We start from the raw sequence: 72,089 nt of genomic DNA, 5'->3' as shown, positions 1-72,089 counted from the left end.
GCAAACTGCCGGTCTGTGAGGAAGATGCAGGCGGACATGTTAGGTTGCCTTGATCCAAAGGTGGTGCTATCGATGTCGGACAGCGCTCAAGACCAGCTGGTGTTACCACCTCCAAAGAAAATGATGACCTGCCAATCACGCGGGCTGTTGCGGGTAAAGAGGTGGCAGGTCTGCGCCCCAAAACAGGTGTGACTGCTGTCCCCCCAGTCACAGAGGATGAAGAGGCCGCGGATGCACAAGATATGGCAGACGGTGATTGGCCCGGCCGGCTAGACCGCATTGTAGCACACTGAGCTTCCCACTGCAACTTATGCTTCATGTCCATGTGCCGGTTCATGCATGAAGTACTCAAACTATGTATATTTTGGCCTCTACTTAGCTTTTGCTGACAAATGTTACAGATAACACGAGTTGGGTCATCTTTATCGATCTGAAAAAATGCCCAGGCTATGCAAGGCTTAGCACCCATGCGACCTGAAGAGCCACCACGACTTGTGGTGAGAGGCAGAGTTGTGTTTGAGGATGCAGTTGTTGACGTGCTTCCAGTACTACGTCTCTGTCCAGGAAGGCGCAACCTGACCTCGTCGTCACTAGCATCTTCCTCCACCTCCTCTGCTGACCTCATCTCTTGGCTGACTGTGGGTTGACAGTAAGTGGGATCTCCGACTTCATCATCATCACCCTGTGCGTTATCACACCCGTCGTCCTCAGAGCCAACCTGTTCCTGCCCTGACAAAAAACTAAAGTTGTCGCTCCAATCAGGTATTTGAGTCTTATCATCGTCTTCCTCATTGTCTCCACCAACAGGAGTTACAGTTTGGGAATGAGGGTCTACATTATGGTCAGAACCTTTTGCGTCTGGTCCTGGATCCGACTCATAAAGATTCTGGGCATCAGTGCAGATCATTTCCTCGTCTGGATTCACAGAAGCGCTGGAGTCGACCTCTGATTCCCAGGCTATAGTATGAGTAAACAGCTCTGCAGACTCAACCATCTGTTCTACCTCATACTCAGACGGGCAGCTGGAGATTTGGGAGCTGTGAGGAAGCAAGTGCGATTTGGGTGACACCTTTGAGGACTGGAGCATTTGTGATGTTGAAGTTGATGTGGAGGAGAGACCACTTAAAGGAGCACTTGATATCCGTTGAAGCACCTGCTGTTTTTGTGCCTCATCTGGAATTTGTAGCGATTGGCGTGGCCGTAAGAAAGGGATCTTATCACATTGTCCGCTAAAAGAAGTAGACATTTTAGTTTGGCTGGAAGATGGTCTTTCTTCTGCACCTACCCCACGGACACAACCTTTTTTCCCCTTCCCAACACGCCTATTCCCCTTTCCACCAGCAGCAGGCCTTTTTCCACTCATTTTGGTGGTTAACTAATTCACAACTCTGGAGTTGTTTGCACAAAAAAACAATGGATGGTAACCGAGCAGAGCTGAGTGGCCAAACTGTGGTATTAGGCCAAAACTATTGGCTGGGTTAGATGCAGAAAAAAATTATTTTTAATTTGCAACCTGATGTAGGTCAGTATAGATGGACCAATAGACCAAGTCCCACACACCGCTAGAAGCCCAAATATTTTTTCAGAGCTAGATGCAGAAAATTTTTTATTCAATTTGCAACCTGATGGAGGTCAGTATAGATGGACTAATAGACCAAGTCCCACACACTGCTAGAAGCCCAAATATTTTTTCAGAGCTAGATGCAGAAAAAAATTATTTTTAATTTGCAACCTGATGGAGGTCAGTATAGATGGACTAATAGACCAAGTCCCACACACTGCTAGAAGCCCAAATATTTTTTCAGAGCTAGATGCAGAAAAAAATTATTTTTAATTTGCAACCTGATGTAGGTCAGTATAGATGGACTAATAGACCAAGTCCCACACACTGCTAGAAGCCCAAATATTTTTTCAGAGCTAGATGCAGAAAAAAATTATTTTTAATTTGCAACCTGATGGAGGTCAGTATAGATGGACTAATAGACCAAGTCCCACACACTGCTAGAAGCCCAAATATTTTTTCAGAGCTAGATGCAGAAAAAAATTATTTTTAATTTGCAAACTGATGTAGGTCAGTATAGATGGACTAATAGACCAAGTCCCACACACCGCTAGAAGCCCAAATATTTTTTCAGAGCTAGATGCAGAAAAAAATTATTTTTAATTTGCAACCTGATGGAGGTCAGTATAGATGGACTAATAGACCAAGTCCCACACACCGCTAGAAGCCCAAATATTTTTTCAGAGCTAGATGCAGAAAAAAATTATTTTTAATTTGCAACCTGATGGAGGTCAGTATAGATGGACTAATAGACCAAGTCCCACACACAGCTAGAAGCCCAAATATTTTTTCAGAGCTAGATGCAGAAAAAAATTATTTTTAATTTGCAACCTGATGTAGGTCAGTATAGATGGACTAATAGACCAAGTCCCACACACTGCTAGAAGCCCAAATATTTTTTCAGAGCTAGATGCAGAAAAAAATTATTTTTAATTTGCAACCTGATGTAGGTCAGTATAGATGGACTAATAGACCAAGTCCCACACACCGCTAGAAGCCCAAATATTTTTTCAGAGCTAGATGCAGAAATTTTTTTTATTCAATTTGCAACCTGATGGAGGTCAGTATAGATGGACTAATAGACCAAGTCCCACACACTGCTAGAAGCCCAAATATTTTTTCAGAGCTAGATGCAGAAAAAAATTATTTTTAATTTGCAACCTGATGTAGGTCAGTATAGATGGACTAATAGACCAAGTCCCACACACTGCTAGAAGCCCAAATATTTTTTCAGAGCTAGATGCAGAAAAAAATTATTTTTAATTTGCAACCTGATGGAGGTCAGTATAGATGGACTAATAGACCAAGTCCCACACACCGCTAGAAGCCCAAATATTTTTTCAGAGCTAGATGCAGAAATTTTTTTTATTCAATTTGCAACCTGATGGAGGTCAGTATAGATGGACTAATAGACCAAGTCCCACACACTGCTAGAAGCCCAAATATTTTTTCAGAGCTAGATGCAGAAAAAAATTATTTTTAATTTGCAACCTGATGTAGGTCAGTATAGATGGACTAATAGACCAAGTCCCACACACTGCTAGAAGCCCAAATATTTTTTCAGAGCTAGATGCAGAAAAAAATTATTTTTAATTTGCAATCTGATGGAGGTCAGTATAGATGGACTAATAGACCAAGTCCCACACACCGCTAGAAGCCCAAATATTTTTTCAGAGCTAGATGCAGAAAAAAATTATTTTTAATTTGCAACCTGATGTAGGTCAGTATAGATGGACTAATAGACCAAGTCCCACACACTGCTAGAAGCCCAAATATTTTTTCAGAGCTAGATGCAGAAAAAAATTATTTTTAATTTGCAACCTGATGGAGGTCAGTATAGATGGACTAATAGACCAAGTCCCACACACCGCTAGAAGCCCAAATATTTTTTCAGAGCTAGATGCAGAAAAAAATTATTTTTAATTTGCAACCTGATGGAGGTCAGTATAGATGGACTAATAGACCAAGTCCCACACACTGCTAGAAGCCCAAATATTTTTTCAGAGCTAGATGCAGAAAAAAATTATTTTTAATTTGCAACCTGATGGAGGTCAGTATAGATGGACTAATAGACCAAGTCCCACACACCGCTAGAAGCCCAAATATTTTTTCAGAGCTAGATGCAGAAAATTTTTTATTCAATTTGCAACCTGATGGAGGTCAGTATAGATGGACTAATAGACCAAGTCCCACACACTGCTAGAAGCCCAAATATTTTTTCAGAGCTAGATGCAGAAAAAAATTATTTTTAATTTGCAACCTGATGGAGGTCAGTATAGATGGACTAATAGACCAAGTCCCACACACTGCTAGAAGCCCAAATATTTTTTCAGAGCTAGATGCAGAAAAAAATTATTTTTAATTTGCAACCTGATGTAGGTCAGTATAGATGGACTAATAGACCAAGTCCCACACACTGCTAGAAGCCCAAATATTTTTTCAGAGCTAGATGCAGAAAAAAATTATTTTTAATTTGCAACCTGATGGAGGTCAGTATAGATGGACTAATAGACCAAGTCCCACACACTGCTAGAAGCCCAAATATTTTTTCAGAGCTAGATGCAGAAAAAAATTATTTTTAATTTGCAACCTGATGGAGGTCAGTATAGATGGACTAATAGACCAAGTCCCACACACCGCTAGAAGCCCAAATATTTTTTCAGAGCTAGATGCAGAAAAAAATTATTTTTAATTTGCAACCTGATGTAGGTCAGTATAGATGGACTAATAGACCAAGTCCCACACACTGCTAGAAGCCCAAATATTTTTTCAGAGCTAGATGCAGAAAAAAATTATTTTTAATTTGCAACCTGATGTAGGTCAGTATAGATGGACTAATAGACCAAGTCCCACACACCGCTAGAAGCCCAAATATTTTTTCAGAGCTAGATGCAGAAATTTTTTTTATTCAATTTGCAACCTGATGGAGGTCAGTATAGATGGATTAATAGACCAAGTCCCACACACTGCTAGAAGCCCAAATATTTTTTCAGAGCTAGATGCAGAAAAAAATTATTTTTAATTTGCAACCTGATGTAGGTCAGTATAGATGGACTAATAGACCAAGTCCCACACACTGCTAGAAGCCCAAATATTTTTTCAGAGCTAGATGCAGAAAAAAATTATTTTTAATTTGCAACCTGATGGAGGTCAGTATAGATGGACTAATAGACCAAGTCCCACACACCGCTAGAAGCCCAAATATTTTTTCAGAGCTAGATGCAGAAATTTTTTTTATTCAATTTGCAACCTGATGGAGGTCAGTATAGATGGACTAATAGACCAAGTCCCACACACTGCTAGAAGCCCAAATATTTTTTCAGAGCTAGATGCAGAAAAAAATTATTTTTAATTTGCAACCTGATGTAGGTCAGTATAGATGGACTAATAGACCAAGTCCCACACACTGCTAGAAGCCCAAATATTTTTTCAGAGCTAGATGCAGAAAAAAATTATTTTTAATTTGCAATCTGATGGAGGTCAGTATAGATGGACTAATAGACCAAGTCCCACACACCGCTAGAAGCCCAAATATTTTTTCAGAGCTAGATGCAGAAAAAAATTATTTTTAATTTGCAACCTGATGGAGGTCAGTATAGATGGACTAATAGACCAAGTCCCACACACCGCTAGAAGCCCAAATATTTTTTCAGAGCTAGATGCAGAAATTTTTTTTATTCAATTTGCAACCTGATGGAGGTCAGTATAGATGGACTAATAGACCAAGTCCCACACACTGCTAGAAGCCCAAATATTTTTTCAGAGCTAGATGCAGAAAAAAATTATTTTTAATTTGCAACCTGATGGAGGTCAGTATAGATGGACTAATAGACCAAGTCCCACACACTGCTAGAAGCCCAAATATTTTTTCAGAGCTAGATGCAGAAAAAAAATATTTTTAATTTGCAACCTGATGTAGGTCAGTATAGATGGACTAATAGACCAAGTCCCACACACTGCTAGAAGCCCAAATATTTTTTCAGAGCTAGATGCAGAAAAAAATTATTTTTAATTTGCAACCTGATGGAGGTCAGTATAGATGGACTAATAGACCAAGTCCCACACACCGCTAGAAGCCCAAATATTTTTTCAGAGCTAGATGCAGAAAATTTTTTTATTCAATTTGCAACCTGATGGAGGTCAGTATAGATGGACTAATAGACCAAGTCCCACACACTGCTAGAAGCCCAAATATTTTTTCAGAGCTAGATGCAGAAAAAAATTATTTTTAATTTGCAACCTGATGTAGGTCAGTATAGATGGACTAATAGACCAAGTCCCACACACTGCTAGAAGCCCAAATATTTTTTCAGAGCTAGATGCAGAAAAAAATTATTTTTAATTTGCAACCTGATGTAGGTCAGTATAGATGGACTAATAGACCAAGTCCCACACACTGCTAGAAGCCCAAATATTTTTTCAGAGCTAGATGCAGAAAAAAATTATTTTTAATTTGCAATCTGATGGAGGTCAGTATAGATGGACTAATAGACCAAGTCCCACACACCGCTAGAAGCCCAAATATTTTTTCAGAGCTAGATGCAGAAAAAAATTATTTTTAATTTGCAACCTGATGTAGGTCAGTATAGATGGACTAATAGACCAAGTCCCACACACTGCTAGAAGCCCAAATATTTTTTCAGAGCTAGATGCAGAAAAAAATTATTTTTAATTTGCAACCTGATGGAGGTCAGTATAGATGGACTAATAGACCAAGTCCCACACACCGCTAGAAGCCCAAATATTTTTTCAGAGCTAGATGCAGAAAAAAATTATTTTTAATTTGCAACCTGATGGAGGTCAGTATAGATGGACTAATAGACCAAGTCCCACACACTGCTAGAAGCCCAAATATTTTTTCAGAGCTAGATGCAGAAAAAAATTATTTTTAATTTGCAACCTGATGGAGGTCAGTATAGATGGACTAATAGACCAAGTCCCACACACCGCTAGAAGCCCAAATATTTTTTCAGAGCTAGATGCAGAAATTTTTTTTATTCAATTTGCAACCTGATGGAGGTCAGTATAGATGGACTAATAGACCAAGTCCCACACACCGCTAGAAGCCCAAATATTTTTTCAGAGCTAGATGCAGAAATTTTTTTTATTCAATTTGCAACCTGATGTAGGTCAGTATAGATGGACTAATAGACCAAGTCCCACACACTGCTAGAAGCCCAAATATTTTTTCAGAGCTAGATGCAGAAAAAAATTATTTTTAATTTGCAACCTGATGTAGGTCAGTATAGATGGACTAATAGACCAAGTCCCACACACTGCTAGAAGCCCAAATATTTTTTCAGAGCTAGATGCAGAAAAAAATTATTTTTAATTTGCAACCTGATGGAGGTCAGTATAGATGGACTAATAGACCAAGTCCCACACACCGCTAGAAGCCCAAATATTTTTTCAGAGCTAGATGCAGAAAATTTTTTTATTCAATTTGCAACCTGATGGAGGTCAGTATAGATGGACTAATAGACCAAGTCCCACACACTGCTAGAAGCCCAAATATTTTTTCAGAGCTAGATGCAGAAAAAAATTATTTTTAATTTGCAACCTGATGTAGGTCAGTATAGATGGACTAATAGACCAAGTCCCACACACTGCTAGAAGCCAAAAATATTTTTTCAGAGCTAGATGCAGAAAAAAATTATTTTTAATTTGCAACCTGATGTAGGTCAGTATAGATGGACTAATAGACCAAGTCCCACACACTGCTAGAAGCCCAAATATTTTTTCAGAGCTAGATGCAGAAAAAAATTATTTTTAATTTGCAACCTGATGGAGGTCAGTATAGATGGACTAATAGACCAAGTTCCACACACTGCTAGAAGCCCAAATATTTTTTCAGAGCTAGATGCAGAAAAAAATTATTTTTAATTTGCAACCTGATGGAGGTCAGTATAGATGGACTAATAGACCAAGTCCCACACACTGCTAGAAGCCCAAATATTTTTTCAGAGCTAGATGCAGAAAAAAATTATTTTTAATTTGCAACCTGATGGAGGTCAGTATAGATGGACTAATAGACCAAGTCCCACACACCGCTAGAAGCCCAAATATTTTTTCAGAGCTAGATGCAGAAAAAAATTATTTTTAATTTGCAACCTGATGGAGGTCAGTATAGATGGACTAATAGACCAAGTCCCACACACTGCTAGAAGCCCAAATATTTTTTCAGAGCTAGATGCAGAAAAAAATTATTTTTAATTTGCAACCTGATGGAGGTCAGTATAGATGGACTAATAGACCAAGTCCCACACACCGCTAGAAGCCCAAATATTTTTTCAGAGCTAGATGCAGAAATTTTTTTTATTCAATTTGCAACCTGATGTAGGTCAGTATAGATGGACTAATAGACCAAGTCCCACACACTGCTAGAAGCCCAAATATTTTTTCAGAGCTAGATGCAGAAAAAAATTATTTTTAATTTGCAACCTGATGGAGGTCAGTATAGATGGACTAATAGACCAAGTCCCACACACTGCTAGAAGCCCAAATATTTTTTCAGAGCTAGATGCAGAAAATTTTTTTATTCAATTTGCAACCTGATGGAGGTCAGTATAGATGGACTAATAGACCAAGTCCCACACACTGCTAGAAGCCCAAATATTTTTTCAGAGCTAGATGCAGAAAAAAATTATTTTTAATTTGCAACCTGATGGAGGTCAGTATAGATGGACTAATAGAATGATGCTATGCCCAAAAGATTTTACTTCACTAGGTGCAGTAAAAAAATTGGTATTCTATACACAGGTGGTATATCTTGCAACACAGATAGGCTACTCCACTGACTAACACACTCTGCAATAGGCCAAAAAGGATTAGCTTTGCTAGATTCAGCCAAATGCTGTGAAAAAAACTTGCACAGCACTGGCACAGACCTGCCTGGCAAAAACTGATAGGAACTGATGTAACCTAGTCCTGAAAAGGACTGCAATTACAATTAGTCTTTACTCCCACAATCTATCTATTTAAGAGCACAGACCTGCCTGATAAAAGTCGTAGGAAATGATGTAACCTAGTCCTTAAAAGGACTGCAATCACAACTATTCCCTACTCCCAAGCTATCTGTATATTTGTGCGAAAATTGGCTTGAAATTAACAAGGTATAGCGCACACAGCAACAGCGGTGCCGTCTAACACGCAGCTGCAGCAGTGAGAAAATGGTGGCGACGGGGAAAATGGCTTGGTCTTATAGGGCAAGGACATGTGACATACACTGCCAATCACACATGCCCTTGCTTGTGTGAAAAAAAGCACTTCGCTCCGTGTGTGCGCTGCTGATAGGCTGACAGATTGCACCTCCCCACTGCAAATGCGGGAAAGAGAAAAAAAAATGGAGATCTTCATTGTTCCTGCAGAGATCCATCCCCTGCCCCTCCCCCCGCCCCGCTGTACACTCAAACTGCGTATTAACATTAATTTTCATCATTACTGAGAAAAAATCCAGTTATGATTTTGGTGCACGAACAGTTATCGAACATAACCTCAAACAGCCGAATTTTTCTCAAATTGTTCGTGTTCGCCGACCGGCTCGAACACCGCCCAAAACAGCTCGAATTTGAGATTGGCGAACAGTTCGAGTAGAACAACGCTCATCTCTAATTAGGAGGGCACCATCTAATGTTCGGGATCTACCCCTAGCATATCAAAACATAGTACACATGGCAATCAAAGAAAAAAGGAGATATGCTTACTAGCGGTGATCACCCAAATAATCAACAATGAATAATTTACCATAAATATACATCAATTTATTCAAAACATATAAATCCTGACACACATATACAGAAGAATATACCGACCAACAATTAAAACACCATAAAAAATAGTGGACAAAAGCCACTACTGGGGGAGCCAGCTATAGCAGAGTACCTTCCTATATTTTGGTGGAATATAATACATAGTACTGCACGTAAGTGAGTAAGAAATAGGATAACAATTGTACAGGCCGAAACGGGGTATCTGTGATGGTCAATATTCCCCAAACTCTATATTGCACATACCCAAATAGAAAATCTCATGAGGCATACAGAACACAAAAATGATTAGGTGAGAATATATAAATGTGTATACATAACCTCAGAGACCTATCGGTAGCTAGAGATGAGAATCATCATATATGGGGCACCAAATAACAATAAATATAAAAAAATGTGTATATTGCCCATGCCCCACCTTTTACCCCACAAATGCAAACATATAGACAATATCAGTGGCTAGATCTGCCCCTGAAGCTTGTAGGACAACCAAATCTACATTGAGACCTAGGGTAGATAAGTGCTATAAGGATACAGCCTGTACATGGGAAGGTATAGCTGAAGCTCCCGTGCCCAACGCGTGTCGCCACTCAAGGTGGCTTCATCAGGGGCATATGAGGTATAGTCCTTCGTGTCAGTTTATATAATAGCCACTTAATTGTATAATTGTAAGATTTACCAGGAGACAGCTGCGTGCCTGTAGACACCGGGGCTCCATTCATCGTGAAGCGGAAGTCCACACTGCAAAGCCGGAAGCACGTGACTATAGAGTTACCGGCGTCCTGCGTTGCTATGGCGTCCCATACCCGAATCACCAGCGCATGCGCAGATAGCAGATGAACCGCTGCGTGTCAGCAGACACAAGAGAAGCGGAAGTGCATGTGATGAAGACCAAAGCCCTCCCCTCTACACACAGCACATCATCATATCACGTGCCCTAAACAAGAAAGATGTCAAACGTTCCCATAGTGACCCATGCCCGCGTGTGAGTGTCATAAGCCACACACAATCATAACGCAAATAAAGATCTTAAGTATAACCGTCCGTCCCCTTATGTCCTTATCTATCACAGAGTGGTCAATGTAATAACAACTCCAATCTGCCAAAAAATGGCATAATAGTTGGACTAGACACTCATCACAATATAAGGACACTGTGAAGGAAACATATATATAGGAATGGCAATTCTTTACATGGGCACGATATTCACAGGGCACGTGGCGAGCACCCGTATAATATGGGACCAGCAGGAACCATAGAGGTACGTGAATGTCACCAGTAAGTAGCAAATAATGCCCAAATGGTTATAATAAATTGTATGCGAAACTAAATGTCCGTGTCGTATACCACATATGGCAAGAGAGGTTGCAAGCAGAATTTATTGCACTGATGTTATACAATCAACAGAGAGAAAGAGCTCAATTACATATGTGGCACCCCAGGGGTCTGGTTTCCACAGTAACAGCAATGTTATGTCTGAGAGCAGGTGGGAGGTCTCTTGGTCAGGAATCCTATGCATGCCACACCTCCTGCCCAGTCCTGGGAGGGGAAGAACTTCCCCTATATAAACCTGGGGCTGAGGCAGGGTTAGAGAGTTCAGAGGGAGAGTTCAGCCAGGAGGGCTGACAGGGAGCTGTGGCTCCGGCTGGGCCCAGCTCCTGGGCCATGCCAGAAGTAGAGACAGAGAAGAGAAGCAGCTATGGGAAGAAACAACAGGAGCTCTGTGGGAGCAGTGTTACAAGGAGTCAGGGGCTGGCAGCTGCAGAGCTCGCCCTGACTGAGAAGATTTCTTACCGGACCCGGAGTCCGAGGCTGTGGGGACTAACTCCTACCCAGCAGCAGAATCCGTCAGGCAGGGGATTTCAGGTCCTCTGGCCAAGAAACCCGAAGGCACGGTCACACGCATGGGACCAGCACCGCCGTCGTGGAGCGGAAGCTACTAGAAGGCCCCGAGTCACCGGCCATACGGGTGAGCACCACACGGTACACTCAGGGACGTGGGCTACTTATACCCGCCTCTAGCAAGGTAGCCAGAAGAGTACAGTTAGTTTGGGAGGCCTACAACTCCGCCTGGCCAGGGGAGATCCCATCTGCTCAAGGACTGACCAGGCCCCAATCGCTAGCCAGTACTCCGGGAGGGTCTATCTTTGTCACCAGTAAAGACCCTGAACTACACCGTACCGTCTCCGAGTGGTTCCTGCTACCCCCATCATCCACGTCGGCTGCCCTGAGGCCATACCCCTCCCGTTGGGGGTGATACTATCACGCTGCACAATCCTACCACCGGCCTCAGCGGTCTGCCCTGCAGCGGCAGCTCCTTCGCTGCATTCAACGGGTGGCGTAGTCGTCCAACATCTACCGCTAATACATCGCCGCTCAGTTTGACTCCCTGGGCACAGACCGGGTCACCGCCACGAGACTACAACCCTCAACAGATCCGGCTCCGGGTAAGCTCCCGCGTGCGCAACGCAGCGCGACACAGGCCCAGGGGCGCGTCAAATTTTGGCGTAGTCGGCAGGATTTCGTGCCCGCAACCACCGGGTACTGCGTGCCTGAAAAAGACTGTTCAAACTTACCTGTGGTGAAGATTCCCGCCATCCGGCGCCATCTTCCGCTTCCTTCCCGCCATCGGTGGAGTTTTCCCACCATCCGGCGCCATTTTCAGCCTTCTTCCCGCCATACGTGGAGTTTTCCCGCCATTGGACGCCATCTTGAGGACGCCGCGCGGGAAGAAGAGGGGCATGGACTCCGAAAGCGCGCGAGAACTGAAGCCCCGCCTCACGTCCGGACGTTGCGTAAGGTCCTGGAAGGAGCCCAGCAGACGCCGACGTCACAGGAGCGCGACGGAAGGTCCTCAACCCTGACGATCCACTGCGGAGCCGCGGCCTACGGAAGAGGATCATCGCAAGGTAGGCCACGGTCCACTAGGGGGGAGAAGGATGCCGGATACGGAGGAGAGCTTCACCGCTTCAACCCCCGCCAGCGCCACCGCTGTTGCGGTCATGCCTTTCACCATGCCCTATATCCCGGGGGCAGCCTGGCTACCCCAGTACTCAGGGGAGTCACATACCCTGCATGACTTTAGAGAAAAGCTGGATAGCCTCTTCCAGGTGTACCCCCTCACAGAGGAGCAAAAAGTGAGCATCCTGGTGGCCCAATTAACCGGGGCAGCCCAAAGGGGGGTAAAGTCCTGGCCACCTGGGAGGAGGACTGTCGCAGAGATACTAACCCAGCTAACCGAGGAGGAGCTGCAGTACTACCAATACGAGGAAAGCCAAGAGGACCCGGACGGGTCTGAGGACTACCCTCAGGAGGAAGCACAAAGAGGACATAGCTACTGAAGGGAAGTAGCGTGAATAAAGAGCTGTAAATAGTTACCCGTAAGGGTACAAGGACTGCTGCTAATTAAAATATGGTCCCCGTTGGGATTAGTGAATTGTTCCCCATGTGCCCCTATCTTAAACCAGGCTGAGGACTGTGAGCAGCCATTCCTTATCCCCACTGGCCGAGGACTGAGAGCGGCCATATCCTGTAAATAATTATGTGTTTCTAGTAATTCATGGGAGTCTTTGGTGGATTTACCGGGAATCCTTTGTACATGGTTGGAGCGTAACCCAGGAATGGACTAAAGACTGTTAAGGACTCGGGGCAGGACAGACCCCTACCTGGTTACGTCTCCCTGTTTTGGTGAAATGGACACCTTGCTTTTCTTCAAAACTGCACCCGGTTGCGGACACGCCGTAACCATCTTTATGTGTTTTTCTTATTGTACTATTATTGTTTATACCTTGTTATGTTTAAAAATATGTTTAGTCCCGGAGTACTAAATTTCACTAGGGGGGAATGTGGCACCCCAGGGGTCTGGTTTCCACAGTAACAGCAATGTTATGTCTGAGAGCAGGTGGGAGGTCTCTTGGTCAGGAATCCTATGCATGCCACACCTCCTGCCCAGTCCTGGGAGGGGAAGAACTTCCCCTATATAAACCTGGGGCTGAGGCAGGGTTAGAGAGTTCAGAGGGAGAGTTCAGCCAGGAGGGCTGACAGGGAGCTGTGGCTCCGGCTGGGCCCAGCTCCTGGGCCATGCCAGAAGTAGAGACAGAGAAGAGAAGCAGCTATGGGAAGAAACAACAGGAGCTCTGTGGGAGCAGTGTTACAAGGAGTCAGGGGCTGGCAGCTGCAGAGCTCGCCCTGACTGAGAAGATTTCTTACCGGACCCGGAGTCCGAGGCTGTGGGGACTAACTCCTACCCAGCAGCAGAATCCGTCAGGCAGGGGATTCCAGGTCCTCTGGCCAAGAAACCCGAAGGCACGGTCACACGCATGGGACCAGCACCGCCGTCGTGGAGCGGAAGCTACTAGAAGGCCCCGAGTCACCGGCCATACGGGTGAGCACCACACGGTACACTCAGGGACGTGGGCTACTTATACCCGCCTCTAGCAAGGTAGCCAGAAGAGTACAGTTAGTTTGGGAGGCCTACAACTCCGCCTGGCCAGGGGAGATCCCATCTGCTCAAGGACTGACCAGGCCCCAATCGCTAGCCAGTACTCCGGGAGGGTCTATCTTTGTCACCAGTAAAGACCCTGAACTACACCGTACCGTCTCCGAGTGGTTCCTGCTACCCCCATCATCCACGTCGGCTGCCCTGAGGCCATACCCCTCCCGTTGGGGTTGATACTATCACGCTGCACAATCCTACCACCGGCCTCAGCGGTCTGCCCTGCAGCGGCAGCTCCTTCGCTGCATTCAACGGGTGGCGTAGTCGTCCAACATCTACCGCTAATACATCGCCGCTCAGTTTGACTCCCTGGGCACGGACCGGGTCACCGCCACGAGACTACAACCCTCAACAGATCCGGCTCCGGGTAAGCTCCCGCGTGCGCAACGCAGCGCGACACAGGCCCAGGGGCGCGTCACATACAATTGGTGGATGGGTTTGTTGCCACCAGTAACCGACCAAGCCACGTCATGATGTCATAGCAAGAAAGCGACTCGTTAAGAGTCATCACGGTCACTTTCTTGATCTGGTTTTGGCGAGACACTGCCTGAACGGCAAAGTCTCGCCAGCCGGGCTCATTTTTTGCCAGCTCATAATTCGCCCAGAAGAGCTCAAGCCCCTCCGGCCGAACAAAGCTGATATCAAACTCAGGCGTGGAATAGGGATGTATCAAGGCGTAGATGTCAATCGCCTTGAAGCCCATCCTCAGCAGGAGCTCCACAACTTTAGACCTTGGAGGACATGCATCACTGCCCCTCCACCGAAGACGGACCACATTCCTACGCACACTGCCTGGCCCGGCTGTTGGGAGGGACCACACTGTATCCCCCCCTTTTTGCTCTCGGAAGGCCCCGAGGCCATGCCTCTCTATCCAGAAGGATAGATCAATCTCTCGACCCTCTACCATTAGTGATCTCTCCCCCTTCTTTAGAGCCTCCAGAAGGCGCCGTTGCAACATGCCGTCCCCAAAGCCCGGAGACAAGGAGGATGCCCTATTTGCCCCGGAGGTGACACTGGCATAACTCTGGACAGGTGTTGCCACCCCCGGGGGGGCAACCGGACCAGTGACCACATCAGCCCGAACAGCAACACCATTACCCACCTCCATCTCACCCTCCACCAAACCAGCAACCACACCACTAGACAATGAATTAGCCTCATTCACCCCCACCATCACATTCATTCCTGCTGGACCAGTAACAATGGCGGATGACATTTTGACCTCAGCATCAGGCACAAGGGGCTCAGTCACCTCCATAGAGCTGGAGGCGACCTCACCCCCGGTCTTATGTGTGCCCTCCACATCATCGGTCGGTAATTTCCGCTGTTTGGCATTCGGAATAATGTGCCGCTGATCTTTAGATGCTGTTAGGCGCCGCTGATCTTTAGCATCAGGATCTTCCGGACCAGCGACGCCAACACAAAATAGCACTTTCGTGGGAGGACCGGAACGCTCAGCCCCGACAGCCCCCTCACACTGCCGTCGCTTCTCAACTAAGTGATCAGCGGCAACAGCATTCAAAGGCGCCGAGGTTACCGGAGCTGCCCCCGACACCGGGCTGCTCCCCCCTCCCACTGAGGAGCGCACCACAGCATCGTGGCCTGATGGAACGCCCGCCGCCGGGCCGCCCTCACTGTCCAGCCTCTCGGCTGATGCACCTCCTGCTACGTCCCCGCTACTACAAGCAGAGACGGAGCTCTGCGCCTCACTACCGCGCTCTGTAATCTCCCCGCGCCTTTGCACCGGATCCACAGCAGAACCCGGGCTGGGCTGGGCAACGGGGCTTATACAGCGAGCTGAGCCTGCCGCCGACTCAGGGGGTACAGGGAGGGGGGCATATACGTATCCTACCGCTTCCTGCAGCTTTGGCTTGGTCTTCTTTGCCTTTTTGTGGCCCCCAGGTGCCTCTTCTGGTAGATCGTCACCAAGATGGAAGTTTTGGAGGCACACTGGGGACTCCAGGAGCTTAATCTCCGCCATTAGCGCCCCTCCCTGGCCGCTGCTGTCACTGTCCTCCCCAGAGCCGGCAGAACTGCGACCGGATGTCACTGTCGCCTGTCCTGCAGGGAGCTCGCTGCACGTGGCCTGCGGGTGACTTTACAGGCTGCCAGGTGGGGCTTCCTGCTGGTCATCATCACTCTCATCATCCACCTGGCTCTCAGGCTGCAGCCCCATCTGCCTTTGCTCTCTGGTATCAGCCATTTCTCTCGGTCTTCATTTAATAGTTTTTCTTTGAAATGACCACTCTGCTCCCTGATGGTGGCTTTCCTCAGTTCCAGCAGGTGAATCTCGCTGGTCAGTCGCTTTACCTCGGCCTGGAGTTTAGCCTTGCTCTGTTTGGAGGCCCCCGCAGCTTTGGCGCTTGTGCAGCGCAGCTCCTCCCGGAGCCTCCTGATGAGCTTACTGGCATCTTCATACTCACGGAGGCGGATCATGACCTGGGAGGCATAGGTGGACACAGACTCCCGGGGTCCCTGCAGCACCCAACCCCCCTCAGGGAGGTCGGCCTCACCTCCGTGAGCACTCCGCTTTCCTCCGGAAGGAGCGCCATCTTGCACGCCGCTGTCAGGCTTTACCTCCATGCTGGAAGCCTTGCGGCTTCTAGGGGTCTCCACAATCCCGGGAGGAGTAGGAGCCACATTGCTGCGACTCCTGGTGCAGCGTCTCACCCCCGAGTCCTCTGATGTGCAGGCCGGTTGCTGGTTTCTTCTGCCCCCCGCCGGCCTGGTTCGGGAAGCAGAAGCCTGGGACTTGGTTCCTTCACTCATCCTAGAAACCAGCTCTCCCTCCGGGAAAGAGAGAGAGCAGGTCCCCAGGTGGAGAGGTGATGGTTCTCAGAGATTAGGAGCTCACAGCAGGATCTGCAGACACCACACCCGTAATCAGCACACTGACTAGCAGCTGATCAGAGCTGCACCCAGTATGCCGCTGGTGGAGTCACTGTGCACATACATTACATTACTGATCCTGAGTTACATCCTGTATTATACTCCAGAGCTGCACTCACTATTCTGCTGGTGCAGTCACTGTGTACATACATTACATTACTGATCCTGAGTTATATCCTGTATTATACCCCAGAGCTGCACTCACTATTCTGCTGGTGGAGTCACTGTGTACATACATTACATTACTGATCCTGAGTTACATCCTGTATTATACTCCAGAGCTGCACTCACTATTCTGCTGGTGCAGTCACTGTGTACATACATTACATTACTGATCCTGAGTTACATCCTGTATTATACTCCAGAGCTGCACTCACTATTCTGCTAGTGCAGTCACTGTGTACATACATTACATTACTGATCCTGAGTTACATCCTGTATTATACTCCAGAGCTGCACTCACTATTCTGCTGGTGCAGTCACTGTGTACATACATTACATTACTGATCCTGAGTTACATCCTGTATTATACTCCAGAGCTGCACTCACTATTCTGCTGGAGCAGTCACTGTGTACATACATTACATTACTGATCCTGAGTTACATCCTGTATTATACTCCAGAGCTGCACTCACTATTCTGCTGGTGCAGTCACTGTGTACATACATTACATTACTGATCCTGAGTTACATCCTGTATTATACTCCAGAGCTGCAGTCACTATTCTGCTGGTGCAGTCACTGTGTACATACATTACTTTACTGATCCTGAGTTACCTCCTGTATTATACTCCAGAGCTGCACTCACTATTCTGCTGGTGCAGTCATTGTGTACATACATTACATTACTGATCCTGAGTTACCTCCTGTATTATACTCCAGAGCTGCGCTCACTATTCTGCTGGTGCAGTCACTGTGTACATACGTTACATTACTGATCCTGAGTTATATCCTGTATTATACTCCAGAACTGCACTCACTATTCTGCTGGTGCAGTCACTGTGTACATACATTACATTACTGATCCTGAGTTACATCCTGAATTATACTCCAGAGCTGCACTCACTATTCTGCTGGTGCAGTCACTGTGTACATACATTACATTACTGATCCTGAGTTATATCCTGTATTATACTCAAGAGCTGCACTCACTATTCTGCTGGTGCAGTCCCTGTGTACATACATTACATTACTGATCCTGAGTTACATCCTGTATTATCCTCCAGAGCTGCACGCACTATTCTGCTGGTGCAGTCACCGTGTACATACATTACATTACTAATCCTGAGTTACCTCCTGTATTATACTCCAGAGCTGCACTCACTATTCTGCTGGTGCAGTCACTGTGTACATACATTACATTACTGATCCTGAGTTATCGCCTGTATTATACTCCAGAGCTGCACTCACTATTCTGCTGGTGCAGTCACTGTGTACATACATTACTGATCCTGAGTTACATCCTGTATTATACTCCAGAGCTGCACTCACTATTCTGCTGGTGCAGTCACTGTGTACATACATCACATTACTGATCCTGAGTTACATCCTGTATTATACTCCAGAGCTGCACTCACTATTCTGCTGGTGCAGTCACTGTGTACATACATTACATTACTGATCCTGAGATACCTCCTGTATTATACTCCAGAGCTGCACTCACTATTCTGCTGGTGCAGTCATTGTGTACATACATTACATTACTGATCCTGAGTTACCTCCTGTATTATACTCCAGAGCTGCACTCACTATTCTGCTGGTGCAGTCACTGTGTACATACATTACTGATCCTGAGTTACATCCTGTATTATACTCCAGAGCTGCACTCACTATTCTGCTGGTGCAGTCACTGTGTACATACATCACATTACTGATCCTGAGTTACATCCTGTATTATAATCCAGAGCTGCACTCACTATTCTGCTGGTGCAGTCACTGTGTACATACATTACATTACTGATCCTGAGTTACATCCTGTATTATACCCCAGAGCTGCACTCACTATTCTGCTAGTGCAGTCACCGTGTACATACATTACATTACTGATCCTGAGTTACATCCTGTATTATACTCCAGAGCTGCACTCACTATTCTGCTGGAGCAGTCACTGTGTACATACATTACATTACTGATCCTGAGTTACATCCTGTATTATACTCCAGAGCTGCACTCACTATTCTGCTGGTGCAGTCACTGTGTACATACATTACATTACTGATCCTGAGTTACATCCTGTATTATACTCCAGAGCTGCACTCACTATTCTGCTGGTGCTGTCACTGTGTAAATACATTACTTTACTGATCCTGAGTTACCTCCTGTATTATACTCCAGAGCTGCACTCACTATTCTGCTGGTGCAGTCATTGTGTTCATACATTACATTACTGATCCTGAGTTATATCCTTTATTATACCCCAGAGCTGCACTCACTATTCTGCTGGTGCAGTCACTGTGTACATACATTACATTACTGATCCTGAGTTACATCCTGTATTATACTCCAGAGCTGCAGTCACTATTCTGCTGGTGCAGTCACTGTGTACATACATTACTTTACTGATCCTGAGTTACCTCCTGTATTATACTCCAGAGCTGCACTCACTATTCTGCTGGTGCAGTCATTGTGTACATACATTACATTACTGATCCTGAGTTACCTCCTGTATTATACTCCAGAGCTGCGCTCACTATTCTGCTGGTGCAGTCACTGTGTACATACGTTACATTACTGATCCCGAGTTATATCCTGTATTATACTCCAGAACTGCACTCACTATTCTGCTGGTGCAGTCACTGTGTACATACATTACATTACTGATCCTGAGTTACATCCTGAATTATACTCCAGAGCTGCACTCACTATTCTGCTGGTGCAGTCACTGTGTACATACATTACATTACTGATCCTGAGTTATATCCTGTATTATACTCAAGAGCTGCACTCACTATTCTGCTGGTGCAGTCCCTGTGTACATACATTACATTACTGATCCTGAGTTACATCCTGTATTATCCTCCAGAGCTGCACGCACTATTCTGCTGGTGCAGTCACCGTGTACATACATTACATTACTAATCCTGAGTTACCTCCTGTATTATACTCCAGAGCTGCACTCACTATTCTGCTGGTGCAGTCACTGTGTACATACATTACATTACTGATCCTGAGTTATCGCCTGTATTATACTCCAGAGCTGCACTCACTATTCTGCTGGTGCAGTCACTGTGTACATACATTACTGATCCTGAGTTACATCCTGTATTATACTCCAGAGCTGCACTCACTATTCTGCTGGTGCAGTCACTGTGTACATACATCACATTACTGATCCTGAGTTACATCCTGTATTATACTCCAGAGCTGCACTCACTATTCTGCTGGTGCAGTCACTGTGTACATACATTACATTACTGATCCTGAGATACCTCCTGTATTATACTCCAGAGCTGCACTCACTATTCTGCTGGTGCAGTCATTGTGTACATACATTACATTACTGATCCTGAGTTACCTCCTGTATTATACTCCAGAGCTGCACTCACTATTCTGCTTGTGCAGTCACTGTGTACATACATTACTGATCCTGAGTTACATCCTGTATTATACTCCAGAGCTGCACTCACTATTCTGCTGGTGCAGTCACTGTGTACATACATCACATTACTGATCCTGAGTTACATCCTGTATTATAATCCAGAGCTGCACTCACTATTCTGCTGGTGCAGTCACTGTGTACATACATTACATTACTGATCCTGAGTTACATCCTGTATTATACCCCAGAGCTGCACTCACTATTCTGCTAGTGCAGTCACCGTGTACATACATTACATTACTGATCCTGAGTTACATCCTGTATTATACTCCAGAGCTGCACTCACTATTCTGCTGGAGCAGTCACTGTGTACATACATTACATTACTGATCCTGAGTTACATCCTGTATTATACTCCAGAGCTGCACTCACTATTCTGCTGGTGCAGTCACTGTGTACATACATTACATTACTGATCCTGAGTTACATCCTGTATTATACTCCAGAGCTGCACTCACTATTCTGCTGGAGCAGTCACTGTGTACATACATTACATTACTGATCCTGAGTTACATCCTGTATTATACTCCAGAGCTGCACTCACTATTCTGCTGGTGCAGTCACTGTGTACATACATTACATTACTGATCCTGAGTTACATCCTGTTTTATACTCCAGAGCTGCACTCACTATTCTGCTGGTGCAGTCACTGTGTACATACATTACATTACTGATCCTGAGTTACCTCCTGTATTATACTCCAGAGCTGCACTCACTATTCTGCTGGTGCAGTCACTGTGTACATACATTACATTACTGATCCTGAGTTATATCCTGTATTATACTCCAGAGCTGCACTCACTATTCTGCTGGTGCCGTCACTGTGTACATACATTACATTACTGATCCTGAGTTATATCCTGTATTATACCCCAGAGCTGCACTCACTATTCTGCTGGTGCAGTCACTGTGTACATACATTACATTACTGATCCTGAGTTACATCCTGTATTATACTCTAGAGCTGCACTCACTATTCTGCTGGTGCCGTCACTGTGTACATACATTACTGATCCTGAGTTACATCCTGTATTATCCTCCAGAGCTGCACTCACTATTCTGCTGGTGCAGTCACTGTGTACATACATTACATTACTGATCCTGAGTTACATCCTGTATTATACTCCAGAGCTGCACTCACTATTCTGCTGGTGCAGTCACTGTGTACATACATTACATTACTGATCCTGAGTTACATCCTGTATTATACTCCAGAGCTGCACTCACTATTCTGCTGGTGCAGTCACTGTGTACATACATTACAATACTGATCCTGAGTTATCTCCTGTATTATACTCCAGAGCTGCACTCACTATTCTGCTGGTGCAGTCACTGTGTACATACATTACATTACTGATCCTGAGTTACATCCTGTATTATACTCCAGAGCTGCACTCACTATTCTGCTGGTGCAGTCACTGTGTACATACATTACATTACTGATCCTGAGATACCTCCTGTATTATACTCCAGAGCTGCACTCACTATTCTGCTGGTGCAGTCATTGTGTACATACATTACATTACTGATCCTGAGTTACCTCCTGTATTATACTCCAGAGCTGCACTCACTATTCTGCTGGTGCAGTCACTGTGTACATACATTACTGATCCTGAGTTACATCCTGTATTATACTCCAGAGCTGCACTCACTATTCTGCTGGTGCAGTCACTGTGTACATACATCACATTACTGATCCTGAGTTACATCCTGTATTATACTCCAGAGCTGCACTCACTATTCTGCTGGTGCAGTCACTGTGTACATACATTACATTACTGATCCTGAGTTACATCCTGTTTTATACTCCAGAGCTGCACTAACTATTCTGCTGGAGCAATCACTGTGTACATACATTACATTACTGATCCTGAGTTACATCCTGTATTATACCCCAGAGCTGCACTCACTATTCTGCTGGTGCAGTCACCGTGTACATACATTACATTACAGATCCTGAGTTACATCCTGTATTATACTCCAGAGCTGCACTCACTATTCTGCTGGAGCAGTCACTGTGTACATACATTACATTACTGATCCTGAGTTACATCCTGTATTATACTCCAGAGCTGCACTCACTATTCCGCTGGTGCAGTCACTGTGTACATACATTACATTACTGATTCTGAGTTACATCCTGTGTTATACTCCAGAGCTGCACTCACTATTCTGCTGGAGCAGTCACTGTGTACATACATTACATTACTGATCCTGAGTTACATCCTGTATTATACTCCAGAGCTGCACTCACTATTCTGCTGGTGCAGCCACTGTGTACATACATTACATTACTGATCCTGAGTTACATCCTGTTTTATACTCCAGAGCTGCACTCACTATTCTGCTGGTGCAGTCACTGTGTACATACATTACATTACTGATCCTGAGTTACATCCTGTATTATACTCCAGAGCTGCACTCACTATTCTGCTGGTGTAGCCACTGTGTACATACATTACATTACTGATCCTGAGTTACATCCTGTTTTATACTCCAGAGCTGCACTCACTATTCTGCTGGTGCAGTCACTGTGTACATACATTACATTACTGATCCTGAGTTACATCCTGTGTTATACTCCAGAGCTGCACTCACTATTCTGCTGGTGCAGTCACTGTGTACATACATTACATTACTGATCCTGAGTTACATCCTGTATTATACTCCAGAGCTGCACTCACTATTCTGCTGGTGCAGCCACTGTGTACATACATTACATTACTGATCCTGAGTTACATCCTGTTTTATACTCCAGAGCTGCACTCACTATTCTGCTGGTGCAGTCACTGTGTACATACATTACATTACTGATCCTGAGTTATATCCTGTATTATACTCCAGAGCTGCACTCACTATTCTGCTGGTGCCGTCACTGTGTACATACATTACATTACTGATCCTGAGTTACATCCTGTATTATACTCTAGAGCTGCACTCACTATTCTGCTGGTGCCGTCACTGTGTACATACATAACATTACTGATCCTGAGTTACATCCTGTATTATACTCTAGAGCTGCACTCACTATTCTGCTGGTGCCGTCACTGTGTACATACATTACTGATCCTGAGTTACATCCTGTATTATCCTCCAGAGCTGCACTCACTATTCTGCTGGTGCAGTCACTGTGTACATACATTACATTACTGATCCTGAGTTACATCCTGTATTATACTCTAGAGCTGCACTCACTATTCTGCTGGTGCCGTCACTGTGTACATACATTACTGATCCTGAGTTACATCCTGTATTATCCTCCAGAGCTGCACTCACTATTCTGCTGGTGCAGTCACTGTGTACATACATTGCATTACTGATCCTGAGTTACATCCTGTATTATACTCCAGAGCTGCACTCACTATTCTGCTGGTGCAGTCACTGTGTACATACATTACATTACTGATCCTGAGTTATCGCCTGTATTATACTCCAGAGCTGCACTCACTATTCTGCTGGTGCAGTCACTGTGTACATACATTACTGATCCTGAGTTACATCCTGTATTATACTCCAGAGCTGCACTCACTATTCTGCTGGTGCAGTCACTGTGTACATACATCACATTACTGATCCTGAGTTACATCCTGTATTATACTCCAGAGCTGCACTCACTATTCTGCTGGTGCAGTCACTGTGTACATACATTACATTACTGATCCTGAGATACCTCCTGTATTATACTCCAGAGCTGCACTCACTATTCTGCTGGTGCAGTCATTGTGTACATACATTACATTACTGATCCTGAGTTACCTCCTGTATTATACTCCAGAGCTGCACTCACTATTCTGCTGGTGCAGTCACTGTGTACATACATTACAATTCTGATCCTGAGTTACATCCTGTATTATACTCCAGAGCTGCACTCACTATTCTGCTGGAGCAGTCACTGTGTACACACATTACATTACTGATCCTGAGTTATATCCTGTATTATATATACTCCAGAGCTGCACTCACTATTCTGCTGGTGCAGTCACTGTGTACATACATTACATTACTGATCCTGAGTTACACCCTGTATTATACTCCAGAGCTGCACTCACTATTCTGCTGGTGTAGTCACTGTGTACATACATTACATTACTGATCCTGAGTTACATCCTGTATTATACTCCAGAGCTGCACTCACTATTCTGCTGGTGCAGTCACTGTGTACATACATTACATTACTGATCCTGAGTCACCTCCTGTATTATACTCCAGAGCTGCACTCACTATTCTGCTGGTGCAGTCACTGTGTACATACATTACATTACTGATCCTGAGTTACCTCCTGTATTATACTCCAGAGCTGCACTCACTATTCTGCTGGTGCAATCACTGTGTACATACATTACATTACTGATCCTGAGTTATATCCTGTATTATACTCCAGAGCTGCACTCACTATTCTGCTGGTGCCGTCACTGTGTACATACATTACATTACTGATCCTGAGTTACATCCTGTATTATACTCCAGAGCTGCACTCACTATTCTGCTGGTGCAGTCACTGTGTACATACATTACATTACTGATCCTGAGTTACATCCTGTATTATACTCCAGAGCTGCACTCACTATTCTGCTGGAGCAGTCACTGTGTACACACATTACATTACTGATCCTGAGTTATATCCTGTATTATATATACTCCAGAGCTGCACTCACTATTCTGCTGGTGCAGTCACTGTGTACATACATTACATTACTGATCCTGAGTTACACCCTGTATTATACTCCAGAGCTGCACTCACTATTCTGCTGGTGTAGTCACTGTGTACATACATTACATTACTGATATTGAGTTACATCCTGTATTATACTCCAGAGCTGCACTCACTATTCTGCTGGTGCAGTCACTGTGTACATACATTACATTACTGATCCTGAGTTACATTCTGTATTATATTCCAGAGCTGCACTCACTATTCTGCTGGTGCAGTCACTGTGTACATACATTACTGATCCTGAGTTACATCCTGTATTATACCCCAGAGCTGCACTCACTATTCTGCTGGTGCAGTCACTGTGTACATACATTACATTACTGATGCTGAGTTACATCCTGTATTATACTCCAGAGCTGCACTCACTATTCTGCTGGTGCAGTCACTGTGTACATACGTTACATTACTGATCCTGAGTTACATCCTGTATTATACCCCAGAGCTGCACTCACTATTCTGCTGGTGCAGTCACTGTGTACATACATTACATTACTGATCCTGAGTTACATCCTGTATTATACTCCAGAGCTGCACTCACTATTCTGCTGGTGCTGTCACTGTGTAAATACATTACTTTACTGATCCTGAGTTACCTCCTGTATTATACTCCAGAGCTGCACTCACTATTCTGCTGGTGCAGTCATTGTGTACATACATTACATTACTGATCCTGAGTTACATCCTTTATTATACCCCAGAGCTGCACTCACTATTCTGCTGGTGCAGTCCCTGTGTACATACATTACTGATCCTGAGTTACGTCCTGTATTATACTCCAGAGCTGCACTCACTATTCTGCTGGTGCAGTCACTGTGTACATACATTACATTACTGATCCTGAGTTACCTCCTGTATTATACTCCAGAGCTGCACTCACTATTCTGCTGGTGCAGTCACTGTGTACATACATTACATTACTGATCCTGAGTTACCTCCTGTATTATACTCCAGAGCTGCACTCACTATTCTGCTGGTGCAGTCCCTGTGTACATACATTACATTACTGATCCTGAGTTACATCCTGTATTATCCTCCAGAGCTGCACACACTATTCTGCTTGTGCAGTCACCGTGTACATACATTACATTACTAATCCTGAGTTACATCCTGTATTATACTCCAGAGCTGCACTCACTATTCTGCTGGTGCAGTTACTGTGTACATACATTACTTTACTGATCCTGAGTTACCTCCTGTATTATACTCCAGAGCTGCACTCACTATTCTGCTGGTGCAGTCATTGTGTACATACATTACATTACTGATCCTGAGTTACCTCCTGTATTATACTCCAGAGCTGCACTCACTATTCTGCTGGTGCAGTCACTGTGTACATACATTACATTACTGATCCTGAGTTACCTCCTGTATTATACTCCAGAGCTGCAGTCACTATTTTGCTGGTGCAGTCACTGTGTACATACATTACATTACTGATCCTGAGTTACCTCCTGTATTATACTCCAGAGCTGCACTCACTATTCTGCTGGTGCCGTCACTGTGTACATACATTACATTACTGATCCTGAGTTATATCCTGTATTATACCCCAGAGCTGCACTCACTATTCTGCTGGTGCAGTCACTGTGTACATACATTACATTACTGATCCTGAGTTACATCCTGTATTATACTCTAGAGCTGCACTCACTATTCTGCTGGTGCCGTCACTGTGTACATACATTACTGATCCTGAGTTACATCCTGTATTATCCTCCAGAGCTGCACTCACTATTCTGCTGGTGCAGTCACTGTGTACATACATTACATTACTGATCCTGAGTTACATCCTGTATTATACTCCAGAGCTGCACTCACTATTCTGCTGGTGCAGTCACTGTGTACATACATTACATTACTGATCCTGAGTTACATCCTGTATTATACTCCAGAGCTGCACTCACTATTCTGCTGGTGCAGTCACTGTGTACATACATTACATTACTGATCCTGAGTTATCGCCTGTATTATACTACAGAGCTGCACTCACTATTCTGCTGGTGCAGTCACTGTGTACATACATTACTGATCCTGAGTTACATCCTGTATTATACTCCAGAGCTGCACTCACTATTCTGCTGGTGCAGTCACTGTGTACATACATCACATTACTGATCCTGAGTTACATCCTGTATTATACTCCAGAGCTGCACTCACTATTCTGCTGGTGCAGTCACTGTGTACATACATTATATTACTGATCCTGAGATACCTCCTGTATTATACTCCAGAGCTGCACTCACTATTCTGCTGGTGCAGTCATTGTGTACATACATTACATTACTGATCCTGAGATACCTCCTGTATTATACTCCAGAGCTGCACTCACTATTCTGCTGGTGCAGTCACTGTGTACATACATTACTGATCCTGAGTTACATCCTGTATTATACTCCAGAGCTGCACTCACTATTCTGCTGGTGCAGTCACTGTGTACATACATCACATTACTGATCCTGAGTTACATCCTGTATTATACTCCAGAGCTGCACTCACTATTCTGCTGGTGCAGTCACTGTGTACATACATTACATTACTGATCCTGAGTTACATCCTGTTTTATACTCCAGAGCTGCACTCACTATTCTGCTGGAGCAGTCAGTGTGTACATACATTACCTTACTGATCCTGAGTTACATCCTGTATTATACCCCAGAGCTGCACTCACTATTCTGCTGGTGCAGTCACCGTGTACATACATTACATTACTGATCCTGAGTTACATCCTGTATTATACTCCAGAGCTGCACTCACTATTCTGCTGGAGCAGTCACTGTGTACATACATTACATTACTGATCCTGAGTTACATCCTGTATTATACTCCAGAGCTGCACTCACTATTCTGCTGGTGCAGTCACTGTGTACATACATTACATTACTGATCCTGAGTTACATCCTGTATTATACTCCAGAGCTGCACTCACTATTCTGCTGGTGCAGTCACTGTGTACATACATTACATTACTGATCCTGAGTTACATCCTGTTTTATACTCCAGAGCTGCACTCACTATTCTGCTGGTGCAGTCACTGTGTACATACATTACATTACTGATCCTGAGTTACCTCCTGTATTATACTCCAGAGCTGCACTCACTATTCTGCTGGTGCAGTCACTGTGTACATACATTACATTACTGATCCTGAGTTATATCCTGTATTATACTCCAGAGCTGCACTCACTATTCTGCTGGTGCCGTCACTGTGTACATACATTACATTACTGATCCTGAGTTACCTCCTGTATTATACTCCAGAGCTGCACTCACTATTCTGCTGGAGCAGTCACTGTGTACATACATTACATTACTGATCCTGAGTTACATCCTGTATTATACTCCAGAGCTGCACTCACTATTCTGCTGGAGCAGTCACTGTGTACACACATTACATTACTGATCCTGAGTTATATCCTGTATTATATATACTCCAGAGCTGCACTCACTATTCTGCTGGTGCAGTCACTGTGTACATACATTACATTACTGATCCTGAGTTACATCCTGTATTATACCCCAGAGCTGCACTCACTATTCTGCTGGTGCAGTCACTGTGTACATACATTACATTACTGATCCTGAGTTACATCCTATTTTATACTCCAGAGCTGCACTCACTATTCTGCTGGTGCAGTCACTGTGTACATACATTACATTACTGATCCTGAGTTACCTCCTGTATTATACTCCAGAGCTGCACTCACTATTCTGCTGGTGCAGTCACTGTGTACATACATTACATTACTGATCCTGAGTTATATCCTGTATTATACTCCAGAGCTGCACTCACTATTCTGCTGGTGTAGTCACTGTGTACATACATTACATTACTGATCCTGAGTTACCTCCTGTATTATACTCCAGAGCTGAACTCACTATTCTGCTGGTGCAGTCACTGTGTACATACATTACATTACTGATCCTGAGTTACCTCCTGTATTATACTCCAGAGCTGCACTCACTATTCTGCTGGTGCAGTCACTGTGTACATACATTACATTACTGATCCTGAGTTACTTCCTGCATTATACTCCAGAGCTGCACTCACTATTCTGCTGGAGCAGTCACTGTGTACACACATTACATTACTGATCCTGAGTTATATCCTGTATTATACTCTAGAGCTGCACTCACTATTCTGCTGGTGCAGTCACTGTGTACATACATTACTGATCCTGAGTTACACCCTGTATTATACTCCAGAGCTGCACTCACTATTCTGCTGGTGCAGTCACTGTGTACATACATTACATTACTGATCCTGAGTTACACCCTGTATTATACTCCAGAGCTGCACTCACTATTCTGCTGGTGTAGTCACTGTGTACATACATTACATTACTGATATTGAGTTACATCCTGTATTATACTCCAGAGCTGCACTCACTATTCTGCTGGTGCAGTCACTGTGTACATACTTTACATTACTGATCCTGAGTTACCTCCTGTATTATACTCCAGAGCTGCACTCACTATTCTGCTGGTGCAGTCACTATGTACATGCATTACATTACTGATCCTGAGTTACATTCTGTATTATATTCCAGAGCTGCACTCACTATTCTGCTGGTGCAGTCACTGTGTACATACATTACTGATCCTGAGTTACATCCTGTATTATACCCCAGAGCTGCACTCACTATTCTGCTGGTGCAGTCACTGTGTACATACATTACATTACTGATGCTGAGTTACATCCTGTATTATACTCCAGAGCTGCACTCACTATTCTGCTGGTGCAGTCACTGTGTACATACGTTACATTACTGATCCTGAGTTACATCCTGTATTATACCCCAGAGCTGCACTCACTATTCTGCTGGTGCAGTCACTGTGTACATACATTACATTACTGATCCTGAGTTACATCCTGTATTATACTCCAGAGCTGCACTCACTATTCTGCTGGTGCTGTCACTGTGTAAATACATTACTTTACTGATCCTGAGTTACCTCCTGTATTATACTCCAGAGCTGCACTCACTATTCTGCTGGTGCAGTCATTGTGTACATACATTACATTACTGATCCTGAGTTACATCCTTTATTATACCCCAGAGCTGCACTCACTATTCTGCTGGTGCAGTCCCTGTGTACATACATTACTGATCCTGAGTTACGTCCTGTATTATACTCCAGAGCTGCACTCACTATTCTGCTGGTGCAGTCACTGTGTACATACATTACATTACTGATCCTGAGTTACATCCTGTATTATACTCCAGAGCTGCACTCACTATTCTGCTGGTGCAGTCACTGTGTACATACATTATATTACTGATCCTGAGTTACATCCTGTATTATACCCCAGAGCTGCACTCACTATTCTGCTGGTGCAGTCACTGTGTACATGCATTACATTACTGATCCTGAGTTACCTCCTGTATTATACTCCAGAACTGCAGTCACTATTCTGCTGGTGCAGTCACTGTGTACATACATTACATTACTGATCCTGAGTTACCTCCTGTATTATACTCCAGAGCTGCACTCACTATTCTGCTGGTGCAGTCCCTGTGTACATACATTACATTACTGATCCTGAGTTACATCCTGTATTATCCTCCAGAGCTGCACGCACTATTCTGCTGGTGCAGTCACCGTGTACATACATTACATTACTAATCCTGAGTTACATCCTGTATTATACTCCAGAGCTGCACTCACTATTCTGCTGGTGCAGTTACTGTGTACATACATTACTTTACTGATCCTGAGTTACCTCCTGTATTATACTCCAGAGCTGCACTCACTATTCTGCTGGTGCAGTCATTGTGTACATACATTACATTACTGATCCTGAGTTACCTCCTGTATTATACTCCAGAGCTGCACTCACTATTCTGCTGGTGCAGTCACTGTGTACATACATTACATTACTGATCCTGAGTTACCTCCTGTATTATACTCCAGAGCTGCAGTCACTATTTTGCTGGTGCAGTCACTGTGTACATACATTACATTACTGATCCTGAGTTACCTCCTGTATTATACTCCAGAGCTGCACTCACTATTCTGCTGGTGCCGTCACTGTGTACATACATTACATTACTGATCCTGAGTTATATCCTGTATTATACCCCAGAGCTGCACTCACTATTCTGCTGGTGCAGTCACTGTGTACATACATTACATTACTGATCCTGAGTTACATCCTGTATTATACTCTAGAGCTGCACTCACTATTCTGCTGGTGCCGTCACTGTGTACATACATTACTGATCCTGAGTTACATCCTGTATTATCCTCCAGAGCTGCACTCACTATTCTGCTGGTGCAGTCACTGTGTACACACATTACATTACTGATCCTGAGTTACATCCTGTATTATACTCCAGAGCTGCACTCACTATTCTGCTGGTGCAGTCACTGTGTACATACATTACATTACTGATCCTGAGTTACATCCTGTATTATACTCCAGAGCTGCACTCACTATTCTGCTGGTGCAGTCACTGTGTACATACATTACATTACTGATCCTGAGTTATCGCCTGTATTATACTCCAGAGCTGCACTCACTATTCTGCTGGTGCAGTCACTGTGTACATACATTACTGATCCTGAGTTACATCCTGTATTATACTCCAGAGCTGCACTCACTATTCTGCTGGTGCAGTCACTGTGTACATACATCACATTACTGATCCTGAGTTACATCCTGTATTATACTCCAGAGCTGCACTCACTATTCTGCTGGTGCAGTCACTGTGTACATACATTACATTACTGATCCTGAGATACCTCCTGTATTATACTCCAGAGCTGCACTCACTATTCTGCTGGTGCAGTCATTGTGTACATACATTACATTACTGATCCTGAGATACCTCCTGTATTATACTCCAGAGCTGCACTCACTATTCTGCTGGTGCAGTCACTGTGTACATACATTACTGATCCTGAGTTACATCCTGTATTATACTCCAGAGCTGCACTCACTATTCTGCTGGTGCAGTCACTGTGTACATACATCACATTACTGATCCTGAGTTACATCCTGTATTATACTCCAGAGCTGCACTCACTATTCTGCTGGTGCAGTCACTGTGTACATACATTACTGATCCTGAGTTACATCCTGTATTATACTCCAGAGCTGCACTCACTATTCTGCTGGTGCAGTCACTGTGTACATACATCACATTACTGATCCTGAGTTACATCCTGTATTATACTCCAGAGCTGCACTCACTATTCTGCTGGTGCAGTCACTGTGTACATACATTACATTACTGATCCTGAGTTACATCCTGTTTTATACTCCAGAGCTGCACTCACTATTCTGCTGGAGCAGTCAGTGTGTACATACATTACCTTACTGATCCTGAGTTACATCCTGTATTATACCCCAGAGCTGCACTCACTATTCTGCTGGTGCAGTCACCGTGTACATACATTACATTACTGATCCTGAGTTACATCCTGTATTATACTCCAGAGCTGCACTCACTATTCTGCTGGAGCAGTCACTGTGTACATACATTACATTACTGATCCTGAGTTACATCCTGTATTATACTCCAGAGCTGCACTCACTATTCTGCTGGTGCAGTCACTGTGTACATACATTACATTACTGATCCTGAGTTACATCCTGTATTATACTCCAGAGCTGCACTCACTATTCTGCTGGTGCAGTCACTGTGTACATACATTACATTACTGATCCTGAGTTACATCCTGTTTTATACTCCAGAGCTGCACTCACTATTCTGCTGGTGCAGTCACTGTGTACATACATTACATTACTGATCCTGAGTTACCTCCTGTATTATACTCCAGAGCTGCACTCACTATTCTGCTGGTGCAGTCACTGTGTACATACATTACATTACTGATCCTGAGTTATATCCTGTATTATACTCCAGAGCTGCACTCACTATTCTGCTGGTGCCGTCACTGTGTACATACATTACATTACTGATCCTGAGTTACCTCCTGTATTATACTCCAGAGCTGCACTCACTATTCTGCTGGAGCAGTCACTGTGTACATACATTACATTACTGATCCTGAGTTACATCCTGTATTATACTCCAGAGCTGCACTCACTATTCTGCTGGAGCAGTCACTGTGTACACACATTACATTACTGATCCTGAGTTATATCCTGTATTATATATACTCCAGAGCTGCACTCACTATTCTGCTGGTGCAGTCACTGTGTACATACATTACATTACTGATCCTGAGTTACATCCTGTATTATACCCCAGAGCTGCACTCACTATTCTGCTGGTGCAGTCACTGTGTACATACATTACATTACTGATCCTGAGTTACATCCTATTTTATACTCCAGAGCTGCACTCACTATTCTGCTGGTGCAGTCACTGTGTACATACATTACATTACTGATCCTGAGTTACCTCCTGTATTATACTCCAGAGCTGCACTCACTATTCTGCTGGTGCAGTCACTGTGTACATACATTACATTACTGATCCTGAGTTATATCCTGTATTATACTCCAGAGCTGCACTCACTATTCTGCTGGTGTAGTCACTGTGTACATACATTACATTACTGATCCTGAGTTACCTCCTGTATTATACTCCAGAGCTGAACTCACTATTCTGCTGGTGCAGTCACTGTGTACATACATTACATTACTGATCCTGAGTTACCTCCTGTATTATACTCCAGAGCTGCACTCACTATTCTGCTGGTGCAGTCACTGTGTACATACATTACATTACTGATCCTGAGTTACTTCCTGCATTATACTCCAGAGCTGCACTCACTATTCTGCTGGAGCAGTCACTGTGTACACACATTACATTACTGATCCTGAGTTATATCCTGTATTATACTCTAGAGCTGCACTCACTATTCTGCTGGTGCAGTCACTGTGTACATACATTACTGATCCTGAGTTACACCCTGTATTATACTCCAGAGCTGCACTCACTATTCTGCTGGTGCAGTCACTGTGTACATACATTACATTACTGATCCTGAGTTACACCCTGTATTATACTCCAGAGCTGCACTCACTATTCTGCTGGTGTAGTCACTGTGTACATACATTACATTACTGATATTGAGTTACATCCTGTATTATACTCCAGAGCTGCACTCACTATTCTGCTGGTGCAGTCACTGTGTACATACTTTACATTACTGATCCTGAGTTACCTCCTGTATTATACTCCAGAGCTGCACTCACTATTCTGCTGGTGCAGTCACTATGTACATGCATTACATTACTGATCCTGAGTTACATTCTGTATTATATTCCAGAGCTGCACTCACTATTCTGCTGGTGCAGTCACTGTGTACATACATTACTGATCCTGAGTTACATCCTGTATTATACCCCAGAGCTGCACTCACTATTCTGCTGGTGCAGTCACTGTGTACATACATTACATTACTGATGCTGAGTTACATCCTGTATTATACTCCAGAGCTGCACTCACTATTCTGCTGGTGCAGTCACTGTGTACATACGTTACATTACTGATCCTGAGTTACATCCTGTATTATACCCCAGAGCTGCACTCACTATTCTGCTGGTGCAGTCACTGTGTACATACATTACATTACTGATCCTGAGTTACATCCTGTATTATACTCCAGAGCTGCACTCACTATTCTGCTGGTGCTGTCACTGTGTAAATACATTACTTTACTGATCCTGAGTTACCTCCTGTATTATACTCCAGAGCTGCACTCACTATTCTGCTGGTGCAGTCATTGTGTACATACATTACATTACTGATCCTGAGTTACATCCTTTATTATACCCCAGAGCTGCACTCACTATTCTGCTGGTGCAGTCCCTGTGTACATACATTACTGATCCTGAGTTACGTCCTGTATTATACTCCAGAGCTGCACTCACTATTCTGCTGGTGCAGTCACTGTGTACATACATTACATTACTGATCCTGAGTTACATCCTGTATTATACTCCAGAGCTGCACTCACTATTCTGCTGGTGCAGTCACTGTGTACATACATTATATTACTGATCCTGAGTTACATCCTGTATTATACCCCAGAGCTGCACTCACTATTCTGCTGGTGCAGTCACTGTGTACATGCATTACATTACTGATCCTGAGTTACCTCCTGTATTATACTCCAGAACTGCAGTCACTATTCTGCTGGTGCAGTCACTGTGTACATACATTACATTACTGATCCTGAGTTACCTCCTGTATTATACTCCAGAGCTGCACTCACTATTCTGCTGGTGCAGTCCCTGTGTACATACATTACATTACTGATCCTGAGTTACATCCTGTATTATCCTCCAGAGCTGCACGCACTATTCTGCTGGTGCAGTCACCGTGTACATACATTACATTACTAATCCTGAGTTACATCCTGTATTATACTCCAGAGCTGCACTCACTATTCTGCTGGTGCAGTTACTGTGTACATACATTACTTTACTGATCCTGAGTTACCTCCTGTATTATACTCCAGAGCTGCACTCACTATTCTGCTGGTGCAGTCATTGTGTACATACATTACATTACTGATCCTGAGTTACCTCCTGTATTATACTCCAGAGCTGCACTCACTATTCTGCTGGTGCAGTCACTGTGTACATACATTACATTACTGATCCTGAGTTACCTCCTGTATTATACTCCAGAGCTGCAGTCACTATTTTGCTGGTGCAGTCACTGTGTACATACATTACATTACTGATCCTGAGTTACCTCCTGTATTATACTCCAGAGCTGCACTCACTATTCTGCTGGTGCCGTCACTGTGTACATACATTACATTACTGATCCTGAGTTATATCCTGTATTATACCCCAGAGCTGCACTCACTATTCTGCTGGTGCAGTCACTGTGTACATACATTACATTACTGATCCTGAGTTACATCCTGTATTATACTCTAGAGCTGCACTCACTATTCTGCTGGTGCCGTCACTGTGTACATACATTACTGATCCTGAGTTACATCCTGTATTATCCTCCAGAGCTGCACTCACTATTCTGCTGGTGCAGTCACTGTGTACACACATTACATTACTGATCCTGAGTTACATCCTGTATTATACTCCAGAGCTGCACTCAGTATTCTGCTGGTGCAGTCACTGTGTACATACATTACATTACTGATCCTGAGTTACATCCTGTATTATACTCCAGAGCTGCACTCACTATTCTGCTGGTGCAGTCACTGTGTACATACATTACATTACTGATCCTGAGTTATCGCCTGTATTATACTCCAGAGCTGCACTCACTATTCTGCTGGTGCAGTCACTGTGTACATACATTACTGATCCTGAGTTACATCCTGTATTATACTCCAGAGCTGCACTCACTATTCTGCTGGTGCAGTCACTGTGTACATACATCACATTACTGATCCTGAGTTACATCCTGTATTATACTCCAGAGCTGCACTCACTATTCTGCTGGTGCAGTCACTGTGTACATACATTACATTACTGATCCTGAGATACCTCCTGTATTATACTCCAGAGCTGCACTCACTATTCTGCTGGTGCAGTCATTGTGTACATACATTACATTACTGATCCTGAGATACCTCCTGTATTATACTCCAGAGCTGCACTCACTATTCTGCTGGTGCAGTCACTGTGTACATACATTACTGATCCTGAGTTACATCCTGTATTATACTCCAGAGCTGCACTCACTATTCTGCTGGTGCAGTCACTGTGTACATACATCACATTACTGATCCTGAGTTACATCCTGTATTATACTCCAGAGCTGCACTCACTATTCTGCTGGTGCAGTCACTGTGTACATACATTACATTACTGATCCTGAGTTACATCCTGTTTTATACTCCAGAGCTGCACTCACTATTCTGCTGGAGCAGTCAGTGTGTACATACATTACATTACTGATCCTGAGTTACATCCTGTATTATACCCCAGAGCTGCACTCACTATTCTGCTGGTGCAGTCACCGTGTACATACATTACATTACTGATCCTGAGTTACATCCTGTATTATACTCCAGAGCTGCACTCACTATTCTGCTGGAGCAGTCACTGTGTACATACATTACATTACTGATCCTGAGTTACATCCTGTATTATACTCCAGAGCTGCACTCACTATTCTGCTGGTGCAGTCACTGTGTACATACATTACATTACTGATCCTGAGTTACATCCTGTATTATACTCCAGAGCTGCACTCACTATTCTGCTGGTGCAGTCACTGTGTACATACATTACATTACTGATCCTGAGTTACATCCTGTATTATACTCCAGAGCTGCACTCACTATTCTGCTGGTGCAGTCACTGTGTACATACATTACATTACTGATCCTGAGTTACCTCCTGTATTATACTCCAGAGCTGCACTCACTATTCTGCTGGTGCAGTCACTGTGTACATACATTACATTACTGATCCTGAGTTATATCCTGTATTATACTCCAGAGCTGCACTCACTATTCTGCTGGTGCCGTCACTGTGTACATACATTACATTACTGATCCTGAGTTACCTCCTGTATTATACTCCAGAGCTGCACTCACTATTCTGCTGGAGCAGTCACTGTGTACATACATTACATTACTGATCCTGAGTTACATCCTGTATTATACTCCAGAGCTGCACTCACTATTCTGCTGGAGCAGTCACTGTGTACACACATTACATTACTGATCCTGAGTTATATCCTGTATTATATATACTCCAGAGCTGCACTCACTATTCTGCTGGTGCAGTCACTGTGTACATACATTACATTACTGATCCTGAGTTACATCCTGTATTATACCCCAGAGCTGCACTCACTATTCTGCTGGTGCAGTCACTGTGTACATACATTACATTAGTGATCCTGAGTTACATCCTGTTTTATACTCCAGAGCTGCACTCACTATTCTGCTGGTGCAGTCACTGTGTACATACATTACATTACTGATCCTGAGTTACCTCCTGTATTATACTCCAGAGCTGCACTCACTATTCTGCTGGTGCAGTCACTGTGTACATACATTACATTACTGATCCTGAGTTATATCCTGTATTATACTCCAGAGCTGCACTCACTATTCTGCTGGTGCCGTCACTGTGTACATACATTACATTACTGATCCTGAGTTACACCCTGTATTATACTCCAGAGCTGCACTCACTATTCTGCTGGTGTAGTCACTGTGTACATACATTACATTACTGATCCTGAGTTACATCCTGTATTATACTCCAGAGCTGCACTCACTATTCTGCTGGTGCAGTCACTGTGTACATACATTACATTACTGATCCTGAGTTACCTCCTGTATTATACTCCAGAGCTGCACTCACTATTCTGCTGGTGCAGTCACTATGTACATGCATTACATTACTGATCCTGAGTTACATCCTGTATTATATTCCAGAGCTGCACTCACTATTCTGCTGGTGCAGTCACTGTGTACATACATTACTGATCCTGAGTTACATCCTGTATTATACCCCAGAGCTGCACTCACTATTCTGCTGGTGCAGTCACTGTGTACATACATTACATTACTGATGCTGAGTTACATCCTGTATTATACTGCAGAGCTGCACTCACTATTCTGCTGGTGCAGTCACTGTGTACATACGTTACATTACTGATCCTGAGTTACATCCTGTATTATACCCCAGAGCTGCACTCTCTATTCTGCTGGTGCAGTCACTGTGTACATACATTACATTACTGATCCTGAGTTACATCCTGTATTATACTCCAGAGCTGCACTCACTATTCTGCTGGTGCTGTCACTGTGAAAATACATTACTTTACTGATCCTGAGTTACATCCTGTATTATACTCCAGAGCTGCACTCACTATTCTGCAGGTGCAGTCACTGTGTACATACATTACATTACTGATCCTGAGTTACCTCCTGTATTATACTCCAGAGCTGCACTCACTATTCTGCTGGTGCAGTCACTGTGTACATACATTACATTACTGATCCTGAGTTACATCCTGTATTATACTCCAGAGCTGCACTCACTATTCTGCTGGTGCAGTCACTGTGTACATACATTACATTACTGATCCTGAGTTACATCCTGTATTATACTCCAGAGCTGCTCTCACTATTCTGCTGGTGCAGTCACTGTGTACATACATTACATTACTGATCCTGAGTTACCTCCTGTATTATACTCCAGAGCTGCACTCACTATTCTGCTGGTGCAGTCACTGTGTACATACATTACATTACTGATCCTGAGTTACCTCCTGTATTATACTCCAGAGCTGCACTCACTATTCTGCTGGTGTAGTCACTGTGTACATACATTACATTACTGATCCTGAGTTACCTCCTGTATTATACTCCAGAGCTGAACTCACTATTCTGCTGGTGCAGTCACTGTGTACATACATTACATTACTGATCCTGAGTTACCTCCTGTATTATACTCCAGAGCTGCACTCACTATTCTGCTGGTGTAGTCACTGTGTACATACATTACATTACTGATCCTGAGTTACCTCCTGTATTATACTCCAGAACTGCAGTCACTATTCTGCTGGTGCAGTCACTGTGTACATACATTACATTACTGATCCTGAGTTACCTCCTGTATTATACTCCAGAGCTGCACTCACTATTCTGCTGGTGCAGTCACTGTGTACATACATTACATTACTGATCCTGAGTTACCTCCTGTATTATCTCCAGAGCTGCACTCACTATTCTGCTGGTGCAGTCACTGTGTACATACATTACATTACTGATCCTGAGTTACATCCTGCATTATACTCCAGAGCTGCACTCACTATTCTGCTGGTGCAGTCACTGTGTACATACATTACATTACTGATCCTGAGTTACCTCCTGTATTATACTCCAGAGCTGCACTCACTATTCTGCTGGTGCAGTCACTGTGTACATACATTACTTTACTGATCCTGAGTTACCTCCTGTATTATACTCCAGAGCTGCACTCACTATTCTGCTGGTGCAGTCATTGTGTACATACATTACATTACTGATCCTGAGTTACCTCCTGTATTATACTCCAGAGCTGCACTCACTATTCTGCTGGTGCAGTCCCTGTGTACATACATTACATTACTGATCCTGAGTTACATCCTGTATTATCCTCCAGAGCTGCACGCACTATTCTGCTGGTGCAGTCACCGTGTACATACATTACATTACTAATCCTGAGTTATATCCTGTATTATACTCCAGAACTGCACTCACTATTCTGCTGGTGCAGTCACTGTGTACATACATTACATTACTGATCCTGAGTTACATCCTGTATTATACTCCAGAGCTGCACTCACTATTCTGCTGGTGCAGTCACTGTGTACATACATTACATTACTGATTCTGAGTTATATCCTGTATTATACTCCAGAGCTGCACTCACTATTCTGCTGGTGCAGTCCCTGTGTACATACATTACATTACTGATCCTGAGTTACATCCTGTATTATCCTCCAGAGCTGCACGCACTATTCTGCTGGTGCAGTCACCGTGTACATACATTACATTACTAATCCTGAGTTACCTCCTGTATTAAACTCCAGAGCTGCAGTCACTATTCTGTTGGTGCAGTCACTGTGTACATACATTACATTACTGATCCTGAGTTACCTCCTGTATTATACTCCAGAGCTGCACTCACTATTCTGCTGGTGCCGTCACTGTGTACATACATTACATTACTGATCCTGAGTTATATCCTGTATTATACCCCAGAGCTGCACTCACTATTCTGCTGGTGCAGTCACTGTGTACATACATTACATTACTGATCCTGAGTTACATCCTGTATTATACTCTAGAGCTGCACTCACTATTCTGCTGGTGCCGTCACTGTGTACATACATTACTGATCCTGAGTTACATCCTGTATTATCCTCCAGAGCTGCACTCACTATTCTGCTGGTGCAGTCACTGTGTACACACATTACATTACTGATCCTGAGTTACATCCTGTATTATACTCCAGAGCTGCACTCACTATTCTGCTGGTGCAGTCACTGTGTACATACATTACATTACTGATCCTGAGTTACCGCCTGTATTATACTCCAGAGCTGCACTCACTATTCTGCTGGTGCAGTCACTGTGTACATACATTACTGATCCTGAGTTACATTCTGTATTATACTCCAGAGCTGCACTCACTATTCTGCTGGTGCAGTCACTGTGTACATACATCACATTACTGATCCTGAGTTACATCCTGTATTATACTCCAGAGCTGCACTCACTATTCTGCTGGTGCAGTCACTGTGTACATACATTACATTACTGATCCTGAGATACCTCCTGTATTATACTCCAGAGCTGCACTCACTATTCTGCTGGTGCAGTCATTGTGTACATACATTACATTACTGATCCTGAGTTACCTCCTGTATTATACTCCAGAGCTGCACTCACTATTCTGCTGGTGCAGTCACTGTGTACATACATCACATTACTGATCCTGAGTTACATCCTGTATTATACTCAAGAGCTGCACTGACTATTCTGCTGGTGCAGTCACTGTGTACATACATTACATTACTGATCCTGAGTTACATCCTGTTTTATACTCCAGAGCTGCACTCACTATTCTGCTGGAGCAGTCACTGTGTACATACATTACATTACTGATCCTGAGTTACATCCTGTATTATACTCCAGAGCTGCACTCACTATTCTGCTGGTGCAGTCACTGTGTACATACATTACATTACTGATCCTGAGTTACCTCCTGTATTATACTCCAGAGCTGCACTCACTATTCTGCTGGTGCACTCACTGTGTACATACATTACATTACTGATCCTGAGTTATATCCTGTATTATACTCCAGAGCTGCACTCACTATTCTGCTGGTGCAGTCACTGTGTACATACATTACATTACTGATCCTGAGTTACATCCTGTATTATACTCCAGAGCTGCACTCACTATTCTGCTGGTGCAGTCACTGTGTACATACATTACATTACTGATCCTGAGTTACCTCCTGTATTATACTCCAGAGCTGCACTCACTATTCTGCTGGTGCAGTCACTGTGTACATACATTACATTACTGATCCGGAGTTACATCCTGTATTATACTCCAGAGCTGCACTCACTATTCTGCTGGAGCAGTCACTGTGTACATACATTACATTACTGATTCTGAGTGACATCCTGTATTATACTCCAGAGCAGCACTCACTATTCTGCTGGTGCAGTCACTGTGTACATACATTACATTACTGATCCTGAGTTACATCCTGTATTATACTCCAGAGCTGCACTCACTATTCTGCTGGAGCAGTCACTGTGTACATACATTACATTACTGATCCTGAGTTACCTCCTGTATTATACTCTAGAGCTGCACTCACTATTCTGCTGGTGCAGTCACTGTGTACATACATTACATTACTGATCCTGAGTTACATCCTGTATTATACTGCAGAGCTGCACTCACTATTCTGATGGTGCAGTCACTGTGTGCATACATTACATTACTGATCCTGAGTTACCTCCTGTATTATACTGCAGAGCTGCACTCACTATTCTGCTGGTGCAATCACTGTGTACATACATTACATTACTTATCCTGAGTTACCTCCTGTATTATACTCCAGAGCTGCACTCACTATTCTGCTGGTGCAGTCACTGTGTACATACATTACATTACTGATCCTGAGTTACATCCTGTATTATACTCCAGAGCTGCACTCACTATTCTGCTGGAGCAGTCACTGTGTACATACATTACATTACTGATCCTGAGTTACATCCTGTATTATACTCCAGAGCTGCACTCACTATTCTGCTGGTGCAGTCACTGTGTACATACATTACATTACTGATCCTGAGTTATATCCTGTATTATACTCCAGAGCTGCACTCACTATTCTGCTGGTGCAGTCACTGTGTACATACATTACATTACTGATCCTGAGTTACATCCTGTTTTATACTCCAGAGCTGCACTCACTATTCTGCTGGTGCAGTCACTGTGTACATACATTACATTACTGATCCTGAGTTACCTCCTGTATTATACTCCAGAGCTGCACTCACTATTCTGCTGGTGCAGTCACTGTGTACATACATTACATTACTGATCCTGAGTTATATCCTGTATTATACTCCAGAGCTGCACTCACTATTCTGCTGGTGCAGTCACTGTGTACATACATTACATTACTGATCCCGAGTTACCTCCTGTATTATACTCCAGAGCTGCACTCACTATTCTGCTGGTGCAGTCACTGTGTACATACATTACATTACTGATCCTGAGTTACATCCTGTATTATACTCCAGAGCTGCACTCACTATTCTGCTGGAGCAGTCACTGTGTACATACATTACATTACTGATCCTGAATTACATCCTGTATTATACTCTAGAGCTGCACTCACTATTCTGCTGGTGCAGTCACTGTGTACATACATTACATTACTGATCCTGAGTTACATCCTGTATTATATATACTCCAGAGCTGCACTCACTATTCTGCTGGTGCAGTCACTGTGTACATACATTACATTACTGATCCTGAGTTACATCCTGTATTATACTCCAGAGCTGCGCTCACTATTCTGCTGGTGCAGTCACTGTGTACATACATTACATTACTGATCCTGAGTTACATCCTGTATTATACTCCAGAGCTGCACTCACTATTCTGCTGGTGCAGTCACTATGTACATACATTACATTACTGATCCTGAGTCACATCCTGTATTATACTCCAGAGCTGCACTCACTATTCTGCTGGTGCAGTCACTGTGTACATATATTACATTACTGATCCTGAGTTACATCCTGTATTATATATACTCCAGAGCTGCACTCACTATTCTGCTGGTGCAGTCACTGTGTACATACATTACATTACTGATCCTGAGTTACCGCCTGTATTATACTCCAGAGCTGCACTCACTATTCTGCTGGTGCAGTCACTGTGTACATACATTACTGATCCTGAGTTACATTCTGTATTATACTCCAGAGCTGCACTCACTATTCTGCTGGTGCAGTCACTGTGTACATACATCACATTACTGATCCTGAGTTACATCCTGTATTATACTCCAGAGCTGCACTCACTATTCTGCTGGTGCAGTCACTGTGTACATACATTACATTACTGATCCTGAGATACCTCCTGTATTATACTCCAGAGCTGCACTCACTATTCTGCTGGTGCAGTCATTGTGTACATACATTACATTACTGATCCTGAGTTACCTCCTGTATTATACTCCAGAGCTGCACTCACTATTCTGCTGGTGCAGTCACTGTGTACATACATCACATTACTGATCCTGAGTTACATCCTGTATTATACTCAAGAGCTGCACTCACTATTCTGCTGGTGCAGTCACTGTGTACATACATTACATTACTGATCCTGAGTTACATCCTGTTTTATACTCCAGAGCTGCACTCACTATTCTGCTGGAGCAGTCACTGTGTACATACATTACATTACTGATCCTGAGTTACATCCTGTATTATACTCCAGAGCTGCACTCACTATTCTGCTGGTGCAGTCACTGTGTACATACATTACATTACTGATCCTGAGTTACCTCCTGTATTATACTCCAGAGCTGCACTCACTATTCTGCTGGTGCACTCACTGTGTACATACATTACATTACTGATCCTGAGTTATATCCTGTATTATACTCCAGAGCTGCACTCACTATTCTGCTGGTGCAGTCACTGTGTACATACATTACATTACTGATCCTGAGTTACATCCTGTATTATACTCCAGAGCTGCACTCACTATTCTGCTGGTGCAGTCACTGTGTACATACATTACATTACTGATCCTGAGTTACCTCCTGTATTATACTCCAGAGCTGCACTCACTATTCTGCTGGTGCAGTCACTGTGTACATACATTACATTACTGATCCTGAGTTACATCCTGTATTATACTCCAGAGCTGCACTCACTATTCTGCTGGAGCAGTCACTGTGTACATACATTACATTACTGATCCTGAGTTACCTCCTGTATTATACTCTAGAGCTGCACTCACTATTCTGCTGGTGCAGTCACTGTGTACATACATTACATTACTGATCCTGAGTTACATCCTGTATTATACTGCAGAGCTGCACTCACTATTCTGATGGTGCAGTCACTGTGTGCATACATTACATTACTGATCCTGAGTTACCTCCTGTATTATACTGCAGAGCTGCACTCACTATTCTGCTGGTGCAATCACTGTGTACATACATTACATTACTTATCCTGAGTTACCTCCTGTATTATACTCCAGAGCTGCACTCACTATTCTGCTGGTGCAGTCACTGTGTACATACATTACATTACTGATCCTGAGTTACATCCTGTATTATACTCCAGAGCTGCACTCACTATTCTGCTGGAGCAGTCACTGTGTACATACATTACATTACTGATCCTGAGTTACATCCTGTATTATACTCCAGAGCTGCACTCACTATTCTGCTGGTGCAGTCACTGTGTACATACATTACATTACTGATCCTGAGTTATATCCTGTATTATACTCCAGAGCTGCACTCACTATTCTGCTGGTGCAGTCACTGTGTACATACATTACATTACTGATCCTGAGTTACATCCTGTTTTATACTCCAGAGCTGCACTCACTATTCTGCTGGTGCAGTCACTGTGTACATACATTACATTACTGATCCTGAGTTACCTCCTGTATTATACTCCAGAGCTGCACTCACTATTCTGCTGGTGCAGTCACTGTGTACATACATTACATTACTGATCCTGAGTTATATCCTGTATTATACTCCAGAGCTGCACTCACTATTCTGCTGGTGCAGTCACTGTGTACATACATTACATTACTGATCCCGAGTTACCTCCTGTATTATACTCCAGAGCTGCACTCACTATTCTGCTGGTGCAGTCACTGTGTACATACATTACATTACTGATCCTGAGTTACATCCTGTATTATACTCCAGAGCTGCACTCACTATTCTGCTGGAGCAGTCACTGTGTACATACATTACATTACTGATCCTGAATTACATCCTGTATTATACTCTAGAGCTGCACTCACTATTCTGCTGGTGCAGTCACTGTGTACATACATTACATTACTGATCCTGAGTTACATCCTGTATTATATATACTCCAGAGCTGCACTCACTATTCTGCTGGTGCAGTCACTGTGTACATACATTACATTACTGATCCTGAGTTACATCCTGTATTATACTCCAGAGCTGCGCTCACTATTCTGCTGGTGCAGTCACTGTGTACATACATTACATTACTGATCCTGAGTTACATCCTGTATTATACTCCAGAGCTGCACTCACTATTCTGCTGGTGCAGTCACTATGTACATACATTACATTACTGATCCTGAGTCACATCCTGTATTATACTCCAGAGCTGCACTCACTATTCTGCTGGTGCAGTCACTGTGTACATATATTACATTACTGATCCTGAGTTACATCCTGTATTATACTCTAGAGCTGCACTCACTATTCTGCTGGTGCAGTCACTGTGTACATACATTACATTACTGATCCTGAGTTACATCCTGTATTACATATACTCCAGAGCTGCACTCACTATTCTGCTGGTGCAGTCACTGTGTACATACATTACATTACTGATCCTGAGTTACCGCCTGTATTATACTCCAGAGCTGCACTCACTATTCTGCTGGTGCAGTCACTGTGTACATACATTACTGATCCTGAGTTACATTCTGTATTATACTCCAGAGCTGCACTCACTATTCTGCTGGTGCAGTCACTGTGTACATACATCACATTACTGATCCTGAGTTACATCCTGTATTATACTCCAGAGCTGCACTCACTATTCTGCTGGTGCAGTCACTGTGTACATACATTACATTACTGATCCTGAGATACCTCCTGTATTATACTCCAGAGCTGCACTCACTATTCTGCTGGTGCAGTCATTGTGTACATACATTACATTACTGATCCTGAGTTACCTCCTGTATTATACTCCAGAGCTGCACTCACTATTCTGCTGGTGCAGTCACTGTGTACATACATCACATTACTGATCCTGAGTTACATCCTGTATTATACTCAAGAGCTGCACTCACTATTCTGCTGGTGCAGTCACTGTGTACATACATTACATTACTGATCCTGAGTTACATCCTGTTTTATACTCCAGAGCTGCACTCACTATTCTGCTGGAGCAGTCACTGTGTACATACATTACATTACTGATCCTGAGTTACATCCTGTATTATACTCCAGAGCTGCACTCACTATTCTGCTGGTGCAGTCACTGTGTACATACATTACATTACTGATCCTGAGTTACCTCCTGTATTATACTCCAGAGCTGCACTCACTATTCTGCTGGTGCACTCACTGTGTACATACATTACATTACTGATCCTGAGTTATATCCTGTATTATACTCCAGAGCTGCACTCACTATTCTGCTGGTGCAGTCACTGTGTACATACATTACATTACTGATCCTGAGTTACATCCTGTATTATACTCCAGAGCTGCACTCACTATTCTGCTGGTGCAGTCACTGTGTACATACATTACATTACTGATCCTGAGTTACCTCCTGTATTATACTCCAGAGCTGCACTCACTATTCTGCTGGTGCAGTCACTGTGTACATACATTACATTACTGATCCTGAGTTACATCCTGTATTATACTCCAGAGCTGCACTCACTATTCTGCTGGAGCAGTCACTGTGTACATACATTACATTACTGATCCTGAGTTACCTCCTGTATTATACTCTAGAGCTGCACTCACTATTCTGCTGGTGCAGTCACTGTGTACATACATTACATTACTGATCCTGAGTTACATCCTGTATTATACTGCAGAGCTGCACTCACTATTCTGATGGTGCAGTCACTGTGTGCATACATTACATTACTGATCCTGAGTTACCTCCTGTATTATACTGCAGAGCTGCACTCACTATTCTGCTGGTGCAATCACTGTGTACATACATTACATTACTTATCCTGAGTTACCTCCTGTATTATACTCCAGAGCTGCACTCACTATTCTGCTGGTGCAGTCACTGTGTACATACATTACATTACTGATCCTGAGTTACATCCTGTATTATACTCCAGAGCTGCACTCACTATTCTGCTGGTGCAGTCACTGTGTACATACATTACATTACTGATCCTGAGTTATATCCTGTATTATACTCCAGAGCTGCACTCACTATTCTGCTGGTGCAGTCACTGTGTACATACATTACATTACTGATCCTGAGTTACATCCTGTTTTATACTCCAGAGCTGCACTCACTATTCTGCTGGTGCAGTCACTGTGTACATACATTACATTACTGATCCTGAGTTACCTCCTGTATTATACTCCAGAGCTGCACTCACTATTCTGCTGGTGCAGTCACTGTGTACATACATTACATTACTGATCCTGAGTTATATCCTGTATTATACTCCAGAGCTGCACTCACTATTCTGCTGGTGCAGTCACTGTGTACATACATTACATTACTGATCCCGAGTTACCTCCTGTATTATACTCCAGAGCTGCACTCACTATTCTGCTGGTGCAGTCACTGTGTACATACATTACATTACTGATCCTGAGTTACATCCTGTATTATACTCCAGAGCTGCACTCACTATTCTGCTGGAGCAGTCACTGTGTACATACATTACATTACTGATCCTGAATTACATCCTGTATTATACTCTAGAGCTGCACTCACTATTGTGCTGGTGCAGTCACTGTGTACATACATTACATTACTGATCCTGAGTTACATCCTGTATTATATATACTCCAGAGCTGCACTCACTATTCTGCTGGTGCAGTCACTGTGTACATACATTACATTACTGATCCTGAGTTACATCCTGTATTATACTCCAGAGCTGCGCTCACTATTCTGCTGGTGCAGTCACTGTGTACATACATTACATTACTGATCCTGAGTTACATCCTGTATTATACTCCAGAGCTGCACTCACTATTCTGCTGGTGCAGTCACTATGTACATACATTACATTACTGATCCTGAGTCACATCCTGTATTATACTCCAGAGCTGCACTCACTATTCTGCTGGTGCAGTCACTGTGTACATATATTACATTACTGATCCTGAGTTACATCCTGTATTATACTCTAGAGCTGCACTCACTATTCTGCTGGTGCAGTCACTGTGTACATACATTACATTACTGATCCTGAGTTACATCCTGTATTATATATACTCCAGAGCTGCACTCACTATTCTGCTGGTGCAGTGACTGTGTACATACATTACATTACTGATCCTGAGTTACATCCTGTATTATACCCCAGAGCTGCGCTCACTATTCTGCTGGTGCAGTCACTGTGTACATACATTACATTACTTATCCTGAGTTACATCCTTTATTATACTCCAGAGCTGCACTCACTATTCTGCTGGTGCAGTCACTGTGTACATACATTACATTACTGATCCTGAGTTACCTCCTGTATTATACCCCAGAGCTGCACTCACTATTCTGCTGGTGCAGTCACTGTGTACATACATTACATTACTGATCCTGAGTTACATCCTGTTTTATACTCCAGAGCTGCACTCACTATTCTGCTGGTGCAGTCACTGTGTACATACATTACATTACTGATCCTGAGTTACATCCTGTATTATACTCCAGAGCTTCACTCACTATTCTGCTTGTGCAGTCACTGTGTACATACATTACATTACTGATCCTGAGTTACGTCCTGTATTATACTCCAGAGCTGCACTCACTATTCTGCTGGTGCAGTCACTGTGTACATACATTACATTACTGATCCTGAGTTACATCCTGTATTATACCCCAGAGCTGCACTCACTATTCTGCTGGTGCAGTCACTGTGTACATACATTACATTACTGATCCTGAGTTACATCCTGTATTATACTCCAGAGCTGCACTCACTGTTCTGCTGGTGCAGTCACTGTGTACATACATTACATTACTGATCCTGAGTTACATCCTGTATTATGCTCCAGAGCTGCACTCACTATTCTGCTGGTGCAGTCACTGTGTGCATACATTACATTACTGATCCTGAGTTATATCCTGTATTATACTCCAGAGCTGCACTCACTATTCTGCTGGTGCAGTCACTGTGTACATACATTACATTACTGATCCTGAGTTACATCCTGTATTATACTCCAGAGCTGCACTCACTATTCTGCTGGTGTAGTCACGGTGTACATACATTACATTACTGATCCTGAGTTACATCCTGTATTATACCCCAGAGCTGCACTCACTATTCTGCTGGTGGAGTCACTGTGTACATACATTACATTACTGATCCTGAGTTACCTCCTGTATTATACTCCAGAGCTGCACTCACTATTCTGCTGGTGCAGTCACTGTGTACATACATTACATTACTGATCCTGAGTTACATCCTGTATTATACTCCAGAGCTGCACTCACTATTCTGCTGGTGCAGTCACTGTGTACATACATTACATTACTGATCCTGAGTTACATCCTGTATTATACTCCAGAGCTGCACTCACTATTCTGCTGGTGTAGTCACGGTGTACATACATTACATTACTGATCCTGAGTTACATCCTGTATTATACCCCAGAGCTGCACTCACTATTCTGCTGGTGGAGTCACTGTGTACATACATTACATTACTGATCCTGAGTTACATCCTGTATTATACTCCAGAGCTGCACTCACTATTCTGCTGGTGCAGTCACTGTGTACATACATTACATAACTGATCCTGAGTTACCTCCTGTATTATACTCCAGAGCTGCACTCACTATTCTGCTGCTGGTGTAGTCACTGTGTACATACATTACATTACTGATCCTGAGTTACATCCTGTATTATACTCCAGAGCTGCACTCACTATTCTGCTGGTGAAGTCACTGTGTACATACATTACATTACTGATCCTGAGTTACCTCCTGTATTATACTGCAGAGCTGCACTCACTATTCTGCTGGTGCAGTCACTATGTACATACATTACATTACTGATCCTGAGTCACATCCTGTATTATACTCCAGAGCTGCACTCACTATTCTGCTGGTGCAGTCACTGTGTACATACATTACATTACTGATCCTGAGTTACATCCTGTATTATGCTCCAGAGCTGCACTCACTATTCTGCTGGTGCAGTCACTGTGTGCATACATTACATTACTGATCCTGAGTTATATCCTGTATTATACTCCAGAGCTGCACTCACTATTCTGGTGGTGCAGTCACTGTGTACATACATTACATTACTGATCCTGAGTTACATCCTGTATTATACTCCAGAGCTGCACTCACTATTCTGCTGGTGTAGTCACGGTGTACATACATTACATTACTGATCCTGAGTTACATCCTGTATTATACCCCAGAGCTGCACTCACTATTCTGCTGGTGGAGTCACTGTGTACATACATTACATTACTGATCCTGAGTTACCTCCTGTATTATACTCCAGAGCTGCACTCACTATTCTGCTGGTGCAGTCACTGTGTACATACATTACATTACTGATCCTGAGTTACATCCTGTATTATACTCCAGAGCTGCACTCACTATTCTGCTGGTGCAGTCACTGTGTACATACATTACATTACTGATCCTGAGTTACATCCTGTATTATACTCCAGAGCTGCACTCACTATTCTGCTGGTGTAGTCACGGTGTACATACATTACATTACTGATCCTGAGTTACATCCTGTATTATACCCCAGAGCTGCACTCACTATTCTGCTGGTGGAGTCACTGTGTACATACATTACATTACTGATCCTGAGTTACATCCTGTATTATACTCCAGAGCTGCACTCACTATTCTGCTGGTGCAGTCACTGTGTACATACATTACATAACTGATCCTGAGTTACCTCCTGTATTATACTCCAGAGCTGCACTCACTATTCTGCTGCTGGTGTAGTCACTGTGTACATACATTACATTACTGATCCTGAGTTACATCCTGTATTATACTCCAGAGCTGCACTCACTATTCTGCTGGTGAAGTCACTGTGTACATACATTACATTACTGATCCTGAGTTACCTCCTGTATTATACTGCAGAGCTGCACTCACTATTCTGCTGGTGCAGTCACTATGTACATACATTACATTACTGATCCTGAGTCACATCCTGTATTATACTCCAGAGCTGCACTCACTATTCTGCTGGTGCAGTCACTGTGTACATACATTACATTACTGATCCTGAGTTACCTCCTGTATTATACTCCAGAGCTGCACTCACTATTCTGCTGGTCCAGCCGCTCCCTCTCTCCTCACACACATATTATACATATATACACAATAATAATTACCTACACTGTGACATCTGGTCCGGTTACCAAACAAATAATAACAATATAATAAACAATAACCGACAAATTATATACAAACTAATATATACATTCTTTTTTTTTTTTTTTTTAAATAAAATAAATGCTAACTATACAAATATATACAAGACAAAACAAAACCCCCCACACTCGAGCCCACCAGTCCCTCCCCGGCACTGACCTGAGAGCTGCTCCTGCGCCTCATGCCTCAGTCCATGTCCAACGTCCATAGGACAGATCAGGCAGTGCCAGTTTTTCACCCAAATAACCAGTGTCCCACAAGATGAACCCACCTCCCCCCTTTTCCCTCCACCCAAACCCATATATACAATATATACAGAAACCAACAATACAATAACCACAACTGACAAAGCCCAAGTTCGGCGCCTGCAGCCCTACATCACTGTCTACTGATGAAAACAAAACAAAAATCTATGGTGTCAGCAGCAGCCCACCACCAGGAGAGGAGATGACCAGACTAGGGCACACTAAAAGAAAAGCCCCTCCAGAGGAGAGCGGCCCTCCGTGTACCCAGTCTCTCATACTCCAGAGAACGCACCTTCACCAGGTCACCGAGTATGGTCCTAAACACATCGTCCACCGGGAGGATTTTCCGCTGCGTCGATACTAAGCACCGTGCGTTCCACGTGTGATACCTAACCACTGCGCTAACTAGAAATAAGGTGCAGCGGTCCCGACCACCCAGGTCCGCGAATGCTCCATAGGCCCATTCCGCATAAGAGAGACCGGCCAGCCGGGGCCAGCCAATGGAGGCACCCACCCTGTTGTACACCTCTGTGTTAAAGGGACAACGAAGCAGGAAGTGGTCCATGCTTTCAAGCATGGTACCACAATGCTCCCGAGGACAGTTCCTGTCCTCTGAGCTCCTACACTTCAGAATGTCCCTCACACACAGTTTCCCATGGAAGCAGCACCAAGCCAAGTCCCAAACCTTCGAGGGGATCCTGATAGAATTCAAAAGATGCAGACCCACCCCAAGATCCCGACTTGGGCAATCCCTGAGCGCCAGAGGCCTCTGAAAATGGGTCAACAGAACCCTTTTGTCAAGGAGCTTCCTTGGCAGAGTCCTGACCTCCCACATTCCCAGACCCCACTGGCGAATTACCTTCAGAACCACGGTAGCGTAAGCCGGGAGATGTCCATGCGGTGTGCGGAGATCCTTCACTTGCCCTCCTGTCTCCCATTCCTGGAAGAAAGGCTGAAACCATCCCTTTTAGGAGAATACCCACGGAGGAGCCCTCTCTTTCCAGAGGTTTGCAATATTGATCTTAATGAAGGTATTCACAAGGAATACCACAAGGTTGACCATACACAACCCTCCTAGTCTCCTCGTACGGTAAGTAACCTCCCTCTTGACCAGGTTCAGTCTATTCCCCCATAACAGTTGGAAGAACAAACTGTAGACCCGAGTCCAGAGAGGCTCTGGCAAGATGCACACACTGCCCAGATAGATCAGCAAAGGGAGCAGGTAGGTTTTGATCAGGTTTACCCTTTCCCTTAGGGTCAAAGACCAACCCTTCCATTGGTTCACCTTCTGAGTGGCGATCTCTAGCCTGCTGTCCCAATTTTGTTTGGGGTAATCCCCCTGGCCAAATTCGATGCCAAGAACTTTTGCAGAGACTTTGGGTTCTGGAAGGGTGTCTGAGAAATCAAAACCAGGATCTCCTCCTCCCAGCCAGAGACTCTCACACTTATCCCGGTTGATCTTAGACCCGGATGCCTCCGAGTAGCGATTTACCTCTGACATCAGCCATTCTGCCTCCCCATCAGAGGAAACAAAAACGGTGACGTCATCGGCATACGCCACCACTCTCAGAGTGGCTTCCGGTGCTGCCCGGTCCATCCCGATCCCAGCCAACGGTCCACGCTCCACCCTCCTAAGAAGTGGGTCAATCGCAAACACGTACAGCAGCAGGCTCAAGGGACAACCCTGGCGAACACCACACCCAACCTCAAAAGAGCTGCCAATCCAACCGTTCACAAGCGGGAAACTCTCTGCCCCAGCGTACAAGGTCTTAAGCCAATCAGCGAACCCGCCCGGCAGGCCATACCTCAGAAGGACAGACCAGAGGTACTCATGATTAACCCGATCAAACGCTTTGGCCTGGTCCAATGACAGCATGTACCCCTTCCAGTGGCCAGCCCTACCCTGCTCCACCGCCTCTCGGACACAGAGTACAGCACTAATTGTACTGCGGCCCGGAACAGAGCAATGCTGGGCCCCCGAAAGGAGCTGGGGTGCAAATTTCACTAGCCGATTAAACAGCACCTTTGCCAAAACCTTCCTGTCTGCATTTAGAAGCGCTATGGGACGCCAATTCTCAATGCAAGATGGGTCCTTACCCTTTGACAAGATGATCAGGGCAGACCTCCTCATTGACTTTGGCAGAGTGCCCGAGGAAAGACACTCATTGAATACCTCAGTCAAGAGGGGAACCAAGGCGTCCTTAAAGGTCTTATAGAATTCAGATGTTAAGCCATCTGGACCGGGAGATTTCTTTAGGGCAAGCCCTTCAATCGCCAACTTAACTTCCTCTTCCCTGATCATCTCTGTCAAAACGCCAAGAGAGGGGTCTACCCCTGGTTCGGGGACGGCTTCAGCCAGAAAAGACGACATCTCATCCCAATCCAGATCCCTCTTCTCCAAGAGGTGCGAGTAGAAGGATCTGACGACCTCCAGGATCCCTGATCTGGATCTTTTCAGGGACCCCGCAGTGTCAAACAGTCCTGTAACAACTTTACTATTCACTGACATCTTGCAGTTTCTGTAAGGGTCGGGCGAGCGGTACTTCCCGTAATCCCTCTCAAAAACCAAAGATGCGTATCTATCATACTGACACCTCATTAGCAAAGATTTCACTCTGGAGATCTCCTCGCGGCTACCTCCAGTTGAGACAAGATGCTCGAGTTTCCTCCTCAGGCCCTGATACAGGCGATACCTGTCCAGGCTCCTGAGGCTCGAGAGCTGGCGGAAGAATCTCGCCACCCTTTTCTTAAACATCTCCCACCACTCTGACTTACTACTACAAAGATCCAGTAAGGGTACCTGGCTCTGAAGAAAATCCTCAAAGGACTGTCTTATCTCCGCTTCTTCCAAGAGAGACGAATTGAGCCTCCAAAAGCCTCTTCCCATCCGGGGGGTCTCTGAAACATTCAGGGAAAACAAAATCAAACAGTGATCGGAGAACTCCACCTCAACAACAGATACTGCTGAAGAGACGGCTTCCTCCTTTAAATAAAACCTGTCTATCCTGGACCTACAGTTACCTCTATGATAGGTGAACCCCTCGTGGCCTGGGGTGTGCCGGATGTGGACATCCACCAGGCGAGCCTCACTAGCTATACTATTAAGGGCGACGCTATCATAAGTCAACTTGTCTCTGGAACCTCCTCTATCCCGGGGCCTCGTGACAGTGTTGAAGTCCCCTCCAAAGACGACCTGCCGACTCGTAAAAAGGTAGGGCTTGATCCTCATAAAGAGACAGTTCCGGTCCCACTTAGATTGGGGACCATAGATGTTAATGAGCCGAAGCTCCTGTCCCTTCATGAGGACATCTAATATCAGGCACCTCCCCATTTCTAACTCAATAACCCGTCGGCATTCTACCGGTGCGGAAAAAAGGACCGCCACTCCGCTATACGGCTCGGCCGCAAGAGACCAATAGGAGGGCCCGAGTCTCCACTCCCTCTTAGCTATAAACACCTCTGCCATATTTGGCAGCCTGGTCTCTTGCAAAAAGAAAATGTCAGCTTCAACCCGGCTGAGAAAATCAAAGGCTGCAAATCTAGCCATGTTTGACTTAATGCTGGCGACATTAATGGACGCCAGCGTCAACGGAGTGGGTACCGCCATCATTGGTGATTGAGTTAGATGGCTTTCTTCTTCCCACTCCCCTTATCCTCTGCCTCAGAGGAGGAATCCTTCCCCCTCTTTAATGACACAGAGGTGTCCATTCCAGCATTTTTCCTTCTTTTCTCGTCCTCGTCTCCGGACTCTGGGCCAGTCCCTCCCCCCAAGGACCTTGCATCCCCAGGAGAAGGAGACTCGGCGCCCCCTGTAAGCTCCGCTGAAGCCGGAACCTCACCCTCAGCCTCCTCCTCAGAGGAAGAGATGTTATCAAGGGCTTGGAACCGGTTAGAAAGACCAACTAGAGGGGAGTCGGTTTTACCTTCCTTAGGTACCTTGGTCAGAGCGGGAGAAGATGTTTTATCTCCCTTCTTTTTCTTCTTTTTGGTGCCGAGCTTACGCTTGTGCTCTAGCCACCGCTTATTATCCTCATCCATACTTTCATAATGGGAGGATTCTGAGGCAGAGGAGGTTTCCTCCCTGTGGATCCTCCTGACCTCCTCATCCAACTCATCATCCCTCGGGGCCTCAGCAGCAAGACTGGCATCCAGGACAGGGGCTGCCCCGGTAGTCTGGGGCTCGCCCCGCTCCCTCTCCTGTCTGCGCTTGTCTAGACGCCTCAGCTGGGCAGGCGTCTTTTTATTGCTTTTCTTCCCTGGCCCCTCAGCTCCCCCACCCCTGCTAGTCCCCTCTCCAGCAGAATCGGCCTCACGGCTTACTCCCACCGGGGTCTCGACTGCATTAGCAAAGGAGCGAGGACAACGGCTGAATGGGTGACCTAACTCACCACACAGGTGGCACCTAATCTCCACACAAGAGGCGGCAAGATGGCCAACACCCCCACACAACGCACATTTCTGCACGGTGCAGTTTGCACTGAAGTGTGTGGGGTCGCCGCACCTGTGACAGAGCTTCGGTTGCCCCTGGTAGAAGACCAGGATACGATCCCTACCCAGGAAGGCAGACGATGGAATATGGGCAACCGTACCACCTGAACGCTTAAGTTTTACCATAAACGTCCAGGCCCCTGACCAGATACCAAACTCGTCGCGGTTTTTCTTTGGCATCTCCACCACCTCTCCATACCGACCAAGCCACGTCATTATGTCATAACAAGAAAGCGACTCGTTACGAGTCATCACGGTCACTTTCTTGATCTGGTTTTGGCGAGACACTGCCTGAACGGCAAAGTCTCGCCAGCCGGGCTCATTTTTTGCCAACTCATAATTTGCCCAGAAGAGCTCAAGCCCCTCCGGCCGAACAAAGCTGACATCAAACTCAGGCGTGGAATAGGGATGTATCAAGGCGTAGATGTCAATCGCCTTGAAGCCCATCCTCAGCAGGAGCTCCACAACTTTAGACCTTGGCGGACATGCATCACTGCCCCTCCACCGAAGACGGACCACATTCCTACGCACACTGCCTGGCCCGGCTGTTGGGAGGGACCACACTGTATCTCCCCCTTTTTGCTCTCGGAAGGCCCCCGAGGCCATGCCTCTCTATCCAGAAGGATAGATCAACCTCTCGACCCTCTACCATTAGTGATCTCTCCCCCTTCTTTAGAGCCTCCAGAAGGCGCCGTTGCAACATGCCGTCCCCAAAGCCCGGAGACGAGAAGGATGCCCTATTTGCCCCGGAGGTGACACTGGCATAACTCTGGACAGGTGTTGCCACCCCCGGGGGGGCAACCGGACCAGTGACCACATCAGCCCCAACAGTATCACCATTACCCACCTCCATCTCACCCTCCACCAAACCAGCAACCACACCACTAGACAATGAATTATCCTCATTCACCTCCACCACCACATTCATTCCTGCTGGACCAGTAACAATGGTGGATGACCTTTTGACCTCCGCATCAGGCACAAGGGGCTCAGTCACCTCCATAGAACTGGAGGCGACCTCACCCCCGGTCTTATGTGTGCCCTCCACATCATTGGTCGGTAATTTCCGCTGTTTGGCATTTGGTATAATGTGCCGCTGATCTCTAGCTGCAGTTAGGCGCCGCTGATCTTTAGCATCAGGATCTTCCGGACCAGCGACGCCAACACAAAATAGCACTTTCGTGGGAGGACCGGAACGCTCAGCCCCAACTGCCCCCTCACACTGCCGTCGCTTCTCAACTAAGTGATCAGCGGCAACAGCATTCAGAGGCGCCGAGGCTACCAGAGCTGCCCCCGACACTGGGCTGCTCCCCCCTCCCACTGAGGAGCGCACCACAGCATCGTGGCCTGATGGAACGCCCGCCGCCGGGCCGCCCTCACTGTCCAGCCTCTCGGCTGATGCACCTCCTGCTGCGTCCCCGCTACTACAAGCAGAGACGGAGCTCTGCGCCTCACTACCGCGCTCTGTAATCTCCCCGCGCCTTTGCACCGGATCCACAGCAGAACCCGGGCTGGGCTGGGCAACGGGGCTTATACAGCGAGCTGAGCCTGCCGCCGACTCAGGGGGTACAGGGAGGGGGGCATATACGTATCCTACCGCTTCCTGCAGCTTTGGCTTGGTCTTCTTTGCCTTTTTGTGGCCCCCAGGTGCCTCTTCTGGTAGATCGTCACCAAGATGGAAGTTTTGGAGGCACACTGGGGACTCCAGGAGCTTAATCTCCACCATTAGCGCCCCTCCCTGGCCGCTGCTGTCACTGTCCTCCCCAGAGCCGGCAGAACTGCGACCGGATGTCACTGTCGCCTGTCCTGCAGGGAGCTCGCTGCACGTGGCCTGCGGGTGACTTTGCAGGCTGCCAGGTGGGGCTTGCTGCTGGTCATCATCACTCTCATCATCCACCTGGCTCTCAGGTTGCAGCCCCATCTGCCTTTGCTCTCTGGTATCAGCCATTTCTCTATAGCGGTCTTCATTTATAAGTTTTTCTTTGAAAGGACCACTCTGCTCCCTGATGGTGGCTTTCCGAAGTTCCAGGAGTTGAATTTCACTGGTCAGTCGCTTTACCTCGGCTTGGAGCTTGGACTTTCTTGGTTTGGAGGCCCCCGCAGCTTTGGCGCTTGTGCAGCGCAGCTCCTCCCGGAGCCTCCTGATGAGCTTACTGGCATCTTCATACTCACGGAGGCGGATCATGACCCGGGAGGCATAGGTGGACACAGACTCCCGGGGTCCCTGCGGCGCCCATTCCCCCTCAGGGAGGTCGGCCTCACCTCCGTGAGCACTCCGCTTTCCTCCGGAAGGAGCGCCATCTTGCACGCCGCTGTCAGGCTTTTCCTCCATGCTGGAAGCCTTGCGGCTTCTGGGGGTCTCCACAATCCCGGGGGGAGTAGGAGCCACATTGCTGCGACTCCTGGTGCAGCGTCTCACACCCGAGTCCTCTGATGTGCAGGCCGGATGCTGGTTTCTTCTGCCCCCCGCCGGCCTGGTTCGGGAAGCAGAAGCCTGGGACTTGGCTCCATCACTCATCCCAGAAACCCGCTCCCTCCCTGGGAAAGAGAGAAAGCAGGTCCCCAGGTAGAGAGGTGTTGGTTTCTCAGAGATCAGGAGCTCACAGCAGGATCTGCAGCCAACACACCCGTAATCAGCACACTGACTAGCAGCTGATCAGAGCTGCACTCACTATTCTGCTGGTGCAGTCACTGTGTACATACATTACATTACTGATCCTGAGTTACATCCTGTATTATACTCCAGAGCTGCTCTCACTATTCTGATGTGCAGTCGCTGTGCACATACATTACATTACTGATCCTGAGTTACATCCTGTATTATACTCCAGAGCTGCACTCACTATTCTGCTGGCGCAGTCACTGTGTACATATGTAGCACCCTGAGGACTCGGCTGCTACAGGGGTATTACACCTCAAGCCAGAGGTGTGGTATTCCACTCCCGGGTAAGGATGGAGTGTGGAACTGAGCTCAGTAGGCTGCATACACTACATACATCCCATTTCCGGGGGACAGATCGACGGTACTCCCACCAGTTTATGTGCAGGTACGATAGTGTCTGTCCCTGGCTGGAGTGGGAGGGGGGTGGAACATCCCAGTAGTGTAGGGGCAGATAGGGGGAGCAGCCTGGGTAAAGCTAGGAGCTCATTGGGTGCTGGTCACCTGAGCTCACACATAGAGGGAGTATATAAGGTGGGAACCATCTTAGATCAGGGTCAGACAGGCAGACAGCTACTAGTCAGTCTGTTGTAGAGGGTCAAGCAGTCCTGAAGGAAGAGAGAGAGGAGTCAGAAGGACCCAGAGGAGAAGAAGAGGGAACCCCAAGAGCCCAAATACAAGCAACAGGGTGAAGGGTTGGCACAAGGGTACCGGATCCCAAGCTGGTGGAGGGCACTAATCCTCAGCCAGAGACCGGAGGTCGTGGGCAGGATCTGCCACGACCCCCCCACTAAATCCACCAGGAAGGCAGACCAAGTATAGGGTCAGGGAACCCAGAGGAGGTGTACCCACCAAGAGACCCGAGGGAGCCGGACATAGGTGGATCCCTGGTGGGGAAGGCCAGAGAAAAGGAACGTCAGAAAGGGAGCTCAGGATCACGCTCCAGAATTACCTGGGGGTTGGCCGAGTCCAGGACCTGGTGGACGCAGCACGGCTCGGGCGGTCACTCAAGGCCGGAGTGACCAGAACAACAGCAGTAAGTAAACACCCTGAACTGCACAGCCCGACTCTGAGTCTTAATACCATCCTCACTGCACCACCACAACCACCACCCTCTACAACTGACCCCCTGAGGCTATACCCCTCCCGTTGGGGGTTATACTACCAGAAGCTGCACACACACCACCAGCCTCAGCGGACCCTGCTGCAGCGGCGGCCGTATTGACCGCAAATCAACGGGTGGCGTAGTCGACACGAAAGAACATCCAGCAACATCTGTAGGACTGCCACACACTGAGCTTGACACCCTGGGCACGGACCGGGTCACCGCCACTCGGAGACTACGACCCCCATCTGATCCGGCTCCGGGTATCCCCCAAACAACACTGGCCCAGGGGGCGCGTCACATACATTACATTATTGATCCTGAGTTACCTCCTGTATTATACTCCAGAGCTGCACTCACTATTCTGCTGGTGCAGTCACTGTGTACATACATTACATTACTGATCCTGAGTTACATCCTGTATTATACTCCAGAGCTGCACTCACTATTCTGCTGGTGCAGTCACTGTGTACATACATTACATTACTGATCCTGAGTTACATCCTGTATTATACTCCAGAGCTGCACTCACTATTCTGCTGGTGCAGTCACTGTGTACATACATTACATTACTGATCCTGAGTTACATCCTGTATTATACTCTAGAGCTGCACTCACTATTCTGCTGGTGCAGTCAGTGTGTACATACATTACATTACTGATCGTGAGTTACCTCCTGTATTATACTCCAGAGCTGCACTCACTATTCTGCTGGTGCAGTCACTGTGTGCATACATTACATTACTGATCCTGAGTTACATCCTGTATTATACTCCAGAGCTGCTCTCACTATTCTGATGTGCAGTCGCTGTGCACATACATTACATTACTGATCCTGAGTTACATCCTGTATTATACTCCAGAGCTGCACTCACTATTCTGCTGGCGCAGTCACTGTGTACATACATTACATTACTGATCCTGAGTTACATCCTGTATTACACTATAGAGCTGCACTCACTATTCTGCTGGTGCAGTCACTGTGTACATACATTACATTACTGATCCTGAGTTACATCCTGTATTATACTCCAGAGCTGCACTCACTATTCTGCTGGTGCAGTCACTGTGTACATACATTACATTACTGATCCTGAGTTACATCCTGTATTACACTCCAGAGCTGCACTCACTATTCTGCTGGTGCAGTCACTGTGTACATACATTACATTACTGATCCTGAGTTACATCCTGTATTATACTCCAGAGCTGCACTCACTATTCTGCCGGTGCAGTCACTTTGTACATACATTACATTACTGATCCTGAGTTACCTCCTGTATTATACTCCAGAGCAGCACTCACTATTCTGCTGGTGCAGTCACTGTGTACATACATTACATTACTGATCCTGAGTTACATCCTGTATTATACTCCAGAGCTGCACTCACTATTCTGCTTGTGCATTCACTGCGTACATACATTACATTACTGATCCTGAGTTACCTCCTGTATTATACTCCAGAGCTGCACTCACTATTCTGCTGGTGCATTCACTGCATACATACATTACATTACTGATCCTGAGTTACCTCCTGTATTATACCCCAGAGCTGCACTCACTATTCTGCTGGTGCAGTCACTGTGTACATACATTACATTACTGATCCTGAGTTACATCCTGTATTATACTCCAGAGCTGCACTCACTATTCTGCTGGTGCAGTCACTGTGTACATACATTACATTACTGATCCTGAGTTACATCATGTATTACACTCCAGAGCTGCACTCACTATTCTGCTGGTGCATTCACTGTGTACATACATTACATTACTGATCCTGAGTTACATCCTGTATTACACTATAGAGCTGCACTCACTATTCTGCTGGTGCAGTCACTGTGTACATACATTACATTACTGATCCTGAGTTACATCCTGTATTATACTCCAGAGCTGCACTCACTATTCTGCTGGTGCAGTCACTGTGTACATACATTACATTACTGATCCTGAGTTACATCCTGTATTACACTCCAGAGCTGCACTCACTATTCTGCTGGTGCAGTCACTGTGTACATACATTACATTACTGATCCTGAGTTACATCCTGTATTATACTCCAGAGCTGCACTCACTATTCTGCCGGTGCAGTCACTTTGTACATACATTACATTACTGATCCTGAGTTACCTCCTGTATTATACTCCAGAGCAGCACTCACTATTCTGCTGGTGCAGTCACTGTGTACATACATTACATTACTGATCCTGAGTTACATCCTGTATTATACTCCAGAGCTGCACTCACTATTCTGCTTGTGCATTCACTGCGTACATACATTACATTACTGATCCTGAGTTACCTCCTGTATTATACTCCAGAGCTGCACTCACTATTCTGCTGGTGCATTCACTGCGTACATACATTACATTACTGATCCTGAGTTACCTCCTGTATTATACCCCAGAGCTGCACTCACTATTCTGCTGGTGCAGTCACTGTGTACATACATTACATTACTGATCCTGAGTTACATCCTGTATTATACTCCAGAGCTGCACTCACTATTCTGCTGGTGCAGTCACTGTGTACATACATTACATTACTGATCCTGAGTTACATCCTGTATTATACTCCAGAGCTGCACTCACTATTCTGCTGGTGCAGTCACTTTGTACATACATTACATTACTGATCCTGAGTTACATCCTGTATTATACTCCAGAGCTGCACTCACTATTCTGCTGGTGCAGTCACTGTGTACATACATTACATTACTGATCCTGAGTTACATCCTGTATTATACTCCAGAGCAGCACTCACTATTCTGCTGGTGCAGTCACTGTGTACATATATTACATTACTGATCCTGAGGTACATCCTGTATTATACTCCAGAGCTGCACTCACTATTCTGCTGGTGCAGTCACTTTGTACATACATTACATTACTGATCCTGAGTTACATCCTGTATTATACTCCAGAGCTGCACTCACTATTCTGCTGGTGCAGTCACTGTGTACATACATTACATTACTGATCCTGAGTTACCTCCTGTATTATACTCCAGAGCAGCACTCACTATTCTGCTGGTGCAGTCACTGTGTACATACATTACATTACTGACCCTGAGTTACCTCCTGTATTATACTCCAGAGCAGCACTCACTATTCTGCTGGTGCAGTCACTTTGTACATACATTACATTACTGATCCTGAGTTACATCCTGTATTATACTCCAGAGCTGCACTCACTATTCTGCTGGTGCAGTCACTGTGCACATACATTACATTACTTATCCTGCGTTACATCCTGTATTATACCCCAGAGCTGCACTCACTATTCTGCTGGTGCAGTCACTGTGTACATATATTACATTACTGATCCTGAGTTACATCCTGTATTATACTCCAGAGCTGCACTCACTATTCTGCTGGTGCAGTCACTGTGTACACACATTACATTACTGATCCTGAGTTACATCCTGTATTATACTCCAGAGCTGCGCTCACTCTTCTGCTGGTGCAGTCACTGTGTACATACATTACATTACTGATCCTGAGTTACATCCTGTATTATACTCCAGAGCAGCACTCACTATTCTGCTGGTGCAGTCACTGTGTACATACATTACATTACTGATCCTGAGTTATATCCTGTATTATACTCCAGAGCTGCACTCACTATTCTGCTGGTGCAGTCACTGTGTACATATATTACATTACTGATCCTGCGTTACATCCTGTATTATACCCCAGAGCTGCACTCACTATTCTGCTGGTGCAGTCACTGTGTACACACATTACATTACTGATCCTGAGTTACATCCTGTATTATACTCCAGAGCTGCGCTCACTCTTCTGCTGGTGCAGTCACTGTGTACATACATTACATTACTGATCCTGAGTTACATCCTGTATTATACTCCAGAGCAGCACTCACTATTCTGCTGGTGCAGTCACTGTGTACATACATTACATTACTGATCCTGAGTTATATCCTGTATTATACTCCAGAGCTGCACTCACTATTCTGCTGGTGCAGTCACTGTGTACATACATTACATTACTGATCCTGAGTTACATCCTGCATTATACTCCAGAGCTGCACTCACTAATCTGCTGGTGCAGTCACTGTGTACATACATTACATTACTGATCCTGAGTTACATCCTGTATTATACCCCAGAGCTGCACTCACTATTCTGCTGGTGCAGTCACTGTGTACATACATTACATTACTGATCCTGAGTTACATCCTGTATTATACTCCAGAGCTGCACTCACTATTCTGCTGGTGCAGTCACTGTGTACATACATTACATTACTGATCCTGAGTTACATCCTGTATTATACTCCAGAGCCGCACTCACTATTCTGCTGGTGGAGTCACTGTGTACATACATTACATTACTGATCCTGAGTTACATCCTGTATTATACTCCAGAGCTGCTCTCACTATTCTGCTGGTGCAGTCACTGTGTACATACATTACATTACTGATCCTGAGTTACCTCCTGTATTATACCCCAGAGCTGCACTCACTATTCTGCTGGTGCAGTCACTGTGTACATACATTACATTACTGATCCTGAGTTACATCCTGTATTATACTCCAGAGCCGCACTCACTATTCTGCTGGTGGAGTCACTGTGTACATACATTACATTACTGATCCTGAGTTACCTCCTGTATTATACCCCAGAGCTGCACTCACTATTCTGCTGGTGCAGTCACTGTGTACATACATTACATTACTGATCCTGAGTTACATCCTGTATTATACTCCAGAGCTGCACTCACTATTCTGCTGGTGCAGTCACTGTGTACATACATTACATTACTGATCCTGAGTTACATCCTGTATGATACTCCAGAGCTGCACTCACTATTCTGCTGGTGCAGTCACTATGTACATACATTACATTACTGATCCTGAGTTACATCCTGTATTATACTCCAGAGCTGCACTCACTTTTCTGCTGGTGCATTCACTGCGTACATACATTACATTACTGATCCTGAGTTACATCCTGTATTATACTCCAGAGCTGCACTCACTATTCTGCTGGTGCATTCACTGCGTACATACATTACATTACTGATCCTGAGTTACATCCTGTATTATACTCCAGAGCTGCACTCACTATTCTGCTGGTGCATTCACTGCGTACATACATTACATTACTGATCCTGAGTTACCTCCTGTATTATACTCCAGAGCTGCGCTCACTCTTCTGCTGGTGCAGTCACTGTGTACATACATTACATTACTGATCCTGAGTTACATCCTGTATTATACTCCAGAGCAGCACTCACTATTCTGCTGGTGCAGTCACTGTGTACATACATTACATTACTGATCCTGAGTTATATCCTGTATTATACTCCAGAGCTGCACTCACTATTCTGCTGGTGCAGTCACTGTGTACATACATTACATTACTGATCCTGAGTTACATCCTGCATTATACTCCAGAGCTGCACTCACTAATCTGCTGGTGCAGTCACTGTGTACATACATTACATTACTGATCCTGAGTTACATCCTGTATTATACCCCAGAGCTGCACTCACTATTCTGCTGGTGCAGTCACTGTGTACATACATTACATTACTGATCCTGAGTTACCTCCTGTATTGTACTCCAGAGCTGCACTCACTATTCTGCTGGTGGAGTCACTGTGTACATACATTACACTACTGATCCTGAGTTACCTCCTGTATTATACTCCAGAGCTGCACTCACTATTCTGCTGGTGCAGTCACTGTGTACATACATTACATTACTGATCCTGAGTTACATCCTGTATTATACTCCAGAGCTGCACTCACTATTCTGCTGGTGCAGTCACTGTGTACATACATTACATTACTGATCCTGTATTATTACATCCTCTGTATCCTTATACTGATACTGGACATAGGAGGGTCTCTGGGGCTGCAATATGGGAAAGCTCAGAGACCCCCGATCTATGCACTTACATCAGTATAACCGCATTACTAGGGGGTCTACTTCGAGCATTTGGCTTTTCTTTCTCTCTCCAGGGTGAATATTACATTTCCCACAACAGACGGAACGTGGGCTCCGCTCACATAACCCTATTATCGCAGTTCCTGCCACGAGCGCCGGTTTAACTCCTTACACCCCGCAGCTCATCTGGACTACACCTGGAGAACATTGCCAGAATGAATCAATGTGAGAGCGCAGGACCGCACATCTCCTGTGCTGAAGGCTTGTTACAGTGTATCAGTTCAGGCAGAACGCATCAGTCTGGAGTCCGGGCTGCTTAGCTCAGTGGGGATTGTCCAGAATCCACAATTGTAACAAACCCTCAGATTATTCAGGCTTTAAGTCTCTGGATAAACAGAAAAGATTCCTAATGACAGCAAGCAGAGTTCTTGAAACACAGTGTATTGTACAGCAGAGAATAAGTCTCTGTAGTGTGGAGAGGCAGTGTATTGTACAGCAGAGAATAAGTCTCTGTAGTGTGGAGAGGCAGTGTATTGTACAGCAGAGAATAAGTCTCTGTAGTGTGGAGAGGCAGTGTATTGTACAGCAGAGAATAAGTCTCTGTAGTGTGGAGAGGCAGTGTATTGTACAGTAGAGAATAAGTCTCTGTAGTGTGGAGAGGCAGTGCATTGTACAGTAGAGAATAAGTCTCTGTAGTGTGGAGAGGCAGTGCATTGTACAGTAGAGAATAAGTCTCTGTAATGTGGATAGGCAGTGCATTGTACAGTAGAGAATAAGTCTCTGTAGTGTGGAGAGGCAGTGTATTGCACAGTAGAGAATAAGTCTCTGTAGTGTGGAGAGGCAGTGTATTGTACAGCAGAGAATAAGTCTCTGTAATGTGGAGAGGCAGTGTATTGTACAGTAGAGAATAAGTCTCTGTAGTGTGGATAGGCAGTGTATTGTACAGTAGAGAATAAGTCTCTGTAGTGTGGATAGGCAGTGTATTGTACAGTAGAGAATAAGTCTCTGTAGTGTGGATAGGCAGTGTATTGTACAGCAGAGAATAAGTCTCTGTAATGTGGAGAGGCAGTGTATTGTACAGTAGAGAATAAGTCTCTGTAGTGTGGATAGGCAGTGTTTTAGAGCAGAGAAGAAGTCTCTGTAGTGTGGAGAGGCAGTGTTTTATAGCAGAGAATAAGTCTCTGTAGTGTGGAGAGGCAGTGCATTGTACAGCAGAGAATAAGTCTCTGTAGTGTGGAGAGGCAGTGTATTGTATAGCAGAGAATAAGTCTCTGTAGTGTGGAGAGGCAGTGTATTGTATAGTAGAGAATAAGTCTCTGTAGTGTGGAGAGGCAGTGTATTGTACAGTAGAGAATAAGTCTCTGTAGTGTGGATAGGCAGTGTATTGTACAGTAGAGAATAAGTGTCTGTAGTGTGGATAGGCAGTGCATTGTACAGCAGAGAATAAGTCTCTGTAGTGTGGAGAGGCAGTGTATTGTATAGCAGAGAATAAGTCTCTGTAGTGTGGAGAGGCAGTGTATTGTATAGCAGAGAATAAGTCTCTGTAGTGTGGAGAGGCAGTGTATTGTATAGCAGAGAATAAGTCTCTGTAGTGTGGATAGGCAGTGTATTGTACAGTAGAGAATAAGTCTCTGTAGTGTGGAGAGGCAGTGTATTGTACAGCAGAGAATAAGTCTCTGTAGTGTGGAGAGGCAGTGTATTGTACAGTAGAGAATAAGTCTCTGTAGTGTGGATAGGCAGTGCATTGTACAGTAGAGAATAAGTCTCTGTAGTGTGGATAGGCAGTGTATTGTACAGCAGAGAATAAGTCTCTGTAGTGTGGATAGGCAGTGTATTGTACAGTAGAGAATAAGTCTCTGTAGTGTGGAGAGGCAGTGTATTGTATAGCAGAGAATAAGTCTCTGTAGTGTGGAGAGGCAGTGTATTGTATAGTAGAGAATAAGTCTCTGTAGTGTGGATAGGCAGTGCATTGTACAGCAGAGAATAAGTCTCTGTAGTGTGGGGATGCAGTGTATTGTATAGCAGAGAATAAGTCTCTGTAGTGTGGATAGGCAGTGTATTGTACAGTAGAGAATAAGTCTCTGTAGTGTGGAGAGGCAGTGCATTGTACAGCAGAGAATAAGTCTCTGTAGTGTGGAGAGGCAGTGCATTGTACAGTAGAGAATAAGTCTCTGTAGTGTGGAGAGGCAGTGCATTGTACAGCAGAGAATAAGTCTCTGTAGTGTGGAGAGGCAGTGTATTGTATAGCAGAGAATAAGTCTCTGTAGTGTGGAGAGGCAGTGTATTGTATAGTAGAGAATAAGTCTCTGTAGTGTGGATAGGCAGTGCATTGTACAGCAGAGAATAAGTCTCTGTAGTGTGGGGATGCAGTGTATTGTATAGCAGAGAATAAGTCTCTGTAGTGTGGATAGGCAGTGTATTGTACAGTAGAGAATAAGTCTCTGTAGTGTGGAGAGGCAGTGCATTGTACAGCAGAGAATAAGTCTCTGTAGTGTGGAGAGGCAGTGCATTGTACAGTAGAGAATAAGTCTCTGTAGTGTGGAGAGGCAGTGCATTGTACAGCAGAGAATAAGTCTCTGTAGTGTGGAGAGGCAGTGTATTGTATAGTAGAGAATAAGTCTCTGTAGTGTGGAGAGGCAGTGTATTGTACAGTAGAGAATAAGTCTCTGTAGTGTGGAGAGGCAGTGTATTGTACAGTAGAGAATAAGTCTCTGTAGTGTGGAGAGGCAGTGTATTGTACAGTAGAGAATAAGTCTCTGTAGTGTGGAGAGGCAGTGTATTGTACAGTAGAGAATAAGTCTCTGTAGTGTGGAGAGGCAGTGTATTGTATAGCAGAGAATAAGTCTCTGTAGTGTGGAGAGGCAGTGTATTGTACAGTAGAGAATAAGTCTCTGTAGTGTGGATAGGCAGTGTATTGTACAGTAGAGAATAAGTCTCTGTAGTGTGGATAGGCAGTGTATTCTATAGCAGAGAATAAGTCTCTGTAGTGTGGAGAGGCAGTGTATTGTACAGTAGAGAATAAGTCTCTTTAGTGTGGATAGGCAGTGCATTGTATAGCAGAGAATAAGTCTCTGTAGTGTGGAGAGGCAGTGTATTGTATAGCAGAGAATAAGTCTCTGTAGTGTGGAGAGGCAGTGTATTGTATAGTAGAGAATAAGTCTCTGTAGTGTGGATAGGCAGTGCATTGTACAGCAGAGAATAAGTCTCTGTAGTGTGGAGAGGCAGTGTATTGTATAGTAGAGAATAAGTCTCTGTAGTGTGGAGAGGCAGTGTATTGTACAGCAGAGAATAAGTCTCTGTAGTGTGGAGAGGCAGTGCATTGTACAGCAGAGAATAAGTCTCTGTAGTGTGGGGATGCAGTGTATTGTATAGCAGAGAATAAGTCTCTGTAGTGTGGATAGGCAGTGTATTGTATAGCAGAGAATAAGTCTCTGTAGTGTGGATAGGCAGTGTATTGTACAGTAGAGAATAAGTCTCTGTAGTGTGGAGAGGCAGTGTATTGTATAGCAGAGAATAAGTCTCTGTAGTGTGGATAGGCAGTGCATTGTACAGTAGAGAATAAGTCTCTGTAGTGTGGAGAGGGAGTGTATTGCATAGTAGAGAATAAGTCTGTAACATGGAGAGGCAGTGCATTGTGTTGCTAATAAAACAAGTCTGTGCAGCATGAAGCAGCTTAGGGACCAGCAGTTTTTTCTAGGACTGCCTCCCTTCTCTACAGCTGGGGGAAGAAGTTGCGGACACAGGATAGCGGGATGTCTGCTGTTTTTATTTCCCGTTAGATCCCGTGCTGAGACCCCTCCCCCAGCGCTGCGCACCACGGCGTTTAATGAAGACGCTGATCCCGCACTGTAATCAGAGGCGGTGGAGCGGCGGGGGCCGCGGGCTCGGGGGCTATTGGATTCCACTTCTCATCATCCGCACTCTGTTTACTTACACAGATTGGACGGTGGTGGCAGATTCCTGTGATTTACTGCTCCGGGACTCCGGTAGTTACAGTCAAATCCCAAGTTTTATGTATTATTGATGGATTCCAGCGCTTTCCAGAGCAGCGAGCGGCCGATTATTAATATCTCGTGCTCGTAGCCCGTATGTGGGTGTATATACCGTCATGGCCGAAAGTGTTGGCACCCTTGCAATTGTCCCATAAAATGAAGAATTTCTCCCAGAACATTATCACAGTCACACATGTTTTGTTATACACATGTTTATTTCCTTTGTGTGAACTGGGACAACACAAAAAAACAGACAAAAGAAGGCAAATTAGACATAATTTCACACAAAGCCCCAAAAATGGGCCGAACAAAATTGTTGGCACCTTTCCAAAATTGTGGGAATAGAACTTTGTTTCCAGCATGTGATGCTCGTTCACACTCACCTGTGGCAAGTAACAGGAGTGGGCAATATGAAAATCACACCTGAAACCAGATAAAAAGGGGAGAAGTTGCCTCAATCTTTGCATTGTGCATGCCACACTAAGCATGGAGAACAGAAAGAGGAGAAGAGAACTGTCTGAGGACTTGAGAACCAAATTGTTGAGCAATATCAACAATCTCAAGGTTACAAGTCCATCTCCAGAGATCTTGATGTTCCTTTGTCCACAGTGCGCAACATAGTCAAGAAGTTTACAGCTCGTGGCATTGCAGCTAATCTCCCTGGATGTGGATGGCAGAGAAAAACTGATGAACGGTTGCAACGCAGGATAGTCCGGATGGTGGATAAGCCCCAATCAACTTCCAAAGAAATTCCAGCGGTCCTGCAGGCTTCGGGTGCATCAGTGTAAGCGCAAACTATCTGTCCACATGTGAATGAAATTAAACGCTATGGCAGGAGACCTAGGACGACCCCACTGCTGACACAGAGGCATAAAAAAGCTAGACTGCAGTTTGACAAAATGTACGTGCGTAGCCAAAATGCTTCTGGGAAAGTGTTTGTGCACAGAGGAGACCAAGATAGAGCTTTTTGGTAAAGCACATCATTCTACTGTTTACCGAAAACAGAATGAGGCCTACAAAGAAAAGAACACATTACCTACAATCAAATATGGTGGAGGTTCAAAGATAATTTGGGGTTGTTCTGTTGCCTCTGGTACTGGGTGCCCTGAATGTGTGCAAGGCATCATGAAATCTGAAGATTACCAAAGGATTTTTGACAGTGCCATATGATGAAGGCAGAGACGGTGCCACATGGTGGAGCAGGTGGAGATGGTGCTACACGGTGGAGCAGAAGGAGATGGTATCACATGGTGGAGCAGAAGGAGACAGTGCTACATGGTGGATTAGGAGACGTGCTACTTGGTAGATTGGGAGACGGTGCTACATGGTGGAGCAGA

The sequence above is a fragment of the Phyllobates terribilis genome, unplaced genomic scaffold (genome assembly GCF_046119375.1).
Source record: "Phyllobates terribilis strain yellow unplaced genomic scaffold, ASM4611937v1 Scaffold_7__3_contigs__length_470593459, whole genome shotgun sequence".
Classification (NCBI taxonomy): Eukaryota; Metazoa; Chordata; class Amphibia; order Anura; family Dendrobatidae; genus Phyllobates; species Phyllobates terribilis.
This window is presented reverse-complemented; position numbering follows the sequence as displayed.